The sequence below is a fragment of the Bufo bufo genome, chromosome 3 (assembly GCF_905171765.1).
Source record: "Bufo bufo chromosome 3, aBufBuf1.1, whole genome shotgun sequence".
Lineage (NCBI taxonomy): Eukaryota > Metazoa > Chordata > Amphibia > Anura > Bufonidae > Bufo > Bufo bufo.
In genome coordinates this window covers 17,254,583-17,312,019 of record NC_053391.1, presented here as the reverse complement: position 1 = coordinate 17,312,019, position 57,437 = coordinate 17,254,583, and the positions used below count along the sequence as shown (strand labels likewise).

At 45.1% G+C, this 57,437-nt stretch overlaps 2 protein-coding genes and 3 non-coding genes across 5 annotated transcripts; 2 read left to right on the top strand and 3 right to left on the bottom strand.

Moving 5' to 3' along the window:
• Positions 1 to 15,449: 15,449 nt before the first annotated feature.
• Positions 15,450 to 15,521, top strand: TRNAP-AGG. The gene has a single exon. It is a non-coding gene; the product is annotated as a tRNA-Pro (tRNA).
• A 12,954-nt stretch (positions 15,522 to 28,475) lies between these two features.
• LOC120993535 (extensin-like) lies at positions 28,476 to 33,183 on the bottom strand. The gene is made up of 2 exons (XM_040422017.1): positions 33,152 to 33,183; positions 28,476 to 30,522 (listed from the first exon to the last, which is right to left on the bottom strand). The coding sequence occupies exons 1-2, from the start codon at positions 33,181 to 33,183 to the stop codon at positions 28,476 to 28,478; spliced, it is 2,079 nt and encodes a 692-aa protein (XP_040277951.1).
• On the top strand, positions 30,810 to 30,881 carry TRNAP-AGG. The gene has a single exon. It is a non-coding gene; the product is annotated as a tRNA-Pro (tRNA).
• Positions 31,121 to 31,192, bottom strand: TRNAP-CGG. Its single transcript has one exon. It is a non-coding gene; the product is annotated as a tRNA-Pro (tRNA).
• Positions 33,184 to 40,276: 7,093 nt separating the features above from the next.
• LOC120993534 (capZ-interacting protein-like) lies at positions 40,277 to 55,472 on the bottom strand. The gene is made up of 6 exons (XM_040422016.1): positions 55,452 to 55,472; positions 55,271 to 55,357; positions 51,395 to 51,466; positions 45,073 to 45,276; positions 42,810 to 43,163; positions 40,277 to 40,420 (listed from the first exon to the last, which is right to left on the bottom strand). The coding sequence occupies exons 1-6, from the start codon at positions 55,470 to 55,472 to the stop codon at positions 40,403 to 40,405; spliced, it is 756 nt and encodes a 251-aa protein (XP_040277950.1). The 3' UTR covers positions 40,277 to 40,402.
• Positions 55,473 to 57,437: the final 1,965 nt, after the last annotated feature.

The window sequence follows — 57,437 nt, the reverse complement described above, 5'->3', positions numbered from 1 at the left end:
TCAGCCCAGTGCCCCCATAACAGAGCTGACTATAGTGCCCATGTAAAGAGTCAGCCCAGTGCCCCATAACAGAGCTGACTATAGTGCCCATGTAAAAGAGTCAGCCCAGTGCCCCCATAACAGAGCTGACTATAGTGCCCATGTAAAAGAGTCATCCCAGTGCCCCCATAACAGAGCTGACTATAGTGCCCATGTAAAAGAGCCAGCCCAGTGCCCCCATAACAGAGCTGACTATAGTGCCCATGTAAAGAGTCAGCCCAGTGCCCCCATAACAGAACTGACTATAGTGCCCATGTAAGAGAGTCAGCCCAGTGCCCCCATAACAGAGCTGACTATAGTGCCCATGTAAAAGAGCCAGCCCAGTGCCCCCATAACAGAGCTGACTATAGTGCCCATGTAAAGAGTCATCCCTGTGCCCCCATAACAGAGCTGACTATAGTGCCCATGTAAAAGAGTCAGCCCAGTGCCCCCATAACAGAGCTGACTATAGTGCCCATGTAAAAGAGTCATCCCAGTGCCCCCATAACAGAGCTGACTATAGTGCCCATGTAAAAGAGTCATCCCAGTGCCCCCATAACAGAGCTGACTATAGTGCCCATGTAAAAGAGCCAGCCCAGTGCCCCCATAACAGAGCTGACTATAGTGCCCATGTAAAGAGTCAGCCCTGTGCCCCCATAACAGAGATGACTATAGTGCCCATGTAAAGAGTCAGCCCAGTGCCCCCATAACAGAGATGACTATAGTGCCCATGTAAAGAGTCAGCCCAGTGCCCCCATAACAGAGCTGACTATAGTGCCCATGTAAAGAGTCAGCCCAGTGCCCCCATAACAGAGATGACTATAGTGCCCATGTAAGAGTCAGCCCAGTGCCCCCATAACAGAGCTGACTATAGTGCCCATGTAAAGAGTCATCCCAGTGCCCCCATAACAGAGCTGACTATAGTGCCCATGTAAAGAGTCATCCCAGTGCCCCCATAACAGAGATGACTATAGTGCCCATGTAAAGAGTCATCCCTGTGCCCCATAACAGAGCTGACTATAGTGCCCATGTAAAGAGTCATCCCAGTGCCCCCATAACAGAGCTGACTATAGTGCCCATGTAAAGAGTCATCCCTGTGCCCCCATAACAGAGCTGACTATAGTGCCCATGTAAAGAGTCAGCCCAGTGCCCCCATAACAGAGATGACTATAGTGCCCATGTAAGAGTCAGCCCAGTGCCCCCATAACAGAGCTGACTATAGTGCCCATGTAAAGAGTCATCCCAGTGCCCCCATAACAGAGCTGACTATAGTGCCCATGTAAAGAGTCAGCCCAGTGCCCCCATAACAGAGCTGACTATAGTGCCCATGTAAAGAGTCAGCCCAGTGCCCCATAACAGAGCTGACTATAGTGCCCATGTAAAAGAGTCAGCCCAGTGCCCCCATAACAGAGCTGACTATAGTGCCCATGTAAAAGAGTCATCCCAGTGCCCCCATAACAGAGCTGACTATAGTGCCCATGTAAAAGAGCCAGCCCAGTGCCCCCATAACAGAGCTGACTATAGTGCCCATGTAAAGAGTCAGCCCAGTGCCCCCATAACAGAACTGACTATAGTGCCCATGTAAGAGAGTCAGCCCAGTGCCCCCATAACAGAGCTGACTATAGTGCCCATGTAAAGAGTCATCCCTGTGCCCCCATAACAGAGCTGACTATAGTGCCCATGTAAAAGAGTCAGCCCAGTGCCCCCATAACAGAGCTGACTATAGTGCCCATGTAAAAGAGTCATCCCAGTGCCCCCATAACAGAGCTGACTATAGTGCCCATGTAAAAGAGTCACCCCAGTGCCCCCATAACAGAGCTGACTATAGTGCCCATGTAAAAGAGCCAGCCCAGTGCCCCCATAACAGAGCTGACTATAGTGCCCATGTAAAGAGTCAGCCCTGTGCCCCCATAACAGAGATGACTATAGTGCCCATGTAAAGAGTCAGCCCAGTGCCCCCATAACAGAGATGACTATAGTGCCCATGTAAAGAGTCAGCCCAGTGCCCCCATAACAGAGCTGACTATAGTGCCCATGTAAAGGGTCAGCCCAGTGCCCCCATAACAGAGCTGACTATAGTGCCCATGTAAAGAGTCATCCCTGTGCCCCCATAACAGAGCTGACTATAGTGCCCATGTAAAAGAGTCAGCCCAGTGCCCCCATAACAGAGCTGACTATAGTGCCCATGTAAAAGAGTCATCCCAGTGCCCCCATAACAGAGCTGACTATAGTGCCCATGTAAAAGAGTCACCCCAGTGCCCCCATAACAGAGCTGACTATAGTGCCCATGTAAAAGAGCCAGCCCAGTGCCCCCATAACAGAGCTGACTATAGTGCCCATGTAAAGAGTCAGCCCTGTGCCCCCATAACAGAGATGACTATAGTGCCCATGTAAAGAGTCAGCCCAGTGCCCCCATAACAGAGATGACTATAGTGCCCATGTAAAGAGTCAGCCCAGTGCCCCCATAACAGAGCTGACTATAGTGCCCATGTAAAGGGTCAGCCCAGTGCCCCCATAACAGAGCTGACTATAGTGCCCATGTAAAGAGTCAGCCCAGTGCCCCCATAACAGAGATGACTATAGTGCCCATGTAAGAGTCAGCCCAGTGCCCCCATAACAGAGCTGACTATAGTGCCCATGTAAAGAGTCATCCCAGTGCCCCCATAACAGAGCTGACTATAGTGCCCATGTAAAGAGTCAGCCCAGTGCCCCCATAACAGAGCTGACTATAGTGCCCATGTAAAGAGTCAACCCAGTGCCCCCATAACAGAGCTGACTATAGTGCCCATGTAAAGAGTCAGCCCAGTGCCCCCCACAAGAGAGCTGACTATAGTGCCCATGTAAAGAGTCAGCCCAGTGCCCCCATAACAGAGCTGACTATAGTGCCCATGTAAAGAGTCAGCCCAGTGCCCCCATAACAGAACTGACTATAGTGCCCATGTAAGAGAGTCAGCCCAGTGCCCCCATAACAGAGCTGACTATAGTGCCCATGTAAAAGAGCCAGCCCAGTGCCCCCATAACAGAGCTGACTATAGTGCCCATGTAAAGAGTCAGCCCAGTGCCCCCATAACAGAGCTGACTATAGTGCCCATGTAAAGGGTCAGCCCATTGCTGGCATACACTCCGCACACACTAACTGGCAGTCTGGTAGCCCACTCTCTACACAGGCATTTCTCTCTCTGTGGCAGGCTGGCTGGTCTGTTCCCCCTGACCTGGCCTATGACGGATCCTTTGAACGCTTTTGGGTATGAGAGCGAGAGTGCCCTATGGTTAGCTGTTTAATGCTCTCCTCTGCTGCAGGTGCGGCTGCTCCAACCTCCATCTGGGTCCCCAGGGCAGTGCACTCATTTGCAAGCGTCACTCACCTCCACTTGCTAGCTAACTACCACGCAGTGCAGCTGGTCCTCGCTGTAACGTCAGCTGTGGCGTTCTCCGTGTCTCTGACCGATGGGTTTGTATGTACTGCCACGAGGGGTTCTTCTACTGAAAGACCGTGCTCGTGCCTGATCCCTTATTAGTTTAAGACCTTACACCAGACCCCTCTAAATTAATACCAGACCCCTAGTTTTAGACCCCAGACCAAACCCCTCTAAAATAATTTTAGACCCCAGAGAAGCCCCCTCCTTGAAGCTTCTGGTTAAAAACTATATATTACTGGGTGAGGGAAGCCATAAAAATAGGGCAACTCCCAGTACAACCGGCTGTGTTGACATGTCTGCATCTAAGCATGGATTTTTTTGTGTGTGTTTTTTTACAGGGTCACCTAGAACGTTGCACTTATTCCTGCAGTCCAGATAAAAGTGGGTACTGTTCCTTTAAGAGAGAGAGCTGTTTTTCAGGCAGACAGATGTCCGTAATGAGTTTGTCAATTTTTCGCTCACAGATGTTGTGTCACTTCCCTCTCCTCCTGGGAGCAGTCCAGGACGCCAGCAGAAAACAAGCTGCTTCCTGGACACGGCACACAGCGCACGCGGCTGGCCGCAAACATCAACAGGACGACCGTGCTCAAAGAGGATGTCCACTAACAGACCTGGATAGTGTGAGCTTATCATTATACAGTATACATCTGATAGCAGGGGAGGCCAAGCAGACTTGCTGCAGAGGTATCCGGTATTCTTCAGTATTTTCAAAAAAGAACTGCTTCATGTCAGTGAATGGGAGCTCTCTTATTTACAACAATTCTCACAGCTGAGGATTTGTTACTATTGTATCCAGTCTAGACAATCCTACTTAAAGGGCACGTGCCAGAATGATTAACTCTATTAAACTAGACATACTGCCTGGTAGGGTTGATCCTACTGATTAAAATGATACCTGTCTTGTGAAAATCGGTTGTGGCATTCTTGAGAAACAAGACATTTTATTCTTTCAGCAAATTAAGGTTTCAGTGGTCTGAGGGGCGGGGCCTAGCTCCTCACTGCACCTGTTTTCCAGTGTCGGCCACACCCCTCAGAGCACTGAAGCCCCCAATTATATAGAGCATTAAAAGTCTTTGTTCTCGGGAACGCCACCACCGATTTTCATGAGGTAGGTATCATTTTAATCAGCAGGATCAACCCTATAAGGCAGTATGTCTTGTTTAATAATGTGGATTCTGCAGACAGGTGCACTTTAAGTGATTGTGGTCCAGTAAAAAGAAGCCATTACAAAGTCGTTGCTCCTTCAATGAACTCTTATCCCTTCCTGCTGTGGCTGACAGCTGCCACCCTTTTTTTTCGATATCTCAATACCGGAAAACAACAACGCAAAAGTGTGAAAGTAAAATGTGAGAAATAAAAAAAGTATAATAAAAGTCTAAAAGGAAAAAAAATAAAAAAAATTAAAATGAACAGTTATTTTTTAGATTTAGATTTCTAGTAAAAGAAATAATACCAAAAAAATTCTGCTTAGAAAATGTATATAAATTAAATATTAAATATATATTAATATCATTTTAATATAATTATACAATGATATTAAAATGTTATAATTGTATTAAAATTATATTAATATATATTTTTTATATAATTCTAACTAACAAATATAATTTTAACATAAAAGTGTCAAAATAAAAAATACACTTGAAAAGCCAAAAAAAAAGAAAAAGAAATCTTACATGGCAACCCATCTAAGAATGGTTTGAGTAAAAAAAAAAAATGGTGTCTTAAAGGCTAAATGTTCAGACGTTAAGGGGTTAATCACTAGAACTTGCACTGCACAATGAATGGTCAATTGTGCCCAAGGCTAAACGTGCCTCATATCTCATGGAAAATCCGCCGTAATACATACTTCATCATTGCAAATCTACTCTGTGTGTGGGCAAGGACGGAGAAATGATGCAGAACGTATTAACCATTTAAAGGGCACGTCCATCCGTCTCATACAACAGTGTGAAGGATATGGTTGTCGAGGGTCTTACAGGCAAACCACATGGGGCCCATGTACTGACTTGCATCTCCTAATCCTCGACACACAGTAATAGTTAGTACCTGCAGTCACCACTAGGTGGCCCTCACTGCACACAGGTTTTACACAATACCTGGTGTATAAATCCCTATGTAGTGAGCTCCCCCTACTGGTGGCTGCTGACAGTTTTATAACCCTCCCCCCCATACTTACAACACCTTTTACTTAGCTAAATATATGATGGCATTCTGGGTGGTGGAAGACAACAATTCACCAAGGGGTTTTATGATTGCTCTGGAAGCCACTGGCAGAACTGAAACTACACAGGGACTCAGCGTATCTTTAGCCCCCATTTCATCAAGTCCAGTTCCCCTTCTTTTGCTATCTAATTTTATGCAACTGCCTGAAACGCGCTGCAGCAAAACTCTTCCGATACAGTACAGATTGCTCAAGTGATTTCACAACTCTGAAAACTGCTTCTCTTCACTCCAGTAATGTACAACCAATGACACCAGCAGTGATAGCTACAGAGACCAGCGAGCAGATGTTCCTGATATCAACACCGCACGCCCGAATCTTCACTGCAAAACATTACCCAGAGCAAAAGAAAAGGGGAGCCACATAATGATATATAAGAGTCTATAAAACACAACACTAATTATTCCCCTCCCATCACATAAGCTTCAAGACTGAGATCTCACTGCTACTATAATACTGCTGCTATGTACAAGAATATAACTACTATAATACTGCTTCTATGTACAAGAATATAACTACTATAATACTGCTCCTATGTACAAGAATATAACTACTATAATACTGCTCCTATGTGCAAGATTATAACTACCATAATACTGCTCCTATGTACAAGAATATAACTACCATAATACTGCTCCTATGTACAAGAATATAACTACTATAATACTGCTCCTATGTACAAGAATATAACTACTATAATACTGCTCCTATGTACAAGAATATAACTACTATAATACTGCCTCCTATGTACAAGAATATAACTACTATAATACTGCTCCTATGTACAAGAATATAACTACTATAATACTGCCTCCTATGTACAAGAATATAACTACTATAATACTGCTCCTATGTACAAGGATATAACTACTATAATACTGCCCCTATGTACAGGAATATAACTACTATAATACTGCTCCTATGTACAAGAATATAACTACTATAATACTGCTCCTATGTACAAGAATATAACTACTATAATACTGTTCCTATGTACAAGAATATAACTACTATAATACTGCTCTTATGTACAAGAATATAACTACTATAATACAGCCTCCTATGTACAAGAATATAACTACTATGATACTGCTCCTATGTACAAGAATATAACTACTATAATACTGCCTCCTATGTACAAGAATATAACTACTATAAAACTGCTCCTATGTACAAGAATATAACTGCTATAATACTGCCTCCTATGTACAAGAATATAACTACTATAATACTGCTCCTATGTACAAGAATATAACTACTATAATACTGCTCCTATGTACAGGAATATAACTACTATAATACTGCCTCCTATGTACAAGAATATAACTACTATAATACTGCTGCTATGTACAAGAATATAACTACTATAATACTGCTTCCTATGTACAAGAATACAACTACTATAATACTGCTCCTATGTACAAGAATATAACTACTATAATACTGCTCCTATGTACAAGAATATAACTACTATAATACTGCTCCTATGTACAAGAATATAACTACTATAATACTGCCTCCTATGTACAAGAATATAACTACTATAATACTGCTCCTATGTACAAGAATATAACTACTATAATACTGCTCTTATGTACAAGAATATAACTACTATAATACAGCCTCCTATGTACAAGAATATAACTACTATAATACCGCTCCTATGTACAAGAATATAACTACTATAATACTGCCCCTATGTACAAGAATATAACTACTATAATACTGCCTCCTATGTACAAGAATATAACTACTATAATACTGCTCCTATGTACAAGAATATAACTACTATAATACTGCCTCCTATGTACAAGAATATAACTACTATAATACTGCTCCTATGTACATGAATATAACTACTATAATACTGCTCCTATGTACAAGAATATAACTACTATAATACTGGCTCCTATGTACAAGAATATAACTACTATAATACTGCTCCTATGTACAAGAATATAACTACTATAATACTGCTCCTATGTACATGAATATAACTACTATAATACTGCTCCTATGTACATGAATATAACTACTATAATACTGCTCCTATGTACAGGAATATAACTACTATAATACTACCTCCTATGTACAAGAATATAACTACTATAATACTGCCTCCTATGTACATGAATATAACTACTATAATACTGCTCCTATGTACAGGAATATAACTACTATAATACTACCTCCTATGTACAAGAATATAACTACTATAATACTACCTCCTATGTACATGAATATAACTACTATAATACTGCTCCTATGTACAGGAATATAACTACTATAATACTACCTCCTATGTACAATAATATAACTACTATAATACTGCTCCTATGTACATGAATATAACTACTATAATACTGCTCCTATGTACATGTCACGGCCACGGTTATGGCCGTGACTCCTTGGGAGCCGCATACTGTTGCCCGCGGTTTTGGGTTGTAGTGTCAACCGCAGCTTGAGGCATAATGTAGTTGGCCTCAGGTGCGGTTGCCGCGGACAACAGCTATGTGTGCGGTTCCCTTGGAGTTATGTGCACGTTTGTATGCACTTTTGTATGTCTGTGTGCACTCTGTTTTGTGTGTGGTGTGCACTGACATCTTCCCTTCACTGTGGTTGCCCGTGGCAACGTTTGGTTGTATGTGTACATGTGGTGGCAGTGTCCCGGCCTTCGGGCTGACTCCCAGGACACGCTTGCCACCCATGTCGTTGCCTGCGGCAACAGCCACAGTGTGTTTGTAGTTTTGACACTTCCCCTTTAAGTTATGTTTTCCCTTCTGTGGTATTGGAAGGGTTAACTCCCTTTCTGTGTGTCTGAGTCACGGGGTGTGTCTGACTGTTGGGTGTGGCCTCTTGGCCCTATAAAGCCTCAGTTGTAGGCAGTAGCCAGAGAGGGTGTTTCAGCCATGCTGGCTGTAGACATCCTCCTGGTTACTTACCAACTGCCAGTGGGGGCCAACCTTCTGGTCATAAGCTTATATATGTCCTTTGGTGTCTGAAGATGTGTTTGCTTTATGTTGTTTTATTGCACCTGTGGTCCTGGGTTCCCGTGTGTTGTATGTTTGTGTGCTGAGTCCTGCTGTCTGTGGGCAGTACACCCACATGGGTTCCAGGCTTGGTTGTCTGTGGCAGGTCAGTGTGATGTTTGTGGCAAGTACCTGCCATTGCCACAGGTTGCACTTGTTCTCCCTTCCTTGCAGCTTGGCCAGTTGGACTCCTGTTCCTCCGTATCCAGAAGGAACAGGATGTCTTACTCTGACTCCTAGCCTAGGGACCGGCGGAGGGCGAGTAGGGATCCGAGGTTCCTGCGCATGGGTCCTCCTACCTTCAAGGTCGGCCCATGCAGGTAGGAGTTAGGGTCAGGTTAGGGACGCTGTTAGGAAGTGACCTGCTCCCTAATCCTGTTCGTCCTGGTCAAGCAGCGACCATCATCCTCCAGCACACGGCTGAGGGTTTCCCCCATCCTCAGCCGTGACAGTACAAGAATGTAACTACTATAATACTGCCTCCTATGTACAAGAATATAACTACTATAATACTGCTCCTATGTACAAGAATATAACTACTATAATACTGCCTCCTATGTACAAGAATATAACTACTATAATACTGCTCCTATGTACAAGAATATAACTACTATAATACTGCTCCTATTTACAAGAATATAACTACTATAATACTGCCCCTATGTACAAGAATATAACTACTATAATACTTCTCCTATGTACAAGAATATAACTACTATAATACTGCTCTTATGTACAAGAATATAACTACTATAATACTACCTCCTATGTACAAGAATATTATACTGCTCCTATGTACAAGAATATAACTACTATAATACTGCTCCTATGTACAAGAATATAACTACTATAATACTGCCTCCTATGTACAAGAATATAACTACTATAATACTGCCCCTATGTACAAGAATATAACTACTATAATACTGCTCCTATGTACAAGAATATAACTACTATAATACTGCTCCTATGTACAAGAATATTACTACTATAATACTGCTCCTATGTATAGGAATATAACTACTATAATACTGCTCCTATGTACAAGAATATAACTACTATAATACTGCCTCCTATGTACAAGAATATAACTACTATAATACTGCTCCTATGTACAAGAATATAACTACTATAATACTGCCTCCTATGTACAAGAATATAACTACTATAATACTGCCTCCTATGTACAAGAATATAACTAATATAATACTGCTCCTTTGTACAAGAATATAACTACTATAATACTGCTCCTATGTACAAGAATATAACTACTATAATACTGCTCCTATGTACAAGAATATAACTACTATAATACTGCTCCTATGTACAAGAATATAACTACTATAATACTGCTCCTATGTACAAGAATATAACTACTATAATACTGCCTCCTATGTACAAGAATATAACTACTATAATACTGCCCCTATGTACAAGAATACAACTACTATAATACTGCTCCTATGTACAAGAATATAACTACTATAATACTGCTCCTACGTACAAGAATATAACTACTATAATACTGCTCGTATGTACAAGAATATAACTACTATAATACTGCTTGTATGTACAAGAATATAACTACTATAATACTGCCTCCTATGTACAAGTATATAACTACTATAATACTACTCCTATGTACAAGAATATAACTACTATAATACTGCTCCTATGTACAAGAATATAACTGCTATAATACTGCTCCTATGTACAAGGTACCCACTTTACCATGAAGATAACCCAGGATCTGACAAATAAAATACTGTTTATTTCATATAACACACACATATAGTACTGATCCGGTCTGGAGATGATGCAGATAGCGGTATAGTGAGAAGGTCTGGTACTGTCGATGTCTGGAGATGCTGGTGGCCGCCTCTTCTTTTTCTACACATTTTTCAGTTTGGCTCCTTGAAATAATTGAAGCACAAGTCACCAGAGAATTTTTCTTTTTTTTATATTATTGCATTTTACTCATTTCGGGCTAAAAATCATTTTTTTTCAGTAGGTCTTTATTAAAACTTTTCAACAGTTCCACCTCTACAGCCTTCCGTTTCAGTGTGTCTGCAGACTGCTGCTTCCCCCGTTCTCACTGAATCCGTCAGGGAGCTGCACTGATTAGTGTCTATGAGCTGCCAGGAGTTCAGAGATAAGGGCTATAGATTGAGCCCTCAGTGCAGCTCCCTGACGGATTCACTGAGAACGGGAGAAGCAACAGTCTGCAGATACACTGAAACGGAAAGCAGCAGAGGAAAGACTGATGGTGTCCATAGCCTTTAATCATTTTCTTTTGAAAGTTTTTGCAGTTTTCTGATAGATCTCATATGGCAATTCATCATTATCAAGATCTCTGCTTGGTGTCAATAAACGTAAACATCATTATTTACAGTTAGAGGCTGAAGACCCTTACAGCGGCTAAAAGCCGTTACAATGTATCAGTGAAGGTTACGGCTAGCCAGTTTTAACTCACATTGGATTGACTTTACTGACTCTCTGTAGCAAACCCTCAGTGCTGTGAGGTTAGAGACTTTCACCCCTGAAGGAGGCAGCGTCCTATAGCGCAGGAGGAGCTGAGCAGTTTTATTATTTCAGTCTCTGGTCTTCTGATGCTTAGGAGTCCAGTGGGCGGTACTAGAAGGGACTGATATTACTGGCAGTAAGTGTTCCAAGAAGGCACCGACTCCGGGCCTTCGAGGTTCAGAGAGCGTTTCGCTAAGTCCTGATTAACGCCATTAACAGAAAGCTGCGCGGTGCCGGTCACTGGCTGTAATGTGGAACTAAATGGCGGCATTGCAGGGGTTTTCTGGTTTGATATCATAAAATGTAATCACTAAACCCTTTCTAATAGATCTTGCGTTTCAGTGTTCCACCATTTGCAAGACCCCTGCTTGCTGTCAGTGAATAAACCTGTGCAGGTCTAGTCCTGAACTCAGATGTGGATACAAATGTATCTGTTAGGGAGCATTCACACAAGCCCGTGCCCGTAAGCTCTATCTTTTTGCGGTGCGGAAGCACGGAACGGAACCTCAGAAAGCACTCCGTAGCGCTTCCGCAAGGTTCTGTTCCGTGCTTCCGTTCCGCATCTCCGGATTTGCGGACCCATTGAAATGAATGGGTTCACATCCGTGATGCGGAATGCACACGGAACGGTGCCCGTGTATTGCAGATCCGCAATACGGGCACGGGCTTCACGCGGTCGTGTGAATTCTCCCTTAGTCTGTGATGTAAAGAGCCTGGACTCCAGACTGATACATTGTAAAGCAGCGGCCGGACTGGTGATGCAGCTCTGGATGTGACTGGAGGACGGGATAGAAAGATCTCTAACTCTGCAGTATGGATTTCATCCCTCACAGACGTGGATATTTTTGTACTGCATCTATTCCTATGACCCTTTGTTGTCCCATTCCTCTATTATTCCTACTAGAAGCTATGAATGAATTGCTAGGAGCCTGCAGTAAGGGTACAGAGGGGAGGTAACCAGTTGGTCCCTGCACAGTCTGACAATGGCAGCACTGATTGGATAGTGAGTCTGTGCAGGTGCACCCCCCCAACTGGTTACCCCCCCTCTGTACCCTTACATTCATAACTTCTAGTAGGAATAATAGAGGAATGACACAACATACAGACATAAGTCTAGATGCTCCAGAATTTTTATTACATGGGGAATGCATGAACTAATAAAACAGTCATGTCAGGAGCGGGGAGAGGTCCTCTTTAACCCTTTAAAGAGGATTCGCCTCCTCTCCTAACACGCCTGTTTTAGTGACTACTTTCATTCCTCATGCAGTAACAGTTCTGGAACATCTGTTCTTATGACTCTATGATGCGCCATTCCTCTATTATTCCTACTAGAAGATTATGAATGAATTGCTAGCAGTCTGCAATGAAGGTCCAGTTGGGGGCGTGTCCCTGTACAGTCACTGGTAACACTGATTGGATAGTGTCAGACTGTGCAGGGACACCCCCCATCCCCCCAACTGGTAACACCCATCTGGACCTTCACTGCAAACTGCTACCAATTCATTCATAAACTTTTATTAGGAATAATAGAGGAATGGCACAACATAGATTCATGAGAGCAGATACTCCAGAATTGTTCATACATGGGGAATGCAACAGACCTGTCAGGAGAGGGGACAAAAAACAGCCACCAGAGCCGTCAGCTAATGGCTCCTGCCACTGACTGTATTTGACAGCCAGATTTTTCTACTGCAGCGGCCACCGGAGGGTAAACGTGGTATTGCAACGTGGCCAATCAGCTGCATGGTCGTCTGTACAGTGGGTCTCTGTTCCCGCTCAGAGAGAGGAGCCCCCCCCCTCCCCCTCCCTCCATCTGTGATGTCCATTTTTATTTTTTTTCATATAAAAAATGTAAAAACTCAATTTACATTTTAATTTTCACGAACATTAAATTCCACACTTTTTATAGTTTCTGACACACGGCACAAGTTATGTTTCCTTTGACTTTTATGTAATAATTTTGTCTTCATTCTTCATGTGCAATTTTTTGTTTAAATAAATATATTTTTCATTTATTTTTTTATTTTTATACATTATTTTTGTTTTATTTTAATGCATTTGTGCAGTTTACCGCAGCAACCAGGGGTTCACAGGTTAATCTTTATTTATATGGCAGCGCTTTACAATCAGGGGGCGCAGGTACGAGCAGAGCAGAAGAAGGAGGAGGTCTCGGCTCCCAAGAGCTTACAATCTATGAGGAGACAGAAGGTAACGAGTGCTTGCGTTGTGCAATGGTCCGGACGTAAGGCTGCAGGAGCGTCTGTATAAGGCCTCATGCACATGAACGCATTTCCTTTCTGTGCCCGTACCGTTTTTTTTTTGCGGACCGTATACGGAACCATTCATTTCAATGGGTCTGCAAAAAAAAACGGAAGTTTCCGTAATTCTGTTCTGAAAAAAATTTAGAACATGTCCTATTATTGTCCGCATTACGGACCAGGATAGGACTGTTCTATTAGGGGGCGGCTGTTCCGTTCTGCAAAATATGGACGTCATCCGTCATCTTAATGCAGCTTTTCAGTTGACCCCCTGCCGCCACCTAGAGGCTCCAGCGGGAGACGCACCTGCATGAACCGAACCGGAAATGTATGGCGCTGGGGGTCATCCTCTGCCCCCTTGTAATGGTAGCGACCCAGGGGCCGTGGCGCGGGGACACGAGGGCGTCACCTATATTTGGACAGGGTCACTGAAGGTCACGCCGCCTGTATGTATGCGTGTGCGCACAGGTGCGGAAAATAATAAAAAAAATTGTAAATTAAAGGCCTTTTTAGCATTTAACAAAAAAACACAATTTTTTTCGAATTTTTTTTATATAGTAAAAATGTCAAAAGACATAAAATGCGTTAGTCTCCCGATTAACGTATTTTAATGTAGGGTTCCGTTCCGCACCATCTCCGGATTTGTGCCACCCATTGAAGTGAATGGGTCCGCATCCGTGATGCAGAATGCCCACGGAACGGCGCTCCCGTGTTTTGCGGATCCGCAGTATGGCAGCGGGCAGCACGCGTCCGTATTGCGGCCAGCAAACAGCGTTTTTTATGGCACCGCCCCGTGCGCGCTCCGTATCACAGATAATAACACTTGAATGGGTCTGCAATCCGCAAGATACGGGGCGGCGCGGAGGCACGGATCAGAAGTCCACGGAAGAAGTGCGGAGCATTTCCGTGGGATTCCGATCCTCGCAAAAAAATAGAACCCGTGTATTATATTTTTGCGATGCAGACCGAGGATCCGTGCAAGTGAACGGCGGGAACACGGGCCGCACGCGCTCGTCAGTGTGATCTGTGTAGGGAGTAAAAACATAAAAAAGTGATGTTTTTTTTCCCACATGCATTAAATTTATCCAAAATAAAAATATAAATTAGTAAAAAATTAAACGTTCGTCTCATTCTACAAATAATAAAATAAAAAACACACAAAAATTACAATGAATTTATATTAATTGTATTTTTTTGTTTTTTATTTTATTTTTCATAGAATGAGATGAACTTTTATTTTTTTGCAATATATATATATATATATATATATATTTTGCAGAAATTCAGATTTTCAAGACCAAAACTAGCCTGGTCCTCAAGGGGTTAAACGTTTATAAACTTTTCTTTAAAAAAAAAAAACGTTTTATTTTTTTTATTTCCCCACGTGATATAAATTAGATACAAGGAAAATATATGAGATTTTACCCATCACCCGCCCGTACAGAGCAGCCACCCTAAGCAGCAGTCCACAACGGAAGGCTACCACAAAAACCGCATCCGTTACCGCTTCACCAATCTACACGCTTTCCAATCGAGAGGACTCCGCCTTACTCGAGAGTCCGCCTCTCTGCTTTGCATAAAGGAATCTTATTGGCTCCTAGTGATGCCCGTCATCACGAGGGTCCGCCTCTCTGCTTTGCATAAAGGAATCTTATTGGCTCCTAGTGATGTCCGTCACCACCCAGAAAATAAGAGCTTATCCTGATTGGCTGGTAGGATGAGTGGTTTGTTTTTAGGGTAGGGGAAGGGAATGAGAGCGGCTAGAGGGGGCCCCGGGGAGGAGAGCGGCTAGTGGGGGCCCCGGGGAGAAGTGCGGATACTGGGGGCCCCGGGGAGAAGTGCGGATACTGGGGGCTCCGGAGAGGAGTGCGGATACTGGGGGCTCCCGGGGAGACACCCTGAGTGGGTGGTGATGTGGAGTCACCGGAAGTAGTCAGTGAGGTGATGTGAGTGGACAGGGCCGGCAGTTCTGCACGGCGGCTCGTTGGTCTAGGGGTATGATTCTCGCTTAGGGTGCGAGAGGTCCCGGGTTCAAATCCCGGACGAGCCCACTTTTTTATTTTTTTTTTAACTTTATTTTGAATCATAATAATTATATATAATAATATCATGAAATTAAAAAAAATCTAAATAATTTTGTTTTTACTAAGCACAAGTTGGTTTCTTATTCACATAATTTGTATTTTTTTGTACTTTTCCCAGCCACAGGGGCATTAAGCCGCCCTGAGGGGAAACTAGAAAAAAAGCGGCATGAAAACAGAAATGACTGGCTCACAAATGGGCATCAGAGTGGGCATAAAGGATGACTTTGGGCCACTGACCTCCCACTGCCAGTATACAGAGGGTGACTGCTCGCATTATATTCGGTTGGTCGCAGGTACTGGGCACAAGAACTGGCACTAGAGTGGGCAGACGGACAGTTTTTACTGATTTGAATAAGTATACTGAAAGGGTTAAACGGCTTTGGTTATTACTGGCGAAATGTTCTCCTCATAATTCCTTAAAGGGAACCTGTCGCACTGAACGTGGGGCGGCAGGTCATAGAGCAGGAGGAGCTGAGCCGACTAATATATAGTTTTATGGGGAATAAAATATCTGTAAAACTTTATACCTTTAAATTCCTGCTCGTTCTGAGCTCTGAATCCAGGAGGCGGAGCTATCAGTGATTGACAGCCCGCCCTCTATGACTGTGTATACAGAGAGAGCTGTCAATCACTGATAGCTCCGCCTCCTGCATTCAGAGCCCAGAATGAGCAGGAATTTTAAGGTATAAAATACAAGTTTTAATGAATTTTTTTCCCATAAAACTATATATCAATCCGCTCAGCTCCTCCTGCTCTATAAAATGCTGCCTGCAGCTTATATTGCATTTTCACGTGACAGGTTCCCTTTAAGGGCTCATGCACCCGGCCACTGCTGTTTTTACGGATCTGCAAAGCACGGATATCAGCTGCATGCGTTCCGCATTCCGCCCTCTATAGAACTGTCCTATCGTTGTTCTATATTTTTGCAGAGCCGCGGAACGGACATAGTGTGCTGTCCATTGAAGCGAATGGGTCTGCGTCCAATCCGAAAAAATATGTGGATCGGATGAGGTTGTGTGCATGAGCCCTAACAGAAAAATAAAATAAAAAATGAGAATAAGAAACCGACTTTGGCCCAGTTAATTTTTTATTGACTCAAAAAAGTTTTTCCAGTCTTCTGGTAATAAAGCTTAGAGGGTTAGTCCATCATATACTGTACAACGCGGGCGCAGGAATGGGCCCTCCCCAGACACAGCAGGGGCCCCTAGACTTCAATGATCTGTTCTCGCCATAGAGGAGGGTCCCTGTGGGTGGGCCATAAATAAAGGGGTCGTCACGGGGTCAATCATCTTGAGCATCGTCCGTAAGTGGCCGCAGAAAAAATTAATTTACTTTATAATTCATTTGTATCAAATTGATAATGTGACTGTTGTGTCATGGACGGGTGGGGCAATATGGGGCTACTTATGGGGGATCAAAACGGAACGGGAGCCCGTATCGAAAAGCATTGATCCTAGTAGACGTTTTGGGGCTTGTGCTTCTCCTTTTGACCCCATAAAATGCTGTAACCAAATCAGTCAGACTCATGTGAAGACCCCCTGATGGGCCCAAGCTCCGACATGATAATTAGGCCATGCAGACTCTCTAGAGGTTATTAGAGGGGCCCGAGCTAGATCTGTCCCAGGGCCGCGGGGCCCTCCTGTCCGACCCTGCATTTATTACATTGATCCTGCACAGTATTAACACTGTATATTCCTGATACCAGAAACATGAATTACAGACATATCAGTCCTCACCATTACTGGTGCCACCGAAGGACACAGTAAGGAGAAGCTGCGATGAACACAGTGGAGACATTCAGCAGTTCTGCAATCTCTCAAATATGTGACCTCTAAACAGGACTGAAAAAAATCTCTTTCTTCTTTCCAGTTATGTGCGGCCAAGGACTGCTGCCTCTGAGATAAGTGACATCAGCGACTGACCGCCCCCCATCTTCACTGCCTAATGCAAAACATAAACCAGGCACGCAGGAGTAATTCTACAGAAAAAAGTGCCGTCACTGTGTACATACATTATATCCTGTACTGATCCAGAGTTACATCCTGTATTATACTCCAGAGCTGCACTCACTATTCTGCTGGTGCAGTCACTGTGTACATACATTATATCCTGTACTGATCCTGAGTTACATCCTGTATTATACTCCAGAGCTGCACTCACTATTCTGCTGGTGCAGTCACTGTGTACATACATTACTTATCCTGTACTGATCCTGAGTTACATCCTGTATTATACTCCAGAGCTGCACTCACTATTCTGCTGGTGCAGTCACTGTGTACATACATTACTTATCCTGTACTGATCCTGAGTTACATCCTGTATTATACTCCAGAGCTGCACTCACTATTCTGCTGGTGCAGTCACTGTGTACATACATTACTTATTCTGTACTGATCCTGAGTTACATCCTGTATTATACTCCAGAGCTGCACTCACTATTCTGCTGGTGCAGTCACTGTGTACATACATTACATTACTTATCCTGTACTGATCCTGAGTTACATCCTGTATTATATCCCAGAGCTGCACTCACTATTCTGCTGGTGCAGTCACTGTGTACATACATTACTCATCCTGTACTGATCCTGAGTTACATCCTGTATTATACTCCAGAGCTGCACTCACTATTCTGCTGGTGCAGTCACTGTGTACATACATTACTCATCCTGTACTGATCCTGAGTTACATCCTGTATTATACTCCAGAGCTGCACTCACTATTCTGCTGGTGCAGTCACTGTGTACATACATTACTCATCCTGTACTGATCCTGAGTTACATCCTGTATTATATCCCAGAGCTGCACTCACTATTCTGCTGGTGCAGTCACTGTGTACATACATTACTCATCCTGTACTGATCCTGAGTTACATCCTGTATTATACTCCAGAGCTGCACTCACTATTCTGCTGGTGCAGTCACTGTGTACATACATTACTCATCCTGTACTGATCCTGAGTTACATCCTGTATTATACTCCAGAGCTGCACTCACTATTCTGCTGGTGCAGTCACTGTGTACATACATTACTCATCCTGTACTGATCCTGAGTTACATCCTGTATTATACTCCAGAGCTGCACTCACTATTCTGCTGGTGCAGTCACTGTGTACATACATTACTCATCCTGTACTGATCCTGAGTTACATCCTGTATTATACTCCAGAGCTGCACTCACTATTCTGCTGGTGCAGTCACTGTGTACATACATTACTTATCCTGGACTGATCCTGAGTTTTACAGCAAGACACGGAGGCTTCGTATTGCATAATCCTTCTTTACTGAACCACCAATAGCAGCAAAGAGAAAAATTTACATATAAGGAACCATAGCAACCAAGGTCCCTCCCCACTGGCCCCTATAATAGGCCTCTCTTCCTCTGTGACTTCCTCTTTCTTTGCTGCTGCCACCAAGTTAAGTACATCTTATTTATGCTTGTGTCATTTATATTTAGTGTCTTTGCGCTGTTTACCCCAGGGTGACTAACCCTGCATGCTCGCAGCGCTCCCCTTTGCCTCATGCATTCGGCTTATTGCTGGGGTGTATTGTTTTATTTGCATTGCGCTGAGTTGCTTCGGTTGCCGTTTTCCCGCGCCCCCCCCACCCCCACCCCCCCTCGGTTTTCCCTTACCCTTAGTTCCGGGGGGGTTCTCTGCCCTAGCCAGTGGTCTTTTGACACATGGTGAGTCCTACCTCTTGTTCACTTTGGTTCCCGGCATATGGTGGGCGGATCCTCCGTCCCTGTGGACGGCGGCTTCGTTCCTGGCGCTTGCTGTGCGGTGGGACAGCGAGATCTCGCGAGATCTCGGCGGCCATCTTGCGTTTGGCTGCCGCGATTCGCGGGCTTTTGGGGGCGGAGCTACAGCGTCTCCTGCTCCTTCCGGCCAGTCGCTTTCTACTTACAGCACGGTCGGCGGCTCCTGCTGCTCCCTCTGCCTTCTAGCCTCCAGGGTTCTCCTCAGGCATCTCAGCTCTTGACAGTGAGTTACTTTCACCGGGTAGCACTTTAGCCAGGCCAGTGGCAGTTATGTCTGTACCTACTTCCCCTCGGTCTGCCGGCAGGCCCCCCTCCCCCCCTGAGGGATCCGGCCCCTCTCATGTGGATGCCCAGGCGCTGGCTCTACAGCGATCAGTGTCGGATGCGATCATGGCAGCCATGGGCTCCATGTCATCCATCCTTTCTCAGACCATTACCCAGGCCCTGGCCGTCCCACCTTCCAATTTACCTGTGCAGGATCCCATTACCACTCCGCAGCCTACCTCAAATGACTCTCCTTTTGTAGAGGAGGTTTTGACTGGTGCGCATATTGCCACCCCAGAGACCGTGCTTAGACCACGGAAGAGGGCCCTTTCCCGCCGGGCAGAACGGGCGCGGACATGGAAAAGCGCAAGAGCGCAATCCCCGGAATTGTCTGGCTCTGACAGAGCTTCAGACGAGGAGGCATTCGCGGATATGGATTATGAGGCGGAGGAGGATGTCACCCCCCCAGTTCAGGGCCCCTCGGCTGCAGTTGCAGCTACCTCCTCTGCCAGGGATGTGGTGTCCCCTTGTACCGCTTCCCTATCTGTGGCGGTTCTGGATGATTCGGGAGAACCTATGTTTGACCCCGAATCGTTGCACCACCCGCGTTCGGCGGAATGGCTCCCCTCCCCTCATGTAGGGGCTTATTTGGAGCACTGGGTGCGTCACTCGCTTTCCCGCGATTCACGCAACAAACTCAGGGCTGAGTGTCCCAGGCCATTGGTTCCTAATAAGGTGTGCGAGACCCCAATAGTGGATCCCAAAATGGCTCAGTTTCTAACCAAAACTGGCTGGAACTCAAAGAAGGGCCTGGATTCGGCGCTTCGTAGCTGCCAGGACAAGATCCTAGATGTCCTCGGCCCACTTACCAAGATCTTGGAGATGGCCGAGTCAGCCAGGAGTGAGGGATCCCCAATAGACCACGAGGAGTTACGGGGCTGGGCCCAGAGGGCCATTTGCCTTACCGGCAACGCCAATACTTCAGTGGCGATTGAGAGGCGCAAGTCTATCCTTTTCAAGATAGACCCTAAGTTAGCTAACTTGGCGCTCACTGAGGCGGGAAAGGAAGCCCAGGACCTCCTTTTCGGTGAGTCCTTCATTAAGGACATGGGCCGTTTTGTGGGCACCTTTACTGCGCTTGATAAGGCCCAGAGTTCGATGCGCAGGGTGTTTCACGGACGGGTCTCTCATCGGGCCGGCAGTGGTAGGGGCCGCCTGTCCGGCCGTGCTAGTTTCCAGGCCCGCGGAGCAAATAGAGGTGCCGGTGGACATCGTCCATCCTTCCAGGAGCAACGCAACCCGTCTCCTTTCTTCGCCTCCAGAGGAAACCAGTGGCGTTCTCGTTCCTTCCGGGGCAACCCCAACCATCGCAGACCCTTGGGTAAGTGCTCCCCTGACCGGGGATTCTATGGTTCCTTGTGTAGGGGGCAGACTCCAGCGTTTTTCCCACGCTTGGAGTGTCATTACCTCAGACCCGTGGGTCCTCACCACGGTCAAGGGATTTCACATAGAGCTCACGGGGTCTCCCTACGTTGTCCCCTCCCCGCCACTTGTCCCCCTGTCACACACAGCTTGCGCTCTGGTCGACGCGGAGTTGTGCTCCCTCAGACAGAAGCGGGCGATAGAACGAGCGTCCCCATCACGTGGGGCGGTGATCAGCAATATCTTCCTTGTCCAGAAGAAGGGTGGACAGATGAGGCCAGTTATCAATCTGCGCGCGTTGAATGCGGTAGTTCGCTACCGGCATTTCAAAATGGAGGGGATCCATCTTCTTCGGGACTTGCTAGTTCCTGGGGACTGGATGGTAAAGCTGGACCTGAAGGATGCATACCTGACGGTCCCAGTGGCCACTCACTCCAGGGACCTACTCCAGTTCAGGTGGAACGGCGAGGTCTGGAGGTTCACCTGTCTGCCATTCGGACTGTCGTCAGCTCCTTGGTGCTTCACCAAGTTGCTGCGTCCGGTCGTGTCATGGTTGAGGACTCGGGGCGTCCGCCTAATTATTTACCTGGACGACATCCTTCTGATGCACGAATCCAGGGTGGGGTTACTGGAACATCTCCAGTGGACGTCGGATTTGCTTTCAGATCTCGGATTCCTCCTCAACATAGAGAAGTCCTGCCTCATCCCGACTCAGAAGATGGAATTCTTAGGATTCACGGTGGATTCTCTCTCGGAGTCCCTCAGTCTGCCGACGGCAAAATTGCGGGCGATCCGCAAGGAACTGAGACATGCGCTTCTCATACCCCATCTCTCATTGCGTCATCTGGCCCGCATCATCGGTCTGTTAGCCTCGTCCATCCAGGCGGTGTTTCCAGCCCCATTACATTACCGTGCGCTCCAGCGTCTGAAGATCGCCCATCTTCGGACCGGTGCATCCTTTGCGGACGCGGTGGTCCTGGATTCGGAGGCCCGAGAGGAATTGAGTTGGTGGATAGCCAATCTGGAGGCGTGGAACGGCAGGGCGATTTTCGGCTCCCTGCCAGAGTTGACCATAGAATCAGATGCGAGCCTCCAGGGTTGGGGCACCCATTGCAATGGTGTATCTACGGGAGGCCCATGGTCAGCGGAGGAGTCCCTCCTGCACATCAATGCTTTGGAGCTCCTGGCAGGATCTTTCGCGGTGAGAAGTTTTTCCAACGGGATCGCCAACGCTTGCATCAAGTTACGTATGGACAATATATCAGCAGTCCAGTATGTCAACCGTTTGGGGGGTACTCGCTCAGCGACGTTGGCTCGTCTGGCCAAAGACTTTTGGACATTTTGCCTAGCCAGGGACATCATGGTCCAGGCGGAGTACCTACCGGGACTGAACAACGTCCAGGCGGATTGGAACTCGCGCTACCTATCGGATGGCAGCGATTGGCAATTGGACCCTCTGGTCTTCTCAGCTATCTCGGAATTGTGGGGTCCGATGTCTATCGACCTGTTCGCTTCACGGCTGAACAGACAGCTCACCCGTTTTTACAGCTGGCGTCCGGACCCGGAAGCATTAGCAGTGGATGCGTTCCTCCAGGATTGGTCGGTATCCCGCCTGTACGCGTTTCCCCCATTCTCGATGATTCCGAGGACACTCTTGCAGGTGATTCATCAGCAGGCGGACCTAGTTCTTGTGGTACCGTTCTGGGGGTCTCAGGTCTGGTTCCCCTCGTTGCTGAGGATTCTAGTGGAGATTCCTGTACTTCTCCCGACCCGGTCGGATCTCCTCCACAACCCTCTGGGACTACAACATCCCCTTTTACTCGACGGATCCCTGCGGCTGCTGGCATGCCGGATCTCCGGACACCTGGATCGTTCGAGGGAGTTTCGGCAGCAACTCGACAGCTATTGGACAGTGCATGGGCTCCCGGCACTAGGAAGTCGTACCGGGCAGCCTGGAGAACTTGGGCTAACTGGTGCGTGGAACGGGACTTGGATCCCGTTTCGGCACCTGTAACCCACCTGCTAGAGTTTCTCACCTCTCTCTTCGAGCCGGGGAAGGCATATCGGACCATTAACCTGTTTAGGTCCGCTATCTCTTCTACCCATGCGGGCTTCGAGGGAGTCGCGGCTGGCCAACATCCGTCTGTTTCTCGCCTGTTAAGGGGGGCTCGTTTATCTCGTCCCCCGCGTCCTCGTTTTTCCACTACATGGGACGTGACCCTGGTCCTTACCTTCTTGTCCTCCTGGCCCGAGAACTCTGACCTCACAATTAGGCAATTGTCAGCTAAGCTCTTGACGTTATTTTGCCTCATTTCATGCAAGAGGGTCTCAGATGTGAGGGCTCTTGATCACGACGCGCGCTCCTTTACCCCGGAGGGGGTTACTTTCAACATCTCGCGTCGCACGAAGACCAACATACGTTTCGTGTCCTACCCCAGTTTTCCTGACTCTCCGATTTTATGTCCAGTGGCGTGCCTTAAAGAATACGAGTCCAGGACTCTGGCGCATCGGTCTCCGAACAGTTCTCAGCTGTTCATTTCTATTCGTCATCCTTTTGGACCGGTTTCTAGCCCCACGTTAGCACGCTGGCTTAAATGGGTCATGTCATTAGCGGGTGTGGACACGTCTGTCTTCACGGCCCATTCTGCGCGTGGGGCCTCTGCCACCGCCTTGGCGGTGTCGGGTGCCAGATTAGAGGATGTTATGCGCCTGGCTGATTGGTCCAATGTTACCACGTTCAGGGAGTTCTATTTCCGTCCTCCACCTAATTTATTTGCTTCAATCATTGACGGGCTTTGAACTTGCAATACGAAGCCTCCGTGTCTTGCTGTAAAACTTAATGATTTTCCTATTTCATGACGTAAAGTCATAGTTTTATTAAAGACACGGAGGCGAGTATTGCCCACCCTATTCCCTCCCTTGGGTTTTTTCTCGCAGTTTTTGGTTACAGGGGTCACGTATCATTACCTCTATGTATTATTAACCTTTTAAGTTATTGTGTTTTAGGTTTTATTGTCCTAATGTTCTTGCATTGACATTGTATTTCATGTTATTTATTACAATTCTTATTGTGTTCGGTCACTTGTCACCTGGTTTTCCAGTGGCGAAGGTGGCGTCTGGACATTCTGTCTGGAGATGTTGTTTCACCTAGGCCTATGGTCTGTTTTATTTTCCAGGATGAAGTCTTTCCGTTGCAGTATGCCGTGTTTTCCGGAGGATATGTTCTACAGTTTAGCCTGGTTGGCTAGTTGATTACGCTGCTGGGCGTTGGACTGTCTGTTCCAGTTGAAGTTTGGAGTCATCGTTGTGATGTTCGTGATGTCGGTTCAGTTCAGAGTTACCGTTGGGATGTTCGGGATGTCAGCACCAGAGGATCAAAGAAAGAGGAAGTCACAGAGGAAGAGAGGCCTATTATAGGGGCCAGTGGGGAGGGACCTTGGTTGCTATGGTTCCTTATATGTAAATTTTTCTCTTTGCTGCTATTGGTGGTTCAGTAAAGAAGGATTATGCAATACTCGCCTCCGTGTCTTTAATAAAACTATGACTTTACGTCATGAAATAGGAAAATCATTAAGTTACATCCTGTATTATACTCCAGAGCTGCACTCACTATTCTGCTGATGGAGTCACTGTGTACATACATTACATTACTTATCCTGTACTGATCCTGAATTACATTCTGTATTATACTCCAGAGCTGCACTCACTATTCTGCCTGTGCAGTCACTGTGTACATACATTACTTATCCTGTACTGATCCGAGTTACATCCTGTATTATACTCCAGAGCTGCACTCACTATTCTGCTGGTGCAGTCACTGTGTACATACATTACTTATCCTGTACTGATCCTGAGTTACATCCTGCATTATACTCCAGAGCTGCACTCACTATTCTGCTGGTGCAGTCACTGTGTACATACATTACTTATCCTGTACTGATCCTCAATTACATCCTGTATTATACTCCAGAGCTGCACTCACTATTCTGCTGGTGCAGTCACTGTGTACATACATTACTTATCCTGTACTGATCCTGAGTTACATCCTGTATTATACTCCAGAGCTGCACTCACTATTCTGCTGGTGCAGTCACTGTGTACATACATTACTTATCCTGTACTGATCCTGAGTTACACCCTGTATTATACTCCAGAGCTGCACTCACTATTCTGCTGGTGCAGTCACTGTGTACATACATTACTTATCCTGTACTGATCCTGAGTTACATCCTGTATTATACTCCAGAGCTGCACTCACTATTCTGCTGATGGAGTCACTGTGTACATACATTACTTATCCTGTACTGATCCTGAGTTCCATCCTGTGTTATACTCCAGAGCTGCACTCACTATTCTGCTGGTGCAGTCACTGTGTACACACATTACTTATCCTGTACTGATCCTGAGTTCCATCCTGTATTATACTCCAGAGCTGCACTCACTATTCTGTTGGTGCAGTCACTGTGTACATACATTACTTATTCTGTACTGATCCTGAGTTCCATCCTGTGTTATACTCCAGAGCTGCACTCACTATTCTGCTGGTGCAGTCACTGTGTACACACATTACTTATCCTGTACTGATCCCGAGTTACATCCTGTATTATACTCCAGAGCTGCACTCACTATTCTGCTGGTGCCGTCACTGTGTACATACATTACTTATCCTGTACTGATCCTGAGTTACATCCTGTATTATACTCCAGAGCTGCACTCACTATTCTGCTGGTGCAGTCACTGTGTACATACATTACTTCTCCTGTACTGATCCTGAGTTACATCCTGTATTATACTCCAGAGCCGCACTCACTATTCTGCTGGTGCAGTCACTGTGTACATACATTACTTATCCTGTACTGATCCTGAGTTACATCCTGTATTATACTCCAGAGCTGCACTCACTATTCTGCTGGTGCAGTCACTGTGTACATACATTACTTATCCTGTACTGATCCTGAATTACATCTTGTATTATACTCCAGAGCTGCACTCACTATTCTGCTGGTGGAGTCACTGTGTACATACATTACTTATCCTGTACTGATCCTGAGTTACATCCTGGATTATACTCCAGAGCTGCACTCACTATTCTGCTGGTGCAGTCACTGTGTACATACATTATATCCTGTATTATACTCCAGAGCATCATTATTTGGAAGAGGAATTATATAATTGACCCTGAGCTTGGAGAAGGTGGTATCTGATGTTTGGTTCGGGCACAACACATTTGTAATGTAGTGAGAAGATATATGAAGCTGCTGGTAATTTATCAATCATTGTATCAACAGAGAAGGGGGAGAACAAAGTGCACTGTCCCTTTAAGTGAGGACAGTCCGGAGGTCTTCCTGCACGGCTCTGCCTGTGTACCTTCTGGTAGAGTAATGATAAGGAGGTGCACAGGATGATGGGACTCCCTGGCCCTGAACCTTTGTGGTGCTGGGTGAACGCTCTGGTTTGCGTGCCAAGGGCTTTTGGTGTCAAAAAGTGACTGCCAAAATGTGACTGTCCTCTTTGAAATCCAAAATCTTTCACACAAATGTTATTCTCAGGAATGAATGAGTGATTGTCGTGCTCTGGCTCGTCTGACGGAGTTCGCCAAAAGCATCCGTTATTCTCCTGGTGGTTATCACCAGCATGTGGTGAATGTAGAGACCCTGGTGCCAATGTACATATGCCAACACACAGACTGTGAGGAATCATAGGTTATATGGCGAACAGCGGACAGTGTGTAGTGTGTGACCTGTACTGTGACAGTCGTATAGTGTGTGATCTGTATTGTGACAGTCATATAATATGTGACCTGTAGTGTGACAGTCGTATAGTGTGTGAAATGTACTGTGACAGTCGTATAGTGTGTGACCTGTAGTATATCAGTCGTATAGTGTGTGACCTGTAGTATATCAGTCGTATAGTGTGTGTGACCTGTAGTATATCAGTCGTATAGTGTGTGACCTGTAGTGTAGTTGTATAGTGTGTGACCTGTACTGTATCAGTTGTATAGTGTGTGACCTGTAGTGTAGTTGTATAGTGTGTGACCTGTACTGTATCAGTTGTATAGTGTGTGACCTGTAGTGTAGTTGTATAGTGTGTGACCTGTAGTGTGTCAGTCGTATAGTGTGTGACCTGTACTGTATCAGTTGTATAGTGTGTGACCTGTAGTGTAGTTGTATAGTGTGTGACCTGTATTGTGACAGTCGTATAGTGTGTGACCTGTAGTATATCAGTTGTATAGTGTGTGACCTGTAGTGTGTCAGTCGTATAGTGTGTGACCTGTAGTGTAGTCGTATAGTGTGTGACCTGTAGTGTAGTCGTATAGTGTGTGACCTGTAGTATATCAGTCGTATAGTGTGTGACCTGTAGTGTAGTCGTATAGTGTGTGACCTGTAGTATATCAGTCGTATAGTGTGTGACCTGTAGTGTATCAGTTGTATAGTGTGTGACCTGTAGTGTATCAGTTGTATAGTGTGTGACCTGTAGTGTATCAGTTGTATAGTGTGTGACCTGTAGTGTATCAGTTGTATAGTGTGTGACCTGTAGTGTGTCAGTCGTATAGTGTGTGACCTGTAGTATGTCAGTCGTATAGTGTGTGACCTGTAGTATGTCAGTCGTATAGTGTGTGACCTGTAGTATGTCAGTCGTATAGTGTGTGACCTGTAGTATGTCAGTCGTATAGTGTGTGACCTGTAGTGTGTCAGTCGTATAGTGTGTGACCTGTAGTATATCAGTTGTATAGTGTGTGTGACCTGTAGTGTGTCAGTCGTATAGTGTGTGACCTGTAGTATGTCAGTCGTATAGTGTGTGACCTGTAGTATGTCAGTCGTATAGTGTGTGACCTGTAGTATGTCAGTCGTATAGTGTGTGACCTGTAGTGTGTCAGTCGTATAGTGTGTGACCTGTAGTATATCAGTTGTATAGTGTGTGTGACCTGTAGTGTATCAGTTGTATAGTGTGTGACCTGTAGTGTATCAGTTGTATAGTGTGTGACCTGTAGTGTATCAGTTGTATAGTGTGTGACCTGTAGTGTGTCAGTCGTATAGTGTGTGACCTGTAGTGTAGTCGTATAGTGTGTGACCTGTAGTGTATCAGTTGTATAGTGTGTGACCTGTAGTGTATCAGTTGTATAGTGTGTGACCTGTAGTGTATCAGTTGTATAGTGTGTGACCTGTAGTGTGTCAGTCGTATAGTGTGTGACCTGTAGTATGTCAGTCGTATAGTGTGTGACCTGTAGTATGTCAGTCGTATAGTGTGTGACCTGTAGTATGTCAGTCGTATAGTGTGTGACCTGTAGTATGTCAGTCGTATAGTGTGTGACCTGTAGTGTGTCAGTCGTATAGTGTGTGACCTGTAGTATATCAGTTGTATAGTGTGTGTGACCTGTAGTGTGTCAGTCGTATAGTGTGTGTACTGCGAGTCGTGTAGTTTATTCCATGGACTTGTGACGCACTGTATGTAATAGTCATGTGATGGTGAATCATAGATTACAAGGTTGAATCAAACAAGTTGAAAAAAAAAGTGATATGAAAATGTATTTGTCCCCTTCCATGTGACTGTTGCTGGGGCTCTGTGCTGTAACTGGAGGCACTGTGCTGTAACTGGGGGCGCTGTGCTGTAACTGGGGGCGCTGCGCTGTAACTGGGGGCGCAGGCTGTAACTGGGGAGCTGTGCTGAAACTGGGGCGCTGTGCTGTAACTGGGGGCTCTGTGCTGTAACTGGGGAGCTCTGCTGTAACTGGGGCGCTGTGCTGTAACTGGGGGCTCTGTGCTGTAACTGGGGAGCTGTGCTGTAACTGGGGGCTCTGTGCTGTAACTGGGGGCGCTATGCTGTAACTGGGGCTCTGTGCTGTAACTGGGGCTCTGTGCTGTAACTGGGGGCACTGTGCTGTAACTGGGGGCACTGTGCTGTAACTGGGAGGCACTGTGCTGTAACTGGGGCACTGTGCTGTAACTGGGGGCGCTGTGCTGTAACTGGGAGGCACTGTGCTGTAACTGGGGGCTCTGTGCTGTAACTGGGGGGCTCTGTGCTATAACTGGGGTGCTGTGCTGTAACTGGGGCGCTGTGCTGTAACTGGGGCGCTGTGCTGTAACTGGGGAGCTGTGCTGTAACTGGGGCAGTGTGCTGTAACTGGGGCTCTGTGCTGTAACTGGGGGCGCTGTGCTGTAACTGGGAGGCGCTGTGCTGTAACTGGGGCGCTGTGCTGTAACTGGGGCGCTGTGCTGTAACTGGGGAGCTGTGCTGTAACTGGGAGGCACTGTGCTGTAACTGGGGGCTCTGTGCTGTAACTGGGGGCTCTGTGCTGTAACTGGGGGCTCTGTGCTGTAACTGGGGAGCTGTGCTGTAACTGGGGCAGTGTGCTGTAACTGGGGCTCTGTGCTGTAACTGGGGGCGCTGTGCTGTAACTGGGGGCGCTGTGCTGTAACTGGGGGGCGCTGTGCTGTAACTGGGGGCTCTGTGCTGTAACTGGGGGGCTCTGTGCTATAACTGGGGCTCTGTGCTGTAACTGGGGCGCTGTGCTGTAACTGGGGAGCTGTGCTGTAACTGGGGCAGTGTGCTGTAACTGGGGCTCTGTGCTGTAACTGGGGGCGCTGTGCTGTAACTGGGAGGCGCTGTGCTGTAACTGGGGCGCTGTGCTGTAACTGGGGCGCTGTGCTGTAACTGGGGCGCTGTGCTGTAACTGGGGAGCTGTGCTGTAACTGGGAGGCACTGTGCTGTAACTGGGGGCTCTGTGCTGTAACTGGGGGCTCTGTGCTGTAACTGGGGAGCTGTGCTGTAACTGGGGCAGTGTGCTGTAACTGGGGCTCTGTGCTGTAACTGGGGGCGCTGTGCTGTAACTGGGGGCGCTGTGCTGTAACTGGGGGGCGCTGTGCTGTAACTGGGGGGCGCTGTGCTGTAACTGGGGGCACTGTTCTGTAACTGGGGGCACTGTGCTGTAACTGGGGGGACTGTGCTGTAACTGGGGGCACTGTGCTGTAACTGGGAGGCACTGTGCTGTAACTGGGGGCTCTGTGCTGTAACTGGGGGCACTGTTCTGTAACTGGGGGCGCTGTGCTGTAACTGGGGGGCGCTGTGCTGTAACTGGGGGCACTGTTCTGTAACTGGGGGCACTGTGCTGTAACTGGGGGGACTGTGCTGTAACTGGGGGCTCTGTGCTGTAACTGGGGGCTCTGTGCTGTAACTGGGGGCTCTGTGCTGTAACTGGGGGCTCTGTGCTGTAACTGGGTGTGCTGTTCTGTAACTGGGGGCTCTGTGCTGTAACTGGGGGCACTGTGCTGTAACTGGGTGTGCTGTTCTGTAACTGGGGGCTCTGTGCTGTAACTGGGGCTCTGTGCTGTAACTGGGGGCTCTGTGCTGTAACTGGGGGCTCTGTGCTGTAACTGGGGGCTCTGTGCTGTAACTGGGGGCTCTGTGCTGTAACTGGGGGCACTGTGCTGTAACTGGGGGCGCTGTTCTGTAACTGGGGGCTCTGTACTGTAACTGGGGGCACTGTACTGTAACTGGGGGCTCTGTGCTGTAACTGGGGGCACTGTTCTGTAACCAGGGCATGTGGCTGTTATTGGGGGGCACTGCTGTCACTGGGGGCACCATGGCTCTTGCTGTGGAGGTTGGAGCTGCTCTGAGGAACCATGTCCCTACAGTACCTGAGACATGATACGATGACTCCCCAGCTTCTGGCTATATGCAATGAAGGTTTCTAATCATTAAGGGCAAGCAGAGTTCTCGAACGTTATTTATAACGAAAAATAAAAATAAATTTATTTAGAGTTTGCCCAGAGAGCCTCTTTTCAGGCCGACTCCTCAGAGTGTTGCCGTGCGGCGGCTCGTTGGTCTAGGGGTATGATTCTCGCTTAGGGTGCGAGAGGTCCCGGGTTCAAATCCCGGACGAGCCCACTTTTTGTATTTTAAATTCAGATCCATTTTTAGTAAATCTAAAAAAAAAAAATCTAAAACCCGATTAAGAATAAAAAAAATAATCAATTTTAATCTACATCTGACTGTTTATACATGAAATACTTTCTCACAGGACTGTGTCGTGTGAGGAGCAGAGAGGGCTGGTGGTGGAGCTTTCCGTCTAATCTTTATTACAGTACAAGCTAAAAAAAAATAAAAAATTAAAAGAATAAAAACTGGGCTCGTCCGGGATTTGAACCCGGGACCTCTCGCACCCGAAGCGAGAATCATACCCCTAGACCAACGAGCCACTCGCTATGTCTGATCTCCATCTTCAGCTCTTTAACTCGTCACATCCCGACCTGCTCACTTCCTCTCCCCTCTGCCATATTGGTATCTCTGAGCGCACGGAGGATGTCGCATCGCCCTATTATTTCCGTCACTAAGCACGAATCGAGCGAATTCGATATCCCGGCCGACACGGACGGACATTGTGCCCGGCTGGGGTGCACTGAGGCGCTGCTGTTCTCATCGGCGGTCCGGCGGGGCCGGGTGTAGGAAGATGGAGGGAAGGCGACAGAAGCCGGGAACGAGCGCAGATGATTCCCTCAGAAAGATGTGCGATGTAGGGGGTCTCCCGGCCAGACTGCAGGGGCTCTCATTAATTCATTGGTAGTATTTACAGTATTTTATGTGGTGATAGAGAAATCATGGTCACGCGCTCCCCCTGGTGGACGTAAGAGGGAACTGCAGGAGAGCGGTCAGAGTGGCCCCCCTGTACCGTCTGCCTCAGCGCCCCCAGCAGCAGTCACAGGGCCCCAGGTACCAGTGAGAGCATCCCAGCAGCAGTCACAGGGCCCCAAATACCAGTCACAGGGCCCTAGGTACCAGTGATAGCATCCCAGCAGCAGTCACAGGGCCCCAGGTACCAGTCAAATGGCCCTAAGTACCAGTCACAGTACCCTGAATGGCAGTCACAGGGCCATAGCACCCCAGCACCAGTCACAGGGCCCCAAGTACCAGTCAAAGTGCCCTAGGTACCAGTAATATCATCCCAGCACCAGTCACAGCCCCCCCATGCCAGTGATAACTCCCCAGCACCAGTGACAACACCAGTCACAGGGTCCCAAGTACCAGTGATAGCACCTCCAGCACCATAGTTCCACCAACACTAGTCACCACACTTCCAGCACAGGACCTCCAGCTTCACTCACAGGTCCCCCAGCACCAGTCACAGGGCCCCCAGCACCAGTCACAGGGCCCCAAGTACCAGTCACAGCAGCCCAAGCACCAGTCACAGGTCCCCCAGCACCAGTCACAGGTCCCCCAGCACCAGTCACAGGGCCCCAAGTACCAGTCACAGGTCCCCCAGCACCAGTCACAGGTCCCCCAGCACCAGTCACAGCAGCCCAAGCACCAGTCACAGGTCCCCCAGCACCAGTCACTCTGCCCCATCACCAGTCACAGGGCTCCCAGCACTAGTCACAGGGCCCCAAGCACCAGTCACAGGGCTCCCATCACCAGTCACATGGCTCTCAGCACCAGTCACAGCACCCCAAGCACCAGTCACTCTGCCCCGTCACCAGTCACATGGCTCTCAGCACCAGTCACAGCACCCCAAGCACCAGTCACTCTGCCCCATCACCAGTCACAGGGCTCTCAGCACCAGTCACAGCACCCCAAGCACCAGTCACTCTGCCCCATCACCAGTCACAGGGCTCTCAGCACCAGTCACAGCACCCCAAGCACCAGTCACTCTGCCCCATCACCAGTCACAGGGCTCTCAGCACCAGTCACAGCACCTCAAGCACCAGTCACTCTGCCCCATCACCAGTCACAGGGCTCTCAGCACCATTTACAGAACCCTCAGCACCAATGATAGTGCTGCCAGCACCAGTCACAGGGCTCCCAGCACCAGTCACTCTGCCCCATCACCAGTCACATGGCTCTCAGCACCAGTCACAGCACCCCAAGCACCAGTCACTCTGCCCCATCACCAGTCACAGGGCTCTCAGCACCAGTCACAGCACCCCAAGCACCAGTCACTCTGCCCCATCACCAGTCACAGGGCTCCCAGCACCATTTACAGAACCCTTAGCACCAATGATAGTGCTGCCAGCACCAGTTACAGGGCTCGCACACCAGTTGTATTGATGCATACCAGTTACGACTAGAAAAGAACAGATTCAAATGTTAACAGGCCAAATAATGGTCGACACTTGGGAAAATCAGTCGGATGATTATTATCTCCGCCTGTGCCCGCTTTTACCGATCCTCGCTCCGTTCTGCTACAGCAAGCATCGTTGTAATACTGCAGAATTGTGTCCTAGGACAGAGGGAAAGTGCCACAAATCCATGCTGTGATGGAAACCAGCTCTCTATGTGCTGATCCTCTGCTTATAAACAGCTTATTAACAATCAGAGCTGCAGTGTAAAGCATGGAGGTGGGACAGAACAAGTGAGACCGGTGATCCTAGATCCTAGTCACAGTTTAAAACATGTTTTCCTCTGCTTTACAGGGGTAGTCTCATGAAGTCAACCTCTGAGGGGTTGTCGGTGGTCATGGCATGATGGGTGTGGTAGTTTTGCAACAGCTGGAGTTCCAGAGATTGGTTATCATTGCTATAGGGCATATAGATGTCACAGCGGGGTATCTGCAACTCTCATAGTCTCAGTTTGAATTCCTCGCCATCTTCAGGATCTCTGCTTGATGTCAGTGTATGAAAATACAGGAGCATTGCACCTCCCAAGTGCACACCGACATATTTACATTGGCTGGTATGCTTTGGGCGTGTCATGTGTAATTATGGTGACTTTGCCGACCGGTGTCCACCGCCGAATCTGCCTACAATGGGCACATGAGATCAGAACTGAGGAATGGAAAATGGCGGCCTGGTCTGATGAATCACGTTACATCATGTGGATGGCTGGGGGCGTCACTTACCTGGGGAAGAGATGGCACCACATGCACTATGGGAAGAAGGCAGCCTGGTCTGATGAGTCACGTTACATCATGTGGATGGCTGGGGGCGTCACTTACCTGGAGAAGAGATGGCACCACGTGCACTATGGGAAGAAGGCGGCCTGGTCTGATGAATCACGTTACATCATGTGGATGGCTGGGGGCGTCACTTACCTGGAGAAGAGATGGCACCAGGTTCACTATGGGAAGAAGGCAGCCTGGTCTGATGAGTCACGTTACATCATGTGGATGGCTGGGGGCGTCACTTACCTGGAGAAGAGATGGCACCAGGTGCACTATGGGAAGAAGGCAGCCTGGTCTGATGAATCACGTTACATCATGTGGATGACTGGGGGCGTCACTTACCTGGGGAAGAGATGGCACCAGGTGCACTATGGGAAGAAGGCAGCCTGGTCTGATCAGTCACGTTACATCATGTGGATGGCTGGGGGCGTCACTTACCTGGGGAAGAAATGGCACCAGGTGCACTATGGGAAGAAGGCAGCCTGGTCTGATGAATCACGTTACATCATGTGGATGGCTGGGGGCGTCACTTACCTGGAGAAGAGATGGCACCAGGTTCACTATGGGAAGAAGGCAGCCTGGTCTGATGAGTCACGTTACATCATGTGGATGGCTGGGGGCGTCACTTACCTGGAGAAGAGATGGCACCAGGTGCACTATGGGAAGAAGGCAGCCTGGTCTGATGAATCACGTTACATCATGTGGATGGCTGGGGGCGTCACTTACCTGGAGAAGAGATGGCACCAGGTTCACTATGGGAAGAAGGCAGCCTGGTCTGATGAGTCACGTTACATCATGTGGATGGCTGGGGGCGTCACTTACCTGGAGAAGAGATGGCACCAGGTGCACTATGGGAAGAAGGCAGCCTGGTCTGATGAATCACGTTACATCATGTGGATGACTGGGGGCGTCACTTACCTGGGGAAGAGATGGCACCAGGTGCACTATGGGAAGAAGGCAGCCTGGTCTGATCAGTCACGTTACATCATGTGGATGGCTGGGGGCGTCACTTACCTGGGGAAGAGATGGCACCACATGCACTATGGGAAGAAGGCAGCCTGGTCTGATGAGTCACGTTACATCATGTGGATGGCTGGGGGCGTCACTTACCTGGAGAAGAGATGGCACCACATGCACTATGGGAAGAAGGCAGCCTGGTCTGATGAGTCACGTTACATCATGTGGATGGCTGGGGGCGTCACTTACCTGGAGAAGAGATGGCACCACATGCACTATGGGAAGAAGGCAGCCTGGTCTGATGAGTCACGTTACATCATGTGGATGGCTGGGGGCGTCACTTACCTGGAGAAGGGATGGCACCAGGTGCACTATGGGAAGAAGGCAGCCTGGTCTGATGAATCACGTTACATCATGTGGATGGCTGGGGACGTCACTTACCTGGGGAAGAGATGGCACCACATGCACTATGGGAAGAAGGCAGCCTGGTCTGATGAGTCACGTTACATCATGTGGATGGCTGGGGGCGTCACTTACCTGGAGAAGAGATGGCACCACATGCACTATGGGAAGAAGGCAGCCTGGTCTGATGAATCACGTTACATCATGTGGATGGCTGGGGGCGTCACTTACCTGGAGAAGGGATGGCACCAGGTGCACTATGGGAAGAAGGCAGCCTGGTCTGATGAATCACGTTACATCATGTGGATGGCTGGGGGCGTCACTTACCTGGAGAAGGGATGGCACCACATGCACTATGGGAAGAAGGCAGCCTGGTCTGATGAATCACGTTACATCATGTGGATGGCTGGGGGCGTCACTTACCTGGAGAAGGGATGGCACCAGGTGCACTATGGGAAGAAGGCAGCCTGGTCTGATGAATCACGTTACATCATGTGGATGGCTGGGGGCGTCACTTACCTGGAGAAGAGATGGCACCAGGTTCACTATGGGAAGAAGGCAGCCTGGTCTGATGAATCACGTTACATCATGTGGATGGCTGGGGGCGTCACTTACCTGGAGAAGGGATGGCACCAGGTGCACTATGGGAAGAAGGCAGCCTGGTCTGAGGAATCATGTTGATGGTCGGGTGGGTGTCTGTCAGTTAACTAGAGGAGCGATGGCACCAGGTGCACTATGGGAAGAAGACTAGCTCTGCTGGAAACCTTGGGTCTTGGCATCATGTGGATGTGACATGTACCACCTACATAACCATTGTATATGGCAGCGGTGCCCCCCATAGGTATCTCTGCTAGGTTAATATAAGGGCGTGGTTTCACACTGAATTAGTAATAAAACAATAGAATCTCATTAGCGTTAACTCTCCCTTTTGTTCTCTATCTGGAGCAGACCACCATGATGACTTCGTCCAACCATGGGCAACTTGATAGTGCCCAATGCAACAGTGCCAATTGCCCCCCACCACAAAGTATGATCCCCCTCACAGCAGGATGTCCCCATAATGTATTCCCACACGGTATAACACCAGTAAGTGCCCCCCCCCCCACCTGTGTAATGCCCCCAACACAGTAGAATCTTCCTTATTTCCAATAACACACCATGATGCCCCCTTATGTGTCCCACACGGTATAATCCCTCATTATGTGCTCTCAACACAGTATAATGCCCCATTATATGCCCCCACATAGTATAATGCCCCATTATGTGCCCCACACAGTATAATGCCCCATTATATGCCCCCACATAGTATAATGCCCCATTATGTGCCCCACACAGTATAATGCCACATTATGTGCTCCCCCATGCAGTATAATGCCCCACACAGTATAATGCCCCATTATATGCCCCCACACAGTATAATGCCCCATTATGTGCCCCCACACAGTATAATGACACATGTGCCCCCCATGCAGTATAATGCCCCACACAGTATAATGCCCCATTATGTGCCCCAACACAGTATAATGCCCCATTATGTGCCCCACACAGTATAATGCCTCATTATGTGCCCCCACACAGTATAATGCCCCATTATGTGCCCCCACACAGTATAATGCCCCATTATGTGCCCTCACACAGTATAATGCCCCATTATGTGCCCCCACACAGTATAATGCCCCATTATATGCCCCCATGCAGTATAATGCCCCATTATGTGCCCCCACACAGTATAATGCCCCACTATGTGCCCCCACACAGTATAATGCCCCATTATGTGCCCCCACGCAGTATAATGCCCCATTATGTGCCCCCACACAGTATAATGCCCCACTATGTGCCCCCACACAGTATAATGCCCCATTATGTGCCCCCACGCAGTATAATGCCCCATTATGTTCCCCCATGCAGTATAATGCCCCATTATGTGCCCCACACAGTATAATGCCCCATTATGTGCCCCCACACAGTATAATGCCCCATTATGTGCCCCCACACAGTATAATGCCCCATTATATGCCCCCAACACAGTATAATGCCCCATTATGTGCCCCCACACAGTATAATGCCCCCTATGTGCCCCCCATGCAGTATAATGCCCCACACAGTATGCGTCCCCGGAATGGATAAGCACTTAGCCCACGTTCCCACAATGAATGAACCTTAGAAGTTTTGCGGAGTCCATGACTGGATGGTTCACAGCTGCCCTGGGGGCATGAGGTGGACCCACACAATATTAGGCAGGTGGATTTAATGTTCTGGCCGATGGGTGTACGCGATCTAATGAGGCCTAGTCATCACAGAAGCCTCGTGGTAGTAAGGAATGACAGAGGAGGCCGAGTCTTATAAAGAATATGCATTTATTTATAATTTACAGTCGTAGACACGTTGTGCACATCCGGAGGTCGTCTTCCCTGCGCCACGCATTTCATTCCATGAGATTAACAGCTAATGTAAAAATCTATGAGGCAACAACAGGGAATAAACATAAAAAACAGGCAAAACAGAGAACAGAGCGCCTCCAACACAAGAGGATCCTATGGAGGGGTTTTTTTTAGGCCCAATTTTGAGGTAATAAGGTGGAGCATAAATGGTCTGGGCCCAAACAACGGATAAATGAGTAAAATAACCAAATATCTACACAGGTGGCGGCCATTTTGTGATACAGAGCAAAGATGGCGCATTGCATAATGTCATACGTCCCAACACTTAAATCCATCCCCAGCCCTGATATACCCGCTATTCTACCAGAGGGGTGCATTTTGGGACACATTTGCATAGCCCCACCCCATTTGAGGTTTGTTTGGCGGTAAAATCCAACAAAAACATAGGACAGTCTAGTAACTATGGAGATATTGCATAGCAACCATGTGGTTGTCAAGCAGCAGGTCCTTAGCAACCAGTGTCTCAGATCACTTAGGTCTTTTGAGTGTATGTAGCTGAACAGCTCGAAACGCGTCAGCCTTGTTAATTTTTGGCGAGCGGGATGACAAAATGGCGGATATCTTTTAGCGCTGCAATGTACAGCTATATGAAACATCAGGTCACATGACGCAGACATTAGCGGGTATCACTCGCGGTCGTAAACGTATACCACAGGTCAAAGGGCAGGAGATGACACACCGAACGATGGGGCCCCCTGATATTATTGTTAGGGACTTATATACAGGAGGATCACCCCAATATTATATTTTCTTAAATGATAGATGAATTACCTGAGACAAAATTCGAACACCACAGAGGAATTAGAACATGGCAGCCGCCCCCCAAACACGTCATCACAAAATACCATCGGCCCTATAGTCAGCAAATGGGAAATTGAGCATCTTTGTGATATGTCTTCATTACCTTTTTTTACTATAAAAATGTATGACTAACTGGAAACCATCAACAAGTAGGGTAACTGCTGTCGACAGATCTAGTGGTGTACTAATGTAAATGAGCTGCAGGTCTGGCTCCGGACCCCTGATAGGGGGTGCTTGGAACCCGCCATCCCCATATGAGACATTTAGGAGAAGCTGAGATAAATGATATTATTTCTGCCACCACCAGGGGGAGCTCACTGCATATAGATTTAGAATATAGTTTAATAGGGGCTGTATAAATCCTTGGGAAGTAAGCTCCCCCTAGTGGTGGCTGCAGATAAACAGAAATCTATGGCCGCAGGAAGGCAAGCAGAGTATTTTGAGATCCGTATCAGCAAATCAAGCTCAGGCCCTATTAAGATTTTTTTTAGGTTCATTTTCTTGTCCCCGGTTAACCCTTGCACATCCCAATATTTAAGCCTTGGCAAACAGCATGTGAATTTAGTGGGTCACTATTGTGTGTAGACCCTGCCGTAATTCATTAGTTATTCATGTGGTAATGAGTTAGGGGGTAAATTAGGGGAAAATGCCTTGAAAAGATCCATCAACAGCAACTTGCAGATGGTTTTCAATCAGCACCAGGTCTTTTTCTCAGCCATATATGTTAAATATGAACTAAAGCTGTAAAAAGGAGCACAGATCTGGTATGGAGACCCTTGTCTGCACCGGATTTTCTATTGACGGAGCTAAAGGTGGAGCGTCCTTTTAATAACATTGATTTTTATACAATATATAAAAAATATAATATAATATATAAAGATTGACAAGATTTCAGAATCTATAGAAACATACAACCCACTTCTTGTCATGAAAGGTGGTACTGACCTCAGGGCGGTCGTGAATATATATATATTTAGGCCCCGGACATTGCCCATAGCAACCAATCAGAGGACACGTTTCATTTTCCAGTGCAGGGTGTAGGAAATGAAAGCTCAGCTCTGATTGGTTGCTATGGGCGACAAGGACATTTTCTGTCACAGTATTGCGGCCTACTGCTGAGGCCGAGTTCAGACTTGGCAGATTTTATTGTGGATTTTTAACCCTTGAACCCCTTCGCAGCAGGAACTATCCGCCATGTTTGAAACCCGTCCTAACGGTCACCACCGACCACGATGATGATTTCTGATCACGTGACTTGTGATGTCATATTGGTGTGCGGCCCACCATCAGAAGCTTGGCAGCCATTACCACTCTCAGTCTCTGACTGACTTCAGCCTATCAATCAGTTATAAGAGTCAGGAATCAGGGAAAGCTGGGTGACAACCACAGAGGTGTAATTATGGCGGTCATGGTTGTCGTCACCCAGGTTTCAGAACAGAAGTTTATCTTAGTTATAGGAGGATAGCAGAGAAATAATATTTAGACATAGGAGTCTGGGAATACTGGGCGGCAAGCACTTGTGGAGTCAGGCATGGCGGCCATATTGGTTGTCACACAGCTTTCCCAGAAACAGAAGGACTTTCTATGCTCAAAACACTTTAATGAGGCACAGGACATAAAATATCTATAAACATCAATGACGCCATAAATATATCAATATGGAATCTAACACTGCTTAAAGACAGAGAACTACAACTCCCAGCGTCCAGGACACGCTGAGACTGGTAGTTTATTCAGTGACATTTACATCACATGTACACGCGGCGTGTTCACTATTACCCTGCGCTTTGACAGGATTGATATGGTATCTGTAGGGATCCTCCAGGTCGCACTGAGGAGGGACGTCATCCAGGACCGGATCTACTGCGCTCAAACATGGCAGCCGTCCCAGCCCGCCGGTCAAGGCCTGTGCTTTACTGGTGGTCGTTTTGCTTCACTTTTCAGGTTTATCCTACATGAGAGAAACATACGTGGATTTTAATATCATTTTACATATGACGTAGATATCGCATTGTGGGTCCACCGCTGAGGCAAATGTGGAGGGGCCCCGAGGGTAACAGGGTATAGAAGGAAAATTTGTCACGGCGCGGTGTGGGTAGTAAACTCCACACGAACACAAGAGGGAAGGGAAAAGGTACTAGGCCTGGAAACTAGGGAAAGGAGAAAGGTCACCACCTAGTGAATCCCTAAACCGAGCCCTGACTACTATCAGTATGAACAGACCTCGATGGTAGAAATGTTCATACGCAGGAACCTAGAGCCCCATCTGACCCTAAAGGGCCCTGGAAATAGTGTCAGGACAAAGATGACCTGTTCCTTCCCAGCTGAAGGAACAGGAGAGTCCCTCAGGTATAATACCAAAATATGGCACATAACAGGTAGCATTTAGTGTTAGGTTCCCGTCTTATAGAGATCGCCTTGACGTGTGGCAGACGGGCCCAAATGGTTTTGTACAAAATGTATTTGCCAAGAATCTTAAATTTACAAAATAAGCGCAGCATTAGCACCAGAATATTTTCTATTACTGTGGCATTATTGTACTTTATTTGGTTTGCAGAGTGCTGTTGCGTTGTGTTTGTGTTTCTAGCCATGGCAGCATGCACCGGCGCATTGGGATGTGCTGACTGACCCCCTTTTTCTTTGCAGTCTTTATTAAAAATATTCAGCCGTTCTGTCACAAAAGGGTTAAGCGTCTAGCTGTGTGAATGGTACTTTCACTTTGTGCCGGTCATGTAATAAACCTTATCTCTGAGGCTACTTTCAAACTCGCGTTTTGGGCGGCTCCGTCATGGATCTGCAAAAACGGATCCGTTACAATAATACAACCGCATGTATTATTAATACAACCGTTTGTATTATCTGTAACATAGCCAAGACGGATCCGTCTTGAACACCATTGTGCCAGATTGCGTCAGAGAAAACGGATCCCTCCCCATTGACTTACATTGTGTGCCAGGACAGATCCGTTTGGCTCAGTTTCGTCAAGCGGACAGCAAAACGCTGCAGGCAACGTTTTGGTGTCCGCCTCCAGAGCAGAATGGACTGATCGGAGGCAAACTGATGCATTCTGAGCGGATCCTTTTCCATTCAGAATGCATTAGGGCAAAACTGATCCGTTTTTGACCGCTTGTGAGAGCCCATGACGGATCTCATAAAAAACGGAAAGCCAAAACGCGAGTGTGAAAGTAGTCTAAATTACTGAAAGGTCATTAACAGATCTATAATGAGTGTAAGGAGCCGTCAGCTGAGCTGCCTGACGGAATAGAGTGAAAATTCAGAACCTGCTATTAGAGAAACCCAAGGTTGTACAGAGAAAAGGGCTCAACATTTTTAATAAAGACCTATTGAAAAAATTATTTTTAGCTCAAAATGAGAACAATTTTGCCCCCAAAGGTGTACCTAGCCTTTAAAGGGATTGTCTACTTTGTGAGGATGTCCGGCATGTTAGATTGTTTGGTCACATCGTTGACAGACATTTCAGGTCCCACTGTAAAGAGCATATTTTGGGGGTCCCAGAGGCAGGAGGGCACCCATTAAACAGACTCTCTAATATCCGGGGACAGAAGGATCGGGCAGGTTATATTTCGACTCCAGATGCTTTTGTTGCCAGGGGAGAAAAGATGCCGCCATAGTTGTCTGGCACCAGCTTACTCCCTATACCAGGGATCAGCAACCTCCAGCTGTTCTGAAACTACAACTCCCAGAATCCTCCTTTTACTTCTATGGGAGTTACAATAACAGCCAAGTAAGCATGCATGCTGGGAGTTGTAGTTGCACAGCAGCTGGCGTGCCGGAGGTTGCTGATCCCAGCCCTTTACCCTTTTTTCAAAACACATATACGCTCGGCCAAGCCCAGTGTGCATGTGTGTGGGCACCTAACTATCTACCGCATTCAGAACAATGTCAGCTTTCTGCAGAGACTGTGGTGAGCTTGTGCTTAGACACGGTAGTCAATCAGAACAAGCAGAGCTGCAGTGTAAAACATGGGGAAAACTAGCATTTACTCACCCATTTAGTTCATTCGGGGGGAGGGGGAGGCTGCACTACTGAGAGATTGTGCTGACAACAGGTCCGCTTACTGTCAGGTGCAGCGTGGCCATGGAGACCTTGTGTTGGATCCAGATTACCACCCATATTATTGTCCACAGATGCTGGCGCCGTATAAGGGTGTAGATATCAATCAAAGCATGGTCTTTGTACCTGACAGACAGGCTTTCAGTAGTGCAGCCTCCTCAGGCTTTGGGCCTGTAACATCAAGTGATGATTAAAAAAAAAAAAGTTTTTCACATTTTAATGTCTCCAGCAGGGGGCAGAGTGTGCAGCATCCTTTATCCACTTACGTCCCCGTCGCACTCCTCTCCTGGATCTTCACTCTTCTCCTCCATGTCCGGCGTCTCTGTCTCGTTTGTGTCTGGTTTTGCCTCCTGTTTGTCGGATTTCTCCCCCCGCTCGCCCTCCTCCTCTTCAGCCTCCTCCTGCTTCGTTTTTTGCTCAGGCTCAGATGGTGAATTCTCCGCCACCGGCGATCCGTCCGCGCTTTCCTTGTCCCTCAGAGCAGCGTCGCCCTCCTCTGATTTATCTCCATTCTCTCTCGCAGGTGCGTTGTACGTTTCAACGTCAAAGTCCATATCAGATTGGGATTTCCGAAACTTACGACTGGGAGGTCTCCGCTTTATGGAGCCTCTAGTGCGGATCTAGAGCGAAGAGAACAGCATTATGTCTAATATCAGTTATTATTTATATCTATTATTATTTTATATGTATTATTATTCCAAAATTGTTATTATTCTTCTATATTTATTATTTTTTGTTATTACTTTTTATTATAATTTTATATTTATCATATTATTTTTACATATTTTTATTATTTTATATTTATTGTTATTATTTTTGTATTCTTATTACATATTGTTATTATTTTATATTTATTATATTTTATATTGCTTTTTATTATTATATTATTTTTATATATTTTTATTATTATTATTATTATTTTATATTTACTGCTATTATTTTTGTATTCTTATTACATATTGTTATTATTTTATATTTATTATATTTTATATTGCTTTTTATTATTATATTATTTTTATATATTTTTATTATTATTATTATTTTATATTTACTGCTATTATTTTTGTATTCTTATTACATATTGTTATTATTTAATATTTCTTATTTTTATATTAGTTTTTTATTAATATTAGTTTATATGTATTATTTTTATATTGTTCTAATATATTTATTACTATTATATTTAGTATTATTATATATTTTTATATATATATATATATATATATATATATATATATATTTTTTTTTTTTAAGATATATATATTTTAAATAAATGTAATAGGAAAAAAGGAAGGGGTACCAGTGTATTAGACCTTATCCAAAGTCCTAATAACAGAGAGAGGGAAGAATCCACATCACTCCAAGGACTTGCAGGTCTTATTAAGGTGGGTGAGATGTGCATTTTGTATATATGCACCCTGGACCTAGGGGCTATTAATCCCATCAATGCCCCCACTGCACAAAGGTGTATGTGATGGGTAGGATGGGCTTGTTCCTCCTTAGGTAGCACTGGGCTTTAGAACATGGTCTGGCTTTTTATCATACTTAGGCCCCATTCACACGACCGGGGCCTATGTATTTTTTGCAGATCAGATGTGTACCCATTCATTTCAGTGGGGCAGCAAAAGACGTGAATGGGGTTTAGCTGCAGTACCAAGCGCAGCCACTATATAATGTACGGCGCTGTGCTTGGTGAGCTGCAAGGAGGGTGCCGCACTTACCAGAGCTCCGGTGAGCACTGTGGCTTCCTCAAACAGCTGATCGGCAGGGGTGCTGGGATTCGGACCCCTAACGATCTCATATTGATAACCTCACCTTAGGATAGGCCATCAATAAGAAAATCCTGGAAAACCCCTTAACTCTGCTGCTATAATGATTTATGGATTAATTGTGTGCTGCATACAACTGCCACTAGGGGGAGCTCCCGACACACTGATTTTTAAAACGCCCATTGAGATCAATGGGAGCTGCCTGCAGGGGATGGAGGGGTTTAAGGCTACTTTCACACTCGCGTTTTGACCTTCCGTTAGTGAGATCCGTTCAGGACTCTTACAAGTGGTCCAAAACGGATCAGTTTTGCCCTAATGCATTCTGAATGGAAAAGGATCCGCTCAAAATGCATCAGTTTGCCTCTGATCAGTCATCATTCCGCTCTGGAGGCGGACACCAAAACGCTGCCTGCAGCGTCCGTCTGACGAAGCTGAGCCAGACGGTGCTGCCACTCAGCAGAGTCCTGGTCATAGCACACAGCGTCAGGTCATAGTGCGCATCTATGTCAGGAGAGCGGGGCCGGAAGAAGACCAGGGAAGGTGAGTACAGCCAGTGCAGCGCTGTTCTCACCTCCCTTGCCTCCCACATGCAAATGACTGCTTCCATAATGGATGCAGTCATTAGCATTTTCACTATTTATTCTGGCCGGGGGCCACAGGAATTGATTCCGGGGGCCATATGCGGCCCACGGGCCGGAGATTCCCCACTCCTGATGTAGATGATAATGTCTAGAATTTCTTCAATGACATCAAATGTTACCTTAGTGTAGCTCTGCAGATGACTGCCCTCTGGTGGCTGTTCAAAACTGACCGGTGATACCTCTATGTGGCTGGAATGTGACTGGACACCGGGGCTGCTGGGTGTCGATGGGGGTGTGCTCCATGGAGAGGCCATGGCTTTAAATCCGGGGCTCTTTGGGGGTGGTCCTGGAAGAAGAGCTGCAGGAGCGAAGGCCAAGTTAGCCTGGAAACAGAACAAAACCATGATAAGAGCGTGCAGCAAATTAGTCCTGAAAACTACAGGGCAACAGGTATATAAAATCGTAAAACTTATACCGGCTGTAAATATATAGTTATATACAGGAGATACCCAGGTTATACCAGCATGGTCCATATCACTATATACAGAAGATGTATAACTTATACCAGCTGTACATATATAATTATATACAGGAGATACCCAGGTTATACCAGCATGGTCCATATCACTATATACAAGAAGATGTATAACTTATACCCGCTGTACATATATAATTATATACAGGAGATGCCCAGGTTATACCAGCATAGTCCATATCACTATATACAAGAAGATGTATAACTTATACCAGCTGTACATATATAATTATATACAGGATATACCCAGGTTATACCAGCATGGTCCATATCACTATATACAAGAAGATGTATAACTTATACCAGCTGTACATATATAATTATATACAGGAGATACCCAGGTTATACCAGCATGCTCCATATCACCATATACAAGAAGATGTATAACTTATACCCGCTGTACATATATAATTATATACAGGAGATGCCCAGGTTATACCAGCATGGTCCATATCACTTTATACAAGAAGATGTATAACTTATACCAGCTGTACATATATAATTATATACAGAAGATGCCCAGGTTATACCAGCATGGTCCATATCACTTTATACAAGAAGATGTATAACTTATACCAGCTGTACATATATAATTATATACAGGAGATGCCCAGGTTATACCAGCATGGTCCATATCACTATATACAAGAAGATGTATATCTTATACCCGCTGTACATATATAATTATATACAGGAGATGCCCAGGTTATACCAGCATGGTCCATATCACTTTATACAAGAAGATGTATAACTTATACCAGCTGTACATATATAATTATATACAGAAGATGCCCAGGTTATACCAGCATGGTCCATATCACTATATACAAGAAGATGTATAACTTATACCAGCTGTATATATATATAATTATATACAGGAGATGCCCAGGTTATACCAGCATGGTCCATATCACTATATACAAGAAGATGTATAACTTATACCCGCTGTACATATATAATTATATACAGGAGATACCCAGGTTATACCAGCATGCCCCATATGACTATATACAAGAAGATGTATAACTTATACCAGATGTACATATATAGTTATATACAGGAGATACCCAGGTTATACCAGCATGGTCCATATCACTATATACAAGAAGATGTATAACTTATACCAGCTGTACATATATAATTATATACAAGAGATGCCCAGGTTATACCAGCATGGTCCATATCACTATATACAAGAAGAGGTATAACTTATACCAGCTGTACATATATAATTATATATAGGAGATACCCAGGTTATACCAGCTGTACATATATAATTATATACAGGAGATGCCCAGGTTATACCAGCATGGTCCATATCACTATATACAAGAAGATCTATAACTTATACCAGCGGTACATATATAATTATATACAGGAGATACCCAGGTTATACCAGCATGGTCCATATCACTATATACAAGAAGATGTATAACTTATACCAGCTGTACATATATAATTATATACAGGAGATTCCCAGGTTATACCAGCATGGTCCATATCGCTATATACAAGAAGATGTATAACTTATACCAGCTGTACATATATAATTATATACAGGAGATACCCAGGTTATACCAGCATGGTCCATATCACTATATACAAGAAGATGTATAACTTATACCAGCTATACATATATAATTATATACAGGAGATACCCAGGTTATACCAGCATGGTCCATATCACTATATACAGAAGATGTATAACTTATACCAGCGGTACATATATAATTATATACAGGAGATGCCCAGGTTATACCAGCATGGTCCATATCACTATATACAGAAGATGTATAACTTATACCAGCTGTACATATATAATTATATACAGGAGATACCCAGGTTATACCAGCATGGTCCATATCACTATATACAAGAAGATGTATAACTTATACCAGCTGTACATATATAATTATATACAGGAGATGCCCAGGTTATACCAGCCTGGTCCATATCACTATATACAAGAAGATGTATAACTTATACCAGCTGTACATATATAATTGTATACAGGAGATGCCCAGGTTATAGCAGCATGGTCCATATCACTATATACAAGAAGATGTATAACTTATACCAGCTGTACATATATAATTATATACAGGAGATACCCAGGTTATACCAGCTGTAAATATATAGTTATATACAGGAGATACCCAGGTTATACCAGATGTACATATATAATTATATACAGGAGATGCCCAGGTTATACCAGCATGGTCCATATCACTATATACAAGAAGATCTATAACTTATACCAGCGGTACATATATAATTGTATACAGGAGATGCCCAGGTTATAGCAGCATGGTCCATATCACTATATACAAGCAGATGTATAACTTATACCAGCTGTACATATATATTTATATACAGGAGATGCCCAGGTTATACCAGCCTGGTCCATATCACTATATACAAGAAGATGTATAACTTATACCAGCTGTACATATATAATTGTATACAGGAGATGCCCAGGTTATAGCAGCATGGTCCATATCACTATATACAAGAAGATGTATAACTTATACCAGCTGTACATATATAATTATATACAGGAGATACCCAGGTTATACCAGCTGTAAATATATAGTTATATACAGGAGATACCCAGGTTATACCAGATGTACATATATAATTATATACAGGAGATGCCCAGGTTATACCAGCATGGTCCATATCACTATATACAAGAAGATGTATAACTTATACCAGCTGTACATATATAATTATATACAGGAGATGCCCAGGTTATACCAGCCTGGTCCATATCACTATATACAAGAAGATGTATAACTTATACCAGCTGTACATATATAATTGTATACAGGAGATGCCCAGGTTATAGCAGCATGGTCCATATCACTATATACAAGAAGATGTATAACTTATACCAGCTGTACATATATAATTATATACAGGAGATACCACTATATACAAGAAGATCTATAACTTATACCAGCGGTACATATATAATTGTATACAGGAGATGCCCAGGTTATAGCAGCATGGTCCATATCACTATATACAAGAAGATGTATAACTTATACCAGCTGTACATATATAATTATATACAGGAGATGCCCAGGTTATACCAGCATGGTCCATATCACTATATACAAGAAGATGTATAACTTATACCAGCTGTACATATATAATTATATACAGGAGATGCCCAGGTTATACCAGCATGGTCCATATCACTATATACAAGGAGATGTATAACTTATACCAGCTGTACATATATAATTATATACAGGAGATGCCCAGGTTATACCAGCATGGTCCATATCACTATATACAAGGAGATGTATAACTTATACCAGCTGTACATATATAATTATATACAGGAGATGCCCAGGTTATACCAGCATGGTCCATATCACTATATACAAGGAGATGTATAACTTATACCAGCTGTACATATATAATTATATACAGGAGATGCCCATGTTATACCAGCATGGTCCATATCACTATATACAAGAAGATGTATAACTTATACCAGCTGTACATATATAATTATATACAGGAGATACCCAGGTTATACCAGCTGTAAATATATAGTTATATACAGGAGATACCCAGGTTATACCAGATGTACATATATAATTATATACAGGAGATGCCCAGGTTATACCAGCATGCTCCATATCACTATATACAAGAAGATGTATAACTTATACCAGCTGTACATATATAATTATATACAGGAGATACCCAGGTTATACCAGCATGGTCCATATCACTAGATACAAGAAGATGTATAACTTATACCAGCTGTACATATATATTTATATACAGGAGATGCCCAGGTTATATCAGCATGGTCCATATCACCATATACAAGAAGATGTATAACTTATACCAGCGGTACATATATAATTATATACAGGAGATGCCCAGGTTATACCAGCATGCTCCATATCACTATATACAAGAAGATATATAACTTATACCAGCTGTACATATATAATTATATACAGGAGATACCCAGGTTATACCAGCGTGGTCCATATCACTATACACAAGAAGATGTATAACCTATACCAGCTGTACATATATAATTATATACAGGAGATGCCCAGGTTATACCAGCATGCTCCATATCACTATATACAAGAAGATGTATAACTTATACCAGCTGTACATATATAATTATATACAGGAGATGCCCAGGTTATACCAGCATGGTCCATATCACTATATACAAGAAGATGTATAACTTATACCAGCTGTACATATATAATTATATACAGGAGATGCCCAGGTTATACCAGCATGGTCCATATCACTATATACAAGAAGATGTATAACTTATACCAGCTGTACATATATAATTATATACAGAGATGCCCAGGTTATATCAGCATGGTCCATATCACTATATACAAGAAGATGTATAACTTATACCAGCTGTACATATATAATTATATACAGGAGATACCCAGGTTATACCAGCATGCTCCATATCACTATATACAAGAAGATGTATAACTTATACCAGCTGTACATATATAATTATATACAGGAGATGCCCAGGTTATACCAGCATGGTCCATATCACTATATACAGAAGATGTATAACTTATACCAGCTGTACATATATAATTATATACAGGAGATGCCCAGGTTATATCAGCATGGTCCATATCACTATATACAAGAAGATGTATAACTTATACCAGCTGTACATATATAATTATATACAGGAGATGCCCAGGTTATACCAGCATGGTCCATATCACTATATACAGAAGATGTATAACTTATACCAGCTGTACATATATAATTATATACAGGAGATACCCAGGTTATACCAGCATAGTCCATATCACTATATACAGAAGATGTATAACTTATACCAGCTGTATATATATAATTATATACAGGAGATGCCCAGGTTATACCAGCATGGTCCATATCACTATATACAGAAGATGTATAACTTATACCAGCTGTACATATATAATTATATACAGGAGATACCCAGGTTATACCAGCATAGTCCATATCACTATATACAGAAGATGTATAACTTATACCAGCTGTATATATATAATTATATACAGGAGATACCCAGGTTATACCAGCATGGTCCATATCACCATATACAAGAAGATGTATAACTTATACCAGCGGTACATATATAATTATATACAGGAGATACCCAGGTTATACCAGCATGGTCCATATCACTATATACAGAAGATGTATAACTTATACCAGCTGTAAATATATAATTATATACAGGAGATACCCAGGTTATACCAGCATGGTCCATATCACTATATACAAGAAGATGTATAACTTATACCAGCTGTACATATATAATTATATACAGGAGATACCCAGGTTATACCAGCATGCTCCATATCACTATATACAAGAAGATGTATAACTTATACCAGCTGTACATATATAATTATATACAGGAGATGCCCAGGTTATACCAGCTGTACATATATAATTATATACAGGAGATGCCCAGGTTATACCAGCTGTACATATATAATTATATACAGGAGATGCCCAGGTTATACCAGCATGGTCCAAATCACTATATACAAGAAGATGTATAACTTATACCAGCTGTACATATATAATTATATACAGGAGATGCCCAGGTTATACCAGCTGTACATATATAATTATATACAGGAGATGCCCGGGTTATACCAGCATGGTCCATATCACTATATACAGGAAGAGGTATAACTTATACCAGCTGTACATATATAATTATATACAGGAGATACCCAGGTTATATCAGCATGCTCCATATCACTTTATACAAGAAGATATATAACTTATACCAGCTGTACATATATAATTATATACAGGAGATACCCAGGTTATACCAGCTGTACATATATAATTATATACAGGAGATACCCAGGTTATACCAGCATGGTCCATATCACTGCAGTATATAGACTGTCTGATGTGGCCTTACCATCACTTACCTGAAGTTTCTCAATTAGAGGGGAACTCTTCACCTTGATCTTAGGCACCTGTGAGTGCGGGGGAGACAGTTTCTAAAAGAAAAGAGGAGCAGAAAGAACTGGACTCAAATTACTTTAACCTTTATTACTAGGACACCAGACACATGGACAGTGTTCTGAGACTGCATCACACCTAGGGTACAGGACACTCTCTGTCTAATCTATCTATCTATCTATCTATCTATCTATCTATCTATCTCATATCTATCTATCTCATATCTATCTATCTATCTCATATCTATCTATCTATCTATCTATTATCTATCTATCTCATATCTATCTATTATCTATCTATCTATCTATCTATTATCTATCTATCTATCTATTATCTATCTATCTATCTATCTATCTATCTATCTATTATCTATCTATCTATCTCATATCTATCTATCTATCTATCTCATATCTATCTATCTATCTATCTCATATCTATCTATCTATCTATCTATCTATCTATTATCTATCTAATATCTATCTATCTATCTATCTATCTATCTATCTATCTATCTATTATCTATCTATCTATCTATCTATCTATCTAATATCTATCTATCTATCTATCTATCTAATATCTATCTATTATCTATCTATCTCCTATCTATCTATCTATCTATCTCATATCTATCTATCTATCTATCTCATATCTATCTATCTATCTATCTCATATCTATCTATCTATCTATCTATCTATCTATCTATCTATCTATCTATCTATCTATCTATCTATCTATCTCATATCTATCTCCTATCTATCTATTATCTATCTATCTATCTATCTATCTAATATCTATCTATCTATCTATCTATCTAATATCTATCTATCTAATATCTATCTATTATCTATCTATCTATCTATCTATCTATCTATCTATCTCATATCTATCTATCCAAAGAAATGGAATGAGGGCAGCACTCCAAAATGATGAAAACGTGGTGGACCGTTTTATTTACCCAACTCACAACGTTTCAGCCCCAACACAATGAGGCCTTTCTCAAGCAGTGTGACCAGTGCATACAATTTATATACACTGCTCAAAAAAATAAAGGGAACACTTAAACAACACAATGTAACTCCAAGTCAATCGCACTTCTGTGAAATCAACTGTCCACTTAGGAAGCAGCACTGAGTGACAATCAATTTCACATGCTGTTGTGCAAATGGGATAGACAACAGGTGGAAATTATAGGCAATAGCAAGACACCCCCAATAAAGGAGTGGTTCTGCAGGTGGTGACCACAGACCACTTCTCAGTTCTATGCTTCCTGGCTGATGTTTTGGTCACTTTTGAATGCTGGCGGTGCTTTCACTCTAGTGGTAGCATGAGACGGAGTCTACAACCCACACAAGTGGCTCAGGTAGTGCAGCTTATCCAGGATGGCACATCAATGCGAGCTGTGGCAAGAAGGTTTGCTGTGTCTGTCAGCGTAGTGTCCAGAGCATGGAGGCGCTACCAGGAGACAGGCCAGTACATCAGGAGACGTGGAGGAGGCCGTAGGAGGGCAACAACCCAGCAGCAGGACCGCTACCTCAGCCTTTGTGCAAGGAGGAACAGGAGGAGCACTGCCAGAGCCCTGCAAAATGACCTCCAGCAGGCCACAAATGTGCATGAGTCTGCTCAAACGGTCAGAAACAGACTCCATGAGGGTGATATGAGGGCCCGACGTCCACAGGTGGGGGTGTGCTTACAGCCCAACACCGTGCAGGACGTTTGGCACTTTCCAGAGAACACCAAGATTGCAAATTCGCCACTGGCACCCTGTGCTCTTCACAGATGAAAGCAGGTTCACACTGAGCACATGTGACAGACGTGACAGAGTCTGGAGACGCCGTGGAGAACGTTTCTGCTGCCTGCAACATCCTCCAGCATGACCGGTTTGGCTTTGGGTCAGTAATGGTGTGGGGTGGCATTTCTTTGGAGGGCCGCACAAGCCCTCATGTGCTCGCCAGAGGAGCCTGACTGCCATTAGGTACCGAGATGAGATCCTCAGACCCCTTGTGAGACCATATGCTGGTGCGGTTGGCCCTTGGGTTCCTCCTAATGCAAGACAATGCTAGACCCTCATGTGGCTGAAGTGTGTCTGCAGTTCCTGCAAGACGAAGGCATTGATGCTATGGACTGGCCCGCCCGTTCCCCAGACCTGAATCCAATTGAGCACATCTGGGACATCATGTCTCGCTCTATCCACCAACGTCACGTTGCACCACAGACTGTCCAGGAGTTGGCAGATGCTTTAGTCCAGGTCTGGGAGGAGATCCCTCAGGAGACCGTCCGCCACCTCATCAGGAGCATGCACAGGCGTTGTAGGGAGGTCATACAGGCACGTGGAGGCCACACACACTACTGAGCCTCATTTGACTTGTTTTAAGGACATTACACCAAAGTTGGATCAGCCTGTAGTGTGTTTTTCCACTTTAATTTTGAGGGTCACTCCAAATCCAGACCTCCATGGGTTGAAAAATAGATTTCCATTTTTTTATTTTTGTGTGATTTTGTTGTCAGCACCTTCAACTATGTAAAGAACAAAGTATTTCAGAAGAATATTTAATTCAGATCTAGGATGTGTTATTTTTGTGTTCCCTTTATTTTTTTGAGCAGTGTATAAAGACAAAGTGGAGGATCACAATAAATGATCAATCAAGAACATGATTATAATAAAAATCATATATAACATGTGATCAATAAAGAATCATACAGTGTATAACTGCATATATGGAATATGCAATAATAGAGATTGTTGTACTGGCTTTTAGTTATGATAAAACTAATTTAAAAAAATGTGGGGGATTCAATCAGCACAACCCTGTATGCAGGTGCAGATCACTATGGCGAAATACATATACAAACGCAAAACACAAATGCAATGGCACTCTGCAACCAGCACTCTGCCCTGCCTCCATGCTGAATGAGACATTGGTGTACATTTTGGCCAAAGTGTAATAAGCCACTCACCACGTCAAGGTCGCCGCCATTTGAGTGGTCCCTAACACTAGTTCCTACCTGTTTATGGGCCATGACAGCCACACAAAGTCCAGGGAATGCAGGTGCAGCATGCACGCCAAGCACACTCTGCTTTTAACCCCGTCCGGTGCCATTACAGCTTTCATCGGATCCAGGGATGCAAGTACCAACATGCACGCTGAGCCCACCATATACTTCTCCTGGAGCCAAATGGCTACTGGTAGGTGCTATATAAGCAGACTCAGTTTTATACTGACTTTAAAACCAGCCTCAAGGACAGATTGACTGGTCAGGTGTGCAATGACTCCAAGGAGATCGCCACGCCTCCAATATATACTATCTATCTATCCTCATCCAGCATAGAGGCAGGGCAGAATGCTGGTTGCAGAGTGCTATTACATTTGTGTTTTGCGTTTGTATAAAACTAATAAAGCTGTGTTTAAAAAAAAAATATAATGAATATCCTGAAAGAGTGCATGGTGGTATTGTCATCCATTTGCAGCTCATATGTATAAATGTGCACATATAGTGACACATACTTCACCTCATCACCTTGTGAACAATTAAAACCAAATATAACACCTGGTTAAGGTGTTTACAAACACTTACAAGATCATCATAATGGAGGGTAGCGTCTCATGTGAGCGCCATCCGTGGCGTCTACAAGAAGTGACTGCCTCATTCTATTTCTTTGGATATCTTAGGCTCTATTATCCTCGGCCTGGGGGGATTGCACCCCCTCTTTGAGCAATTTTGACTTGTGCTGCTGTCTCTTCAATTTTCTATCTATCTATATATCTACTGTATCTGTCCTTCTTTCCATGCCTGGAAAGCCTCTTCAGGTGACTGGAAACCTGTTTCACTGGGATGAACTCACCTCATCCCCATTATTAGTAACCTCGGTTTTCGGCAGTGGCAGAGAACATGGCGGTTTCCGTCTGGTTGGCTTATGTGGTGGTGGAACCTTAGAAAGAACAGACACAATGTTCACTTATTGTATAAATGACACTAACATATTAGACACGTTCTTTGCAGTCTGATCAATGGAGGTCCCAGACGCTGGGGCCCCCGACAATCATAAGAATGGGCAATTGTTGAGGCCACTTGTAGTGCCCTGAGCAGGGGTACTTTGAAGTCTGGACATTTTCCAGTTTTCCCTATGCAAAGTTATCAACTCCTTTCTTAATTTGACTTTAAAGGGTTAACTTACACTGACTTATACTGTTAATATTGAGTAACTGCATTCTATATGTTTGTTGTTATATATATCCAGTCATTGCACTGTGTTTGTACAGCACTGTGGAAAGGTTTAACAAATACTGAGAACTTTTGGGACTTTCTAGCTAATAATAAAAAGCTGGTAATTTTCCATAGTTACCATAAGGGTACTTTCACACTAGCGTTAAAGTTTTCCAGTATTGAGTTCTGTCCTAGGGGGCTCAATACCGGGAAAAAAAAACACTTCACTTTTGTCCTAATGCATTCTGAATGGAAAGCAATCCGTTCAGTATGCATCAGGATGTCTTCAGTTCAGTCACTTTTACGGTATTTGGCCGGAGAAAATACCGCAGCATGCTGCAGCATTTTCTCCGGCCAAAATTCCGAAAAAACACTTGCCGGAATGCCGGCATTATTTTCCATTGAAATGTATTAATGCCGGATGCGGTACCAACTGTGCATGCGCAAGACCTTTAAAAATGTTAAAAAATTAAATACCGGATCCGTTTTTCCCCGATGACACCGGAGAGATAGATACAGTATTTCAATGCATTTGTCAAACGGATCCGGAAACAAATTGTATCCGTTTGCACATGGATTTATGGATCCGGCAGGCAGTTCAGGCAACGGAACTGCCTGCCGGATTCCTCTAACGCTAGTGTGAAAGGGTTAAAGAAGATCATGTTTTGGAGGGAAAACCCAGACTTGTTTACCACCAAAAACCAGACTGACTGACCTTTCTAATGCAGGTGCCGCTGTGTTATTATGTCTGAAAATGTGTTTTTGTCTGGAAAATCTGTTTCATTGCTATTGAGTATCATTGAAGCATCATGTAAGTCTATGACAGAGGGAAGTTGGAAACATTGTATCGGTTTGTGCTGAGTTTTCTCCACTCCACCCCTCCCACTACAAGGTTCTAGTCTAGCTAAACGGTCTATAAGAAGAGCAGTCAGAGGCCCTAGTGTTCTGCAGTTAGGACCAGTGCTTGGAAGAGGAGACTCTGCCGGACTACTGAGTGACCAGAGGAAGATGCTGAGATTGGGATCCTGAGCCACAGACCATGGGTCACCAGCCCTATGACCAAGGAGCCAACCCAGACTACCGTCCCCAGCCGATATCTGTAGAGCTCCTGGGTGTGGTGGAGAGATTGGTGGAGGATCAGGTTCAGGAAATGATGATAAATGGGCTATATATGGAGAGGAGTTAGATCAGGGGATGTGACAGGCTACCCGAAAAAGATGTGTTTTTAGGGAGCACCTAAAACTGTGTATGTTGTGATTTAGCCTGATTTCTTGGGTAGGCATTCCAGAGAACTGGTGCAGCTCTGGAGAAGTCTTGGAGCCGGGAGTAAGAGGTTCGGATTATGGTGGATGTCAGTCGTAAGTCATTGGCTGAACGGAGAGCACGGGAAAGGGTGGTAGACAGAGATGAGGAAGAGATGTAGGAGTGCAGCACTATGGAGAGCACGGGTAGGGTGGTAGACAGAGATGAGGAGGAGATGTAGGAGTGCAGCACTGCGGAGAGCACTGGTAGGGATGGTAGACAGAGATCAGGAGGAGATGTAGGAGGTGCAGCACTGTGGAGAGCACTGGTAGGAGGGTAGACAGAGATCAGGAGGAGATGTAGGAGGTGCAGCACTGTGGAGAGCAGGGGAAGGGTGGTAGACAGAGATGAGGGAGGAGATGTAGGAGGTGCAGCACTGTGGAGAGCACAGGTAGGAGGGTAGACAGAGATGAGGGAGGAGATGTAGGAGGTGCAGCACTGTGGAGAGCACAGGTAGGAGGGTAGACAGAGATCAGGAGGAGTTGTAGGAGTGCAGCACTGCG

Coding starts and splice junctions, on each gene's coding strand:
- LOC120993535 (XM_040422017.1), bottom strand. CDS start 33,183: ATGCTTGCTGTAGCAGAACGGAGCGAGGATCG. Junction 30,523..33,151: donor GCAGAACGGAGCGAGGATCG/GTAAAAGCGGGC, acceptor CCCTGGTTACAG/AACAGTGCCCCCAGTTACAG.
- LOC120993534 (XM_040422016.1), bottom strand. CDS start 55,472: ATGATTGTCGGGGGCCCCAGC. Junction 45,277..51,394: donor CTCTAATTGAGAAACTTCAG/GTAAGTGATGGT, acceptor TTCTGTTTCCAG/GCTAACTTGGCCTTCGCTCC. Junction 43,164..45,072: donor ATCTGCAGAGCTACACTAAG/GTAACATTTGAT, acceptor TCTTCGCTCTAG/ATCCGCACTAGAGGCTCCAT.